At 34.7% G+C, this 72,089-nt stretch overlaps 1 protein-coding gene across 1 annotated transcript; it reads right to left on the minus strand.

The window, feature by feature from the left end:
- Nucleotides 1–400: 400 nt before the first annotated feature.
- CCDC70 (coiled-coil domain containing 70) lies at nucleotides 401–15,248 on the minus strand. Its single transcript, XM_064736147.1, is given in 4 exon segments — nucleotides 401–630; nucleotides 633–1,089; nucleotides 13,393–13,640; nucleotides 15,185–15,248. Coding segments are annotated over 4 exon segments (999 nt in total).
- Between the last annotated feature and the right edge of the window lie 56,841 nt (nucleotides 15,249–72,089).

The raw sequence follows: 72,089 nt of genomic DNA on the forward strand, positions 1-72,089 counted from the left end.
TATTCAAGTTAAAATTGGATCTTTGAAGGAAAACCTCCAAGAGAAAAAATTTGTTAGCATATTCTGAAAGTATTTCATACCAATTATTTTCAGAAATGTTATATGACTGGTTAATCTAGATGCAAAAAATAAGTCTGTCACAAGATCACTTGTATATGACTTTAAAATTAATTATATCAGAATCCATTCTCTAATAATATCTCCTAGTATTCTGTGGTAAAAAGTCTTAATCTAACCTTCGAAATACTAAAATAAGTTGTTGTCTTTAATATTCAATACCTCTGTATAGCAGACATCTACAGATATTCATTATGTATTGCAACATTAATTTACTAGGCTTCAGGGATCTGAAATACCAACATCCATGCTTCAGCACTTCTGCAAGACCTCTGCACTAAGCCTAACAGGCTGCTTGATGCCTCTTTTCGTCCATTACTTGCTGATGTTTGGGCGACAACAAAAATACTGTTTTTTCTAAACTCTTCAGTCCTGATGCAAAATCTCCCAAAGCACCTGGTTCTTCAGTTATATTACATTGTTCCTTCTCTTGAAGTATCTTATTCCATTCATAGATGTCTCTGTGCTGTTCTTGGAGAGCTTTCTCCTAACCTCCTAGGGCCTTTTTCTTATTTGAAGGCGCATATTCCCTTCTTGCAGAGCAAATTTCTGCTCACTGAGAGAGGAGAATTTTTCTTCACAAACAGCTTTTTCCTCCAACTGAATGGCTTTGTTGTCCTCTTGAAGAGCTCTAAGATGGTCCTTGAAGGCTTTGTGTTTTTCTCAGAAAGCTAAAATCTCATTGTGGAGAGCTTTTTCTTTCAATGCAAATGCTCATTCATATCCTTTGAGAGACTTAATCTCTTCTCTGAGGGCTTTATTTTGTTGGCGAGACTTTTGCTGTTTCTCAAGGTTCTTTATTTCCTCTGAAGAGTCCTTATGCTTCCTTTGAAGGATTTTATTCTGTTCCCAAAGGACTTTGTTCTGTCTGTGGACACTTAGATTCTCCTAATAGTAGGCTTTGTTCTCAATACGAAAACTTTGTTCTTTTTGCCGAAAATTTTGATTGTCTTCTTGAAAGACCAGCTTCTCCTTCCAGTTTAGTTAAATCATGCCACATGACAGGAGATGGCAAATAGGAGTGGGAGCAGCAGTGATAAATTGCTGATGTTTCTCAAAGAATATTTATCCTTTGAGTCAGATACTTTCCCACTTAGCTGCACCACTCAGGGAAGGTGATTCTACCTTCCATATGCAGTAGTCAGGGAACAGAGAATAGAGGTTCAGTGTCCAAGTAAGTAAGTACATAAATAAATATAGTATTAAATCTAAAATAAAAATAACAGTAAATCAATACTGACATTTGATAAACACTGTATATTTTTGTATGTGCTGAAGTATGTTCAGCAGATTAAATTTCACAAGGCTAACTTGATTATACTACTTCCTCTTAGAGTCCTTTCAGAGTCCAAAAACTTTGTCAATTGTTCTCATTAACTTGTTTATAACTGAGGTAAGGTAGCAATAAACACTTTTAATTGTTGTTTATTCCTTATTCCACCCTGCTGCAACAATGTTATATTGTTTGGATTGGAGCAAATGTACAGACTAAATAGAATTTTTATAAATTTAATTTCAATATAAAGGACAATATTTTAAAATCAAGCATGTTTTGGATATATGTCTGGTGTTTACCTGGAAACACTAAACAATTAGTTAACATGCTGCTCAGTCATATCATTTATACATACAGCCAAATGCAAACACATATTCTAGCTGTTCAGAGAAACTATATTATATCTGTGGAGTATCCAGCAGAAAAATTATGATAAATTAAGGAAATAATGCAATAGCTACCATTGTGTTATCCTTGAATCAGTTTGCTATCTGGCAGCTCATGACAGACCTGTCAGTGAGGCTATCCTCAATGATGTAATTTCAAAAGGCATTGCAGCAGTGACACAGCATTAAGAGGCAGTGGTAATCAAATAAGTTGTGTCCATATGAACTAAAGCATTAGGGTTTGTATGTCTAGAGTTCTCTAGCAAGTCAGTCTTTATTTTCATGGGTATTTTTTAATATTTCTTCATCCATTATGTTAATTCAAAACATTATTTTCTGTCTGGCTAATTTTTTTTTGCCAATGGTATTGATGGCTTCCATGAAATATTTTCATACATAGACTCTAAAAGTGAGCTTTTGCTCCTAGCTACCTTGGTGCAAATTTGGGGTAACTGTAGTTATTTCTAAATTTTAAGAAATTCCATTGATGAAACAATATACAGTCTCTATATTATTCAAAATAGACTAGCATTAGTATTCATAATTCCAAATATTTGAGTATATTTAACAAATGCATATGAAAAGAGAGAATTAAATAATAAAAGAGCATGATGGTAGGGTGTTTGCAATCTTCATTGCCTCCCAGGTTACATTCTTTTTTCCAGCTCAAACAGGATCCATGTAATTTATGACAATCGCTTTGCTTTGTTTGAAAAGAGGATGAATTACTTCAGACACATGAACATCTTAGATTACACTGGTAACTTGTCTACTCCTTATGAATTTTGAGGAACAGAGGAATACAATATTCCAACTAAAGTATACACCTGTTTCCAATATTTGTTATCCGATCAAAGTGACTGATATGTGGGGCTTTTTTAATCATGCACTATGTGCTCAGGATATTAAAAAAAGTCCAGTGAGCTTACAATTAAATTTGGCAATTCTGTTTAAATCACTACACACATCACATCATTTCTTCCTACTGTCCCTCAGCTCTGTTCTTTATGTTAATTAGGTAGGGGACTGAAATATGGCATGTAAAATGTTCAGTAATCTCAGGAGATGAATATATACAATTCCCGCTGAAAACTTTACAAGATGATCAGCCCTCCGAATCCTTTTCTCCAGGATATTTGATTCCCCTGCCTGCTCACTCAAATTAAATAGGCAATGCAGATGAGTAATACTGAAACCTATAATATCAAACAAGATCAGTATCTTGGGTTCATATATCTTTCCCAGGCTTTTTACCTCACTTTAAGTCCCCAAGAACTATTTAAATCTTATTTCTTCCATGCTTATCAGCAAGATATATCTGAATATTATGGTTCAGTTAATTTTTTTTCACCTTCTTTAAAAATGTCATAGTGATTAAAAAGAGGGAGCCCATGTAAATCGGTAGCTCTTGTCGTTGTTTCCATATTAAAATATAAAGTTGAAAGTAATACTGGTTATTTTGAAATATAGGTCCCCTTATTTTATAATTTAGAAATATAAGTAGTAGGAAAAAGCTGTCAGTTTGAACAAGTGATAAAGACTAAGGCCATATTTCCTCCTCAATCTACATAGTAAAAGAAAGAATAATCTCAGGTTTGAAAAGGAGGGAATTTTATGGATGCACTCCAGAACTGGACTAAAACAATACAGCTGAAATTGTACCAATAATTATTTACTCCACTAGAAATGAAGGTAAACTTATACTAACTCAGCGTCATGATGTTTTCTTGAGTCTTGTCACTAGTCACAACAGTGAAGACATTGGTAGCTGCCCCTGCACTTCCCATCATGATGTTGTTGAAGACTCTGATGATGTCTCCCCTCAGACTCCTCCAGGATGAACAAGCCAAGTGACCTCCACCACTTCTTATAAGGCTTCCTCTCTAGCCTCTTCACTATCCTCATGGCCCTCCTCTCGATGCTTTCTAGTAGCACAATGTCTTTCTTATGTTGTGGCACCAAAAGCTGCCCACAACACACGAGGTGAGGCCACCCCAGCTCAGAGCAGAACAGGACATTCCCCTCCCTTGCCTGGCTGGTGATGCTGTGTCTGATGCCCCCAGGACAGGGTTGGCCCTCCTGGCTGCGAGGGCACTGCTGGCTTGTGCTCAACTTGCCACTGACCAGGACACCCCAGTCTCTTTCTGCAGTGCTGCCCTCCTGACAGCCTCTCATCCACAGTCTATTGACACAAACTGTGTTGCCCCATCAAAGGTGAGGAATCTGGCACTTGCCCTTGTGGGACATTGTACTGTTGGTATTTGCCCATCTCTCTAATTTGTTGAGAAATTCTCTGCAGAGATTTTCTGCTTTTGAGGGAGTGGATCATACTGCTGGTTAGTTATCAAAGTACATGGGAAATATAGAGAATGTGAATAGAGGGTTCTAAGATTACTAAAGTAAAGATTGAAGGCTGTTTTTATAATATTTCAAATATTTCAAATATTTCAAATATTTCAAATATAATATTTATCCTAAGATAAGATATTGTAAGCAATTTTTGCAGTGGGGTCTATGATTGAAGGCTGTGAGATTATATCATTGCCATGCATGCTGCTGAGGATTATTTCAACATGACAATGTGTGCAAAACCTAACATGATAGTGAAAATAGTGGCCTAGGAAAACTGATTTCAGTTTACCAGTTCTTAATTCTGGTTGTTCTAATCAGAAAGTAAAAACCTACTCTTTTAAAAATGAAGGTTTAGTCCATAAATTTTACAATGCAGTGAAATGCATCAATACAAACCTTTTAATGTCACCCACTCTGAGTGGATGTACAGCAAAACAGCACACAAACAGCATGTGTGAAAGAAACAGCAAAAGGATTTGAGTTCCTGCCTTAATCTACACAAAAACTGAACTGTAAACTACTCTCACAACTTTTTTGAATGCCCCCATTGCCCACATTTCGTTTCACTGCTCAGTGGAAACGAGTTGCAGAGCAGATATTTTCTTAACAATTCTGATCAAACTCTGACCCCAAAGTAGCTAGGCTTGCAAAAAATGCAAAGTACAGGAAAAGAAAAACAGCATAGTTCATAAAATAAGCTTATAAAATCAAAATCACACCCATTTTACAGCTTGTATTGCATATGCCAGTTGCTGCTGGAAAAAGCTAAAAACTCAGACTGGAACCTAAAAACCTAACTGCCTTATTTGGCCCATCTGGCACTTTTACCATTCTGAGAATTTTATGCTGATGTAGCTTCTTTTTTAGGTCATTCAAACTTATGATTTCTCTCCCAAGTGGATATGAAATTTATGTTGTTGCTTCCAGGAGACTGAAAACCTGGGCTAAGACAGATCTTTGCTCTACCTGCTGGAGATTAGCAGAGTACCACAGAGAGCAAAAGCTGATGGTGCTGTACATCTGTGCATTCAGCATTCAGTGGCACTAAGCCACTAGTCTCTTTTCTGCATGACCAACTGACTAATTACTTTACTTGGCCTTTCTGAATCCCTTCAATTAATGCAATGTGCAGTTGCACACAGTAATGGAGTCACCCATACAGAACAGAATCTGGGCCAGAATTAGGCTCTAAGTCCCAGAAGCACCTGTTACAGACACAGAATGTCCAGATGGTCTGGTCTTTGTGGGAAAGTGTCAAGAATTGACTTATCTGTCTTTCTTACTTTGAATTTAAGGTCATAAACATGATTCTTTTGAAGCAGTAAGCCAATCATATCTAGGAAAAAAAAACCAACAAAACAAACCAAACAAAGAAAAGGGAGGGAGGGAGGGAGGGAGGGAGGGAGGGAGGAAGGAAGGAAGGAAGGAAGGAAGGAAGGAAGGAAGGAAGGAAGGAAGGAAGGAAGGAAGGAAGGAAGGAAGGAAGGAAGGAAGGAAGGAAGGAAGGAAGGAAGGAAGGAAGGAAGGAAGGAAGGAAGGAAGGAAGGAAGGAAGGAAGGAAGGAAGGAAGGAAGGAAGGAAGGAAGGAAGGAAGGAAGGAAGGAAGGGAGGGAACATTAGGATAAATCCAAAACCCACTCAATTTTTAAATCTTAATAACCCAGTCAAGCTCGTGGTTATCATGTTCTGGGCAGGCAAAAGGGATTAGCCTGTGATTACAATGCAGTCTTCAATATAATTAGATAGATTTATTTAAACACAGCTGCAAGCCATAAAAATGTGAAATATTTAGTGACTCTGAATTCCACAGTTTGTAGAGTTAAATTACTTATCATCTATTTGCTTTGGTTTTGCTTAGAAACACTAGAAAATACTGTCCTTCTGTCACTCTCACCCTCTCTTTTTTTTTTAAGAATATCAGTTATTTGTGTTTATAGCAGTGGGGATTGTTCCTGAATGTTAATTCATTTTCTAACAGTGCACTGCTTCATTCATGAGTGTCTTTTCTCCATTGGCAATAACCATGGAATTCACATTCCATGCCTTCTGAGCTGCATGAGATGGAGAAAGAAATACAGAATTTTATGTCAGATCCCAAAAAGCAATTGGGATATCTCAAGAAATAAGCAAGAATAATGGCAGTCATGGCTTCCTAATAAGATTATTTTAATGGAACAAATAATGGACAATATTAACAATAGTATAAGTAATAACCAACTGGTTTATGCATTGCTTTAAGCTCTTATTTTCCTATTTTATGTCTCCTTCCTTCCTTCCTTCCTTCCTTCCTTCCTTCCTTCCTTCTATATCCGATTCAGTGTAAGAGAAGTAAAAGAAAGAAAGAAAGAAAGAAAGAGAAAGAGTGAACTGAGGAAGGGAGAGAGGAAAAATTGCATAAAGCATATTTTCTGCCCACAAATTATTTAATATGTATCAAATATTTGTTATTCTACTTCATGTCTATAAACTTTAAAAGCTTAAAGCAGTAACTGCCATATCCTTGCATGTTCACTTAACACAGAAAAAGTAATCACAATTAGCTTTCTGAGTTCCTAACTTGAATTTTAACAAGAGTAGTAATGAATTTGTATCAGTCATATGGGAAACATGCCTGTCTTTATTATTCATAAGTGCTGAAATAATATTGGCTACTATAAATATGTAGGAGACATCTAGTACTTTTAATCATAAATTACAGTAGCTAAGAGCTACCAGCAATAATTATGGAATTCCTTTTTATTTGATGCATTATTTTCCTTAGACTTTTGAGAAACCTTAATATATACGGAAGGACTTCTGTATTTTCAATGGCTCAAGAGACATATGCTACTTGAAATAAATCTAAATTAATTAATTCACATGATGCTTTAAAATGTGAATAATAAATATTTTACTGTATTTTTGGAACACTCTCTTTACAGAACCAATATTTGAATTTTAAAATGTGAAGAGACCATGGAAGTGGCATGAGGAAAGAATTATCCCAAGGACAGAAAATGCCGTATTTGCTCTTTGTATAAAAAGTGATAGGAAAACTAAGATATTATTTTTGTAAAACAAATGGAAATACAACATAGGGTAATGCTGGCAACATTTCAGAAAGGCTGAGTGATGCCCCATTATGCCTCATCCTCACTTTATTCATGTAGAAAACAGATGGAATACTGCATACCATAAGTTCTAAGAAAGAACAGTGGATCCACTGGGGAAGGGCTACAGCTGTGGGTGCTTACCTGGATATTTTTTAATAAAAGTATATCTGTGCATTCACCTGGTCATATCTGAGCAGTCAGATGTGGAGCAGAGCTCATCTTCAAAGCCACGTAAGAAAGTGGGCATCATAACAGAAAAACACTGGGCCAGATCCAACAACCTGACAGAGGTGAGGCTTCTGCAGCTCTGTGCTCCCAGGTGCAACCTGTAGCAAAGCTGAGCATATACAACCAGTAGGCACATGCATTTGGTCAGACGTTCACCACATCTATCACGGTATCATAGAATGGTTTGGGTTGGAAGGGAGCTTAAAGATCATCTAGTCCCAAACCCTCTGCCATGGTCAGGGACACCTTTCACTAGGCCAGAGTAAGCTCAAAGCCCCATCTAACCTGGCCTTGAGCACTTCCAGGGATGGAGCATCCACAACTTCTCTGGACAACATATTTCAGTGCCTTAACACTCTCACAGTAAAGAATTTCCTTCTAATATCTAGTGCAAATCTACTCTACTCTAGTTTGAATCTATTCTCTCTTGGCTCCTGCAAATAGTCCATCTCTGTCTTTGTTGTAGGCTTCCTTCAGGTACTGGAAGGCTGTGATTAGGTCACATCCACTGTCCGGTTTATCTCGGCTGTTTGAGGGGCCTGGGAGGCCCGGAGGTGGCCCGGAGGTGGCCTTGACGCAGCCCGCGTATCAAAGGACGAGAAGAGGCTTCAGTTCTTCTTTCTGGTTTTATGTTTATTAATTGTTTATCTAAAAGATGTTCTTTCAGCTCAACAGAGATCCGCACAGCAGTCAGCCATGGGCACACTGAGTCGTCCCACGGACCGCCACGTATCTTTATACCCTAGTTACGTATACAATATTTATCATTTTTCCCCAATACCATCTATTCTTATAACTCGTGTACCCTTAGTAATAACCAATCCAAAGGTGCCACCGTGGCCAAAGAAGATGGAGGAGAGAAGGAAGAAGAAGGAGGGTAGGACACACCCCAATTCCTCCATCTTACTCCTCTAAACCCCCCTGTACATAAATCCTAAACCCTGTTTCTCACCCTCTAATTAGCTAATCTTTCCACCCTTCACCCCGGTGAGGCCCTCTTATCTTCATAAAGGTGTCGTCTCCCGTGTAGGGTCAAAGTCCTGCCACCAGACACTTCTGGCAACATTCCAGGACTCCCGGGCCCCCCAAGGGTGGTCCCGGGGGCTCGGCATGCCAGGACTCAAATCCTGAGATCCCACAATCCACATTCTTTTTTCCAGAGTGAAAATATACAAATGTACTAAACAGCAAATTATTGACTCATGACTGGGCTTTTTTACCCCCTTACTCATTTATTTATCCATCCTTGCCCCTCCCCAAATCACATGAATCCATTTTTCCTTCCTTTCATTCCTCCTCAAAACATCCCATATTAAATCATATGCATTGCTGAAACAATCACCACTCAGCTACTATGTGGCCCTGTTGCCACCTGTTGCTGAAGGTGGGGCATCTGAGGTTCTTGTCAATAACAGATCCCTTGGGGTAGATTAAATTGAAATTACGCTGAATTACTGATGTTTATATATATATATGTACAGCAAGCTTGTTTTAGAAGAATTTGGTTGCATTGGAAAGGAGATATGTAACTGTTTTGATTATTATCTGTATAAAAGTATAAAGACATCACTTTAAAAAATATATAAGGAAAAGAAAGAAGAAGACAGGATAAGGGCAGGTAGCAAAGACATCACCTGTGAATCCAGCAACAAGGTTTGTTTGTTGCAATTTCTATATCCATTGGTCACACTCTTGATCCATCAGGCATGGAGGAAGCTCCCAAACCACGAAGTTCAACAGGTTCAAGTGGGAATGCCCAGGTACCTCCCCTTGGGAGGAAGTTTTGCACTGTCTATTGCAACACTGTGGATCATGTGAAGTCCTCTAGTTGGAAGGCCCTAGAAATGAGTCTGGAGGCACTTCAGGGATCTTTGATGGTTTATGATCCCTTCTAAGACATGACAGCTGCCTCTCACCCCAACATAGTTAAACAGTTATGTTCCATCAGAAAGGGGTAAAATCCCTCAATCCTATGTATGAATGTCTCTATACCTTCCCAGGGGGAAGTTTTGTGACCTGGGACAGCTGTGTAAGAGAGGACACTGGCATGGTAAAAACTATCCCACTTTGGAGGGTTTGATTCTTATCAGACTCTTGGCTCAAAACCAGTTTATTGCTAAACAAAGGTTGTTTTGTCCTGGTTATCAGTAATGAGGGCAGAATATCATTTGAGCTCCCTTTCCCTCTCTTGTCTTTCTGTGCTCTGTTGTGATTGTGGAGGTAACCTCTTACCACATTAATTATTACTTATATCTGCTAGCACACAGACAGTCTGTGCAGTAGTCTGTTCCTAGAACCAGCTTTCTCCAATGAAAAGTATGAACTGACTGAGAGTGACCGTGACTAATCACAACCTCAAAAAAACAATGTATTTTAAAGTCACCACTTCTATGGAACAGATGTGATGCTGGTGGAACTGCTGTGCCAACTGCTGTACCATCACCCATACAATTGTTTTAGAACAAGGAGTACTGCAAGATTTACCTACACTTTAATGTGAATAACTACACAAAAAGAAATCTATTTATCTTCCTGAATAATAACAGTTAGTAAATGAATCTTTCTAGTTCTTAAGGGCAAAGTATATATACAATAGAAACTTATTTGTAAATTTATATATACCATTATATATACACACTATAATAGATAAATGCAATATTATATATGTATGGTTAAAAATGACAAATTACATGGTTTCATGTCTTTTTTTTTGTTTATTTTCATCTCACATGATGTGAAATTTATCGTAACTTAATTCTGATGTCTAACAGCTAAGCATTTAAGTCCAAGGAAGTCATGACAAATTTTCTTCATAGTCATGTCAGAGAAATACATACCTCCAGGGTAAGATATATCTATTAACAGAGGTGTCTAAGAGAAGTAAAATGAATCATCACTATCATCTAGATGGGTTTACTTTTGTTCATTAATTTTCTAGCTGACTAGCGAAGCTTAGATATCTGTATTTTAGGTAAATAAAGTAGTTAGAATCCAGCATTACGTAACAAAGGTACAAAGCAGCTGTCAGAGAATTTCTCCACATCCATCTCAAATGTGAAATTTTCTTTTATTACATCCTTTCCATAAGGCAAAATGCAATAAATGATCCAGAAATTAAATGTTGATAGCATTTTCTATTTCCTTTGAAAATGACTTTGTGAAATTCATAGTCATGGGCACACAGGTAATTTAAAAAAATAAGACCTAATTTCCTGGAACATACCAAATCAGTATCTGACAGAGAAAAGACATTTTTACAGTATCTTCCTAACTTGATTTGACATAAATATGAAGGAAGAATTAACATCCCAAAGCATGTCATGCCTCTGCTCCTACCTGCTCAATCAGAGACAGGCTGAAGCTGTATCTCTCCTCATCATTCTTAATAACAGCAGAAGATCCTCTGCTCAAAGATGCACCTGAAATAAAAGTCCTCATTTAATTATACTTGCTTTAAAAAACCCATAACTTTTCTAAGAATCATTAACAGTTTGCTATACTCAGACCTCTTCATCTGCATCTGCCCCTCTGAATAAACACAATGAAAGAACTAGAAGTTATATTAATACCCTATATTTGGATTAGTTGCATAGAATCCCTTCACAATAAAATGGATGCTTAAAGGATGTAATCCATCTTGTCCGAAATTTGGCATCTAAAATAGACTGTATCAATATTTCCTCATTGTGGGGGACTCAGCAGGAGAGGATGACTGGCTTAAAACAATCAGTTTTGGGGTGGTGGGGAGCAGGGCAAGCTCAGCCATAGGTGGGACAATGCTTTGCTCCCCCCGGCGCCCCTGAGTCTTCTCATGCCATGCTGTGACCACTGCTGTAATGGGGGTGGTCGGCTGCAAGTGCCAGCTGGGAACGTTCTGGCTCTGTGTGAAATGCAGGCACAAGATTTTGGTGCTGAAATCAGCATAAGCTCAGCTGGAGGAGGGACCCAGCAGACCAGAACAGATGAAAGTACAGTGGCCTGTGCCGCAAGGCACATCTGACCACCCCTGGGTTTGAAAGCATCTGAGATAATGCTGAATTCTAGAGTGGTGACTGTCTTTCTCTCTTTCTCTTTCTCTTTCTCTTTCTCTTTCTCTTTCTCTTTCTCTTTCTCTTTCTCTTTCTCTTTCTCTTTCTCTTTCTCTTTCTCTTTCTCTTTCTCTTTCTCTTTCCTTTCCTTTTCCCTTTTCCTTTCCTTTTCCCTTTCCCTTTCCCTTTCCTTTTCCCTTTCCCTTTCCCTTTCCCTTTCCCTTTCCCTTTCCCTTTCCCTTTCCCTTTCCCTTTCCCTCTCTTGTTCTTTCTTCTCCTATCTTCTCCTTGAAAGATATTGTGAGCCAGGCCAAGAAAATTTCCAGTCAATATCTTGTTAAGCACCTTGCTGTGTCTGGATAAGTCAAAGACTGCTAAATGAAAATTTGCCGCATGACATATTCAGTTGGAATGTTCTGAATGTTGCAAAAAAAATTGAACTTCCTGAGAATTCTGTTATTTTCCCCGAGCACCACCCAGAGTAAATCCAAGTATGTTCCCCTAAACCCAGTGAGTGGACTGTGGCACGACACTTGTTTATTGTACATCTTTGAATACAGAAACCTAAAGTGACTTGCTCAGTTGTAGGTATGTGCTCGGAATCTTTTCCCAGTTGTTCTGGATATTCTCCTCTACTTGGTATAAAATATCATTAACACTCTACTTGGTATAAAGATCACTATAACTCTTTCTTTTTGCTGAAATCAGTATTTCACAAAATATTTCTTCAGACAACACTCAGTTGTGGGACCAAGAAAATATAGGCTTGGTTGTCTACAGAAGACCAAATTTAGATGCTGTATACAGGTGTACTTTTTACTAAAAAGTATTTGAAGGAAGTTTTAAATTTAATGAAATATAAAAGAAACTTCTGTCAGGCAATTCAAGGTCTCTTTATTTGCTGGATTTGTAAAGGTGATCCAATGCTTTGAACTTTTCTGTTTTACACTGGATTGATAATAGAAAAACAAGCTCATGTACCTAAACCCAGGGTAATTACATTCAAATCAATCTGTACTACTTACTGCATTGCTTTTATGCCCATACTCCATTATGCCAGGGTTTTTATTGCTCACATCTGAGAGAAACCACAAAAGGGCATGATTTAGCTTCAGAAAAACCTATGAAATATGCATACCTTTCTACATATAAAGAATTTGTCTTCAAATTCTGCCTTAATTAATGTATATATTTTTCTCTTATCAAACTGCTTAAAGTAAGGAAAGTTCAGGCCTTAAACTGGTCCTTTCAATTCATACAGGTTACAGTTAAATTATGGAGAGAAGTAGTATTAAATTCTGCTTCTATGACAAAGTGACATGCTCAGTAGGTAGGGGAAAGGCTGTGGATGTTGCCTATCTAATGTAAAGCATTTTTATGTCTACCTAACATAATGCATGTGACATTGTCTCTCCCAGCATTCTCCTGGAGAGGCTGGCTGCACGTGGCTTGGATGGGCGCACTCTTTGCTTGGCACAACACTGGCTGGATGGCTGGGCCCCGAGAGTGATTGGTGGCTGGTCACTTGTTACAGGGCTTGCAAGGGTTGCAGGATGAAGAGAGAGACGAGAATGTTGACCTCATGTTCAGAAGGCTTGATTTATTATTTTATGATATATATACTACATTATAACTATGCTAAAAGAATAGAAGAGAAAGTTCTCAGAAGTTAGCTAAGCTAAGAATTGAAAAGGAATTAATAACAAAGTTCTGTGTCCTGGCAGAGGGCGAGAACAGCTCTGCCATGAGTGGTCAGTAAATCCAAACATCCACAGGAGACCAATCACGGATCCACCTGTTGCATTCCACAGCAGCAGATAACCATTGTTTATATTTGTTGCTGAAATTTCTCAGCTTCAGCAGGAAAAATCCTAACGAAAGGATTTTAATGAAAAGATGTCTGTGACACTCACTAGTGGAGTTCCCCAGGCCTCAGTATCAGGGACAGTGCTTGCATCTTTATCGATGACTGAGGCAAGGGGATTTAAATGCATCCTCAGTATGTTCAAAGATGACACCGAGTTTAGGTGGGAGTGTTGATCTGCTGGAATGGGGGAAGGCTCTGAGAGATCTTGACAAACTGGAACAATGGGGTGAGGATCTAATTTCAGAATGGGATCACTGTTACAGGAATTGAGAGTCTGCTCACAAATATCCAATACTGAAATGAAAAACACTGAAATTTAGTATTTTAATAACTAAGATATTTCTGTACTCGTGAATTAAACAGTGGCAAGGAATCTTCTCAGGCTGAAATTTGACCATCTATCCTGTTGTGTTCTTAAAAGGGCCTTTAGCATGGGTTTAGATCATGGGCAAATTTCAGAACTAGGCATGGGCCATGGAGCAACTTCAACATTGGTTGTTTTGTAAATTCAGAGTTTAGGACTATCAGCATAAGTGACTCCATTCCAGTTTGTCTTGGTGCTAGCTTAGTTTGCTAGCACACATGCAACCAAGAGAGTTTCCCTGATGTTAATATGGGGATAGGTTTTCAACATATTCTTTGTGTTTTATTTTAGTTTCAAATTCATTAAGATAGACTTTTTGTCTATCTCAATAATAGCATCAAAATTTTTCCCTTTATTTTACAGGAATTCAAAGTGAATGATCCAGGTTTTTAAATTCCCTTCTGTGCCCAGGCTTCTTTGTGAACAGCAGTTTTAACTAAGCAAAAGCTTATGACAAAGAATAGTATAGTAGTCTAGTGAAGAATTATTTTCTTTACTCTTTCATGTAGAAATTCTGCTGTTAAAGAGGTTTTTCATCATGATTTACTAAATGAGGACCAGGTGTTAATTTTTATCTTTTTCCTGGTTTAAGTTAGAGCAAATATTGCACCTTCAGAAGGTTATTTATATCCTTAACCCATCTAGGATAGAGAGAAAACCCCTTGGCAAGCTCCTATTCTTTCATTTGTGTTCTTTTTGTTGCTCTAATTTTTTTAGTCCAAATTCAGATTTCAAAGGCATTACTCTGACTCTCTTGGGACAACTAGTGTTTTAAAAAGGAGATATCAAATTGACAGCATAAGTAACTGGGGAAGAATAGACTTCATCTGATTATCAAGATTGAGTGACAACATTATCTAGATGACACAAAATGCTTAGATCAAAAAACCACATAACCTGCTCAGTATAGTTCTGAACACAGAAAATAATTTTTTAGTAATAAATTCTTTACCTCCTCTAACAAATGGAGTACGTGATAATGCATGTAGAGTCTTGGTAAAATCTTGAAGCATGTGCAATTTGTTGAGAGATATGTAACTTGGAAAACAGGAACAGTAATTCCAGGAGAAATACTGTTTTTACATAATTCATTAGACCTCTTTATTTTTTCTTCTCCCTGTGGCTTGGAAGTGTGTGACCTTAATAACTTCAGTGATATCACCTCTAAATTACAGGACAATGAGGTAAGTCATGCCATTGTGCCTGCCTGAAAGGTTGCCTTGGAGGCTTTAGAGCTGAAATCCAAACAGCTTTCTAAAGAAAGATTTTTTTTTTTTCCTATGAGGTCCTTGAAAACAAAAAACAAACACTCTGCTCACAGATAACTCCTGGTCTTAGTACTATACTGCAGCATGCTTATCTTCTCGTTCTGCTCCTGCACGTAATACACAGCGAGCTATCCTAGCAGCATCACTATCGGTATGGATAGAAAATCTAATCTTGAGGGAGATTTTAGGGAGCAACCGAGGCTTACATCTGTTACCTACATGATTCTTATTAAAAGTGAAGGATGATGTGTAATTCAAGTGCCTGAACATGGTGGCATCTTAGATATTACATATTAACCTGTGGCTGATATCTGCCAGCCACAGATTTCCCAATTCTCCTTAAGGTCCTGTGTCATATATGCCAGCTCCATGCATGTGTTGCATGCATTTTAATAATTCAAATGCTGCTACATGACTACATGACGCTACCCAAATTATTCCTTTGATTTGCCGTGTCAGTTAATCCAGATATCCAGACATGGAATCAACATAAAGTTACAAAACCTATGGGAAGAAGAGCATTCAAGCAGAAACAGGTAATATTCAAAAGTTCCACAAGCTCCTTTTGGTTTGTAAAAGCCTGCCAAACTTTGAATATGTTAAAAAACATTATCTCAGCCCTGTAAGGAAGAAGAGCAGGTTGAAAATCTCAGTGGCAGTCTCCTCTAAAATGTCTTAACATATCAAACTTAGCCAGACTACTGCCAGCACTGTCATATTTATTTATTTATTTATTTGTTGAAAATGCTGTACTGACAGACTCACTTTCCTCTTTCTGCTGTTATCAGAAGCAGAAACAGCAAATTCCTTTATCTTCCTCTATTCTTCTTTAGTCTCCCTGAAATGCCAGAATATGTCTTTTATCAACAATTTACTTTACATCATGTTCTCTTCTTTGGCTTCTGATTTTTTCCTTGACCTAATGGATCCTTTACTGGTAGTCCTTGTCAGCTATCACTCATTTTAGCAGCTAAAATTTGTTTTCTAGTACTATCTTCATTGTGTCAATTGTCTCCTGCTGAATCCCTTAAATATGTGTGATGCAAGCAGAGGATTTTGACTGTTGATCACACTGCACAAGGGAGTGCTGTTTAAATTGGTACTACAATGGAAGAGACATGTATATGCAAAGTAGTGGATCTCATACTCTGAATCTACACAGCTGCAAGGGAAGCAGTGTAGAATAATATGAATTTGCTTTCCTCTTCAAATTGTTGCTATACTCAACTCCAACAACCTAGCCTTTAATAACTTCTTAAGAAGGGAAATGTATTAAACTTCAATGCATGTGCAGTAAAAAGAAATGCATTTTTTTCTATTTCAATATTCTACTATAGCACAAAATACATAGGGGTCTATTTGTCTTTGGGTAATGATATTAAAGGAAATAGTAATACAAATCAATAAAATCTGCTAGGCCATCAGGATCTGTCTTGTCTTCTTTTGCTGCCTGCACTGGACACGGATCCTGGTCCGCTGGTGCCGCACTCCCAAGCACAGATGATGTGGCCGCAATTATGACTGAAATACAGATAGACATCTGGATAACTTATGAATATCTCAACACACTTGATGCAAGCCTAAATGTTTAATAATAATTTTTATGAAGAGTTTTGGATTAGTTTTTCATAATAATCATGGCTGGGCTACATAAATTGCAAAATCCAATTATTACAGAAGTTAAACAGAATAATTGACTTTTTTTTTGTATTTTGATATTGAACAAGAAAGGAATTAAATCTAGAAGAATGCCTGGTTATGAATAAAATTTCAAGGTATAAATGATGCAATTTCTGTCAGTTTCTGATAAAAATAGTATTTTGCAAAAATCATTTCTTCCTGCTCCTAACTGCTGTATGGCAGCACAAAGATATATTATTGAGTATCTCTGTGAGTGCAGTGAATTCATTGCTTATAAATAGACCTCCACAACAAAATTCCTCTGTTCAAGTGATAGATATTTATTCAGCTGCATTTTTCTTCATTTTAAAAAGAACAGGAATTTCAAATTACATACATAGCATACATTTATAGGTTTAGAAAATCTTTATGTTCCTCCTGTAAAATAGTTGTGAATGCCAGTGTACTGAAAAGCAGAGGCAGTAACTGACAAAAAATCATTTGTATCCAGAATTTCAAAGTATTCAACTCTAATGTTTAGAGCAGACATAGAATCTCTTTTTGAAGAAGTAAGAATGCTTGATAATATAACTTTCATGAAAGCAAGAAATATAAATATCTATTATTACAGATTACATAATGGATTTATTCTTGCTCTTTCTGAATGAATAAGACATGACCTTTACTTAGGATTTTTGGCAACTACTCGTTTTTTTGCTGTGCAAATTTTGATTCCTCAACCTGCTATTTTGGAGGACTTAGAAAAACTACCACAAAAATTTTCTGAAAGTAAGGATATTTATAAAGTATTTTACATTGAGAACTCTTTACTTATAAATGGAAAATCCCAATAATCTGAAGACCTTAAACAAAATGTTAGGTTCTTGTTTTGTTTGGTTTTCATGGCTTGTAGTCCAGATATTTATTTGCTTCTACCAAAAATTAATGTTAAAATTAAGTGGATCAAAATTATATACTCTAATATAACTATCCAATCTCTGATATATCTGCATGCCATACATATCTTAAAGAGTTTGAATGGATTTTCATCATTTGGGAATGACATAGAGATCCTTATGTCTCTGGATATCAGAACAGCTTGTACACAAGCAAGTAAAGCAGCACTAATTTACAATGTAAGGTAAACATTACCACACAGGATACTTAAGAAAAGTGTGTGTGTGAAAAGTAAAAATCAAATAATGATGTGATTTACTATAGCATTTCTTTTCTGGCTATCAGCTTTTATTGGCGATCTGCACAGCTGGTTTCTTGACTAACAGTTGTAATTATGTACAAAACATCTGTAAGTTCGGAGATAACAATGTAATTTCAGCCAATGGGAAAAAAAAATCCAGAAGACAAGTAGATTTCAAATGCACATTTTTCTGCATGTTTTTATATACAAGGAATTCACCAAAATGTGGCAAATGCAGTCCCAAATATATGGAAGACTAAGACCTAAGTCTTAGAACTTCAGAGAGATGTTGACAGCCAAATGGAATACCAGGATACCTCAGAATATCTTATATAGTGCTAAAAGACTACAAATAGGCAAACAAAAGATGTTCACCATAGCAATACATGCTGAGGGTTATTTAATGATACTTAATATAATCACTTTCAAAAGATCAAATGGAAAAAAAATTTTGATGGGCTACAGAAAAAGAAAAATATTTGCAATTCCATCAAGTTTAGAACACAGTATTTTGAATGTGGCCTAAATAAATATAAGCAGAGGTTTTCTCCATAATGAGGAAAGTTGTGGGTTAAACAGGAAGATGTCACCAAATAGTGTGGCCTACTCAAAAATTGTTAGACTTTCCCACCCTGAGCTACATGCTTCTGTACACAAGCCTTTCTTTAGTAACTCACACCTCTTCAGATTGCCTAAAAATTAACATCCAGGACCATTCAGAGAGCTCTGGAGCTAACCAGACACACTGGCATGGAAGTGGAGGAGGCAAAAAGGACCTGGAGACATGCTGGTCTCACTGCTGCAACTGCTGAATATTGTGTAGTGTGTGGCAGTCCAGCTGGGAGGCCACTGGCTGTACAGATGAAAGGCTAGGTGGCTTCCTCTGGGGTGTTAGCAGAGGTGTCACAGGATTCAAGACCCAACGTCTATCAGTGTTTCAAAAGACAGAAGTGTCCCACGACCTCCAGAAGCTTTTCACACTTAATTTGTGTTTAAAAAAAAAATCCAGATAAAAGGTTACATTTATAGATAGATAAATAAAACCAATCAGTATATATATTTTAAATCTCTATTTTTAATAAAAATTATATCAATCACATTAAAACAGAAGACTTTACCGGGCACTTTCTAAATCTCAAATGAGGCCTTGCCAAAGAAACAGAGTTACCACATTTTAAACAGTATTAACTTTGATGTAACTTTGAAGGGGGTGGGGGAAGTGGTGATTTGAGGCGGTGCAGTCGCCCCACATTAACCTTTCCCACTTATTAAGTTAATTCAGCCTACAGGAGAAGTAGATATAAACCATCAAATACCACAATTACTGTGTTTATTCAGAGCATGCATCTGATACTTCAAAAGGGTTTAAGGAAATGGAAAACTAGAATTTGAAGGTCAAATTATTCCACAGAATAACTCCATTGATACCAGCAGAATTATTATGGGTATGCATTTGCTTTCCTGTCATAAGTGGCATAAGGAAAAGAGAGAAACACTTTTACAGAGCTTCTAAATTAGCTCTATCTCATCTCTCCCATCTATTCTTTCTCAAATTAATTCATCCTGTCTTCCTTTTCTGCAAGTAGCAAGAAATGAAAAACAACCCAAACTACAACCACGGTTTTCTTGAAACACATTTGTCAGTGGCAATTTTGAATGGAACATTTCCTACCTAAACAGGTAGTTGATTAATTTGTTCATGTTTAAACAAGAACTCTAGAGGCAGAACCAAAAAACATCTTTGTTTTTCACAACACAGAACCTGGAATAGACACAGTCCTAATCTAACTGGAAAGGCTAAATAGACATTCATCTCTGCATTACGACATCGGCATCAGTGCTGTTAGTGCCATGGAGGAAAGAAGGAGGGGGAAGAATTCTCAGTTGCAGTTTTCCTTTGCATTGCCTACAGGATCTGAGGATCTGTGTTCAAATTAAATTAAAAGATTAAAATAGTATCATTTGAAGCAATGATTGCTATTGGTATTGATAAAAGGCAAGCTTGGGCAATGGTGAATTTCCACTGAAGATCAGTTCTGGAGAGCTGATGTCTAATCTATCAAATCTGTGAAAATGTGTTGTGATTAGGCATCATCATGGCAAAATAAAAGGTTAGGTGCATTCCTCTCGCTAAGCTCGTTTGTCTCAGTACTGGCACAAAAAAAGACATTTTTCGAAACTGCTTTCTCCAGGTTACTCAGTGATTTTGAAATAAAACCTTTGTTGTCAAGAAAAGCCCACACTGCTCCAATGATGATATTATATTTTTTTCCTAATGTTTTTTTTTTTTCCCTCACTCCCATGGCTTTTCATATATGTTCTGATAGAAGCAAAATATGTATTCAGAATAAAAAAAAGATTGATTTTTTGGTTGTCTTATTGTGGCTATTAGTTGTTTTCTTTTCTTTTCTTTCTTTTCTTTCTTCTTTCTTTCTTTCTTTTCTTTTCTTTTCTTTTCTTTTCTTTTCTTTTCTTTTGGATCTATGGATCAATTATTAAAGTATATCTAAATATATGGATTTTGGAAGATTTTCATAATATTACTTATGAAAATATACACATAAAAGATATTTAGTAAAGCTTTCCCTGATACTGTTTTTTTCTTAACTGTGAAAAAAATTACTGCCATATAAGAACTGAAAATAAAGAAATCATAAATCCAAATGCACAAAACCAAATAAAACCTGAATGTTTAGCAATTTTTGCAGTAAAAAGCAGTTCCATAAAAATTGAGCTGTTATTTAAAAATAAATCTGTGAAGTGCAATGCAAGACAAAGCCAAATTGTGTATGCAATTATTTTGTATGTGCAATAGGACTAGTCTTAAAGCTTCATTGGCAATTCTCTGTTTAATTAGGCTTGCAGTACTGCACATCCAAATACCCTGTGTTTAACTCTCACTTGGACTAATAGTTGAAATTGCTCCTGAGGTACTATTTCCATGTATTTACATTCATGCAATTGCACATTAGTGTGGCTCAAAATGCATGCTTTAAATGGGCATAGCCATAAGACAGTACTCAGTCAAGAGGACAAAATAGTCAGCTTTCTTGCTGTTAAGGAAGTGTAAGATTATTCCAGGAGATGTCTGTCACAGTCACTGACAGATTTCTTTAATTATTTCAATTGGAAAACCTTGGAGTTTTAAAAAATATTTTGTTATTGCAGAGTTCTGATTGAAAAGTCAATATATTTATCTGGAATAAATGAAATCAAGATGCCTCACATGTTGTTCCTCCACATATTTTATGTTCGCATTCTCTGCTTGTTTTGAGACCTGATTAGACTATGTCCTGTACCATTTCCATGTCAAAAAATAATGATAATGAATCATAGAAACAATGAGTGCTGAATATGGTATATGAAGGAAAATGTAGAGAAGGACAACAAATTCAACATTTTTCACAATTGCATTACTTTTCACAATTCACAAAAAGAAAAAAAAAAGGAATTTGGAAATTACTGGTGGAAAATATAGGTTTTCAATCAACAGGCTTTGAGCTTTAAAAAATATCTAAATAGCAGAAATGTGTCCTTTGAAAAAAGATATTTGAAAGAGAATACATAATATGTCTATTTTCCCACATTTAAGAAATTCATCCACTGAGACCAAATGAATTTTAAGCAGACTTTCAGTATCATTTTAGTCTAATGAATTCCAGTTGAAGAAAAATATATCCAAAATTTAAGTGAAGATAATTTTTATACTTTGAAAATATCACTTCCATTCAATTTCATGACACTGAAGAAATCAATAAGAGTGAACACATGATCAACTCAGATCTCATTTTACACTGCTTATTTTCTGTATATTCTGTATTATTCAACTCACAGGAAGCTTAGGTGCTAAGTATTCATAAAGTTGACCTATATTAACTAATAAGAAATGCCAGTTACTTAGTAAGAAAAAGAAGAAAGGAAGTCTTCTGAAGAGTGGCTGACTTTGTTAATTCTCCCCAAGACATCAACTGGTTGCAGTAAAACATGTCTTTCTCCAATTAAGACTCCCACACTTGGGAAGTAAATTTATGTGTTTATGATTTGGAGCTGAAAAGCACTTAAAGCTCTTAGTGTTAAAATTTTAGAATTTAGTTGAGCTGGCTTCTAATTATTATGCACTCCTTATCTGACAGTACTAAAAACATTAAAGTAGAAGCAAACTCTCCATCTGTGAAGACAGTCTGTATGAAAAAAGATTTCTTGTTTGGTTATAGCTGATACTGGTTCTGTGAGTTTCTGCATTTAGAAGACTTAAATTTAATGACTGCCATTAAGCATAAATGCTGCAGTAGTTAATCCCATGCTCAAAATGTAAATATATCTAGCATTGGTGGGTACTGAATGAGTAATATTCTTCTATGCAGGCTCCCAGACTGTGTCTATAAAAGTATTTTTTGGTAGAAGGCAAATGTATCCAGCTGTATTTTATCGGTTAAATCAATACATATACATTTTATCAGTGATATAAACAGTATTTATACATAGATACACAGCCACTTCCCTCTAGGTGATATAGAGCTCAATAAAGGAGCTGGAAGTGTTACCTTAAATTTTACAAGTAGTCTTTTGACAGGCCCATTTTTTAATTTATACACTGAAGGATAATCAAGACTAATTTAGGTTGCAATTATTCAGTACAATGTCTGAAATAGATATTAACTTTCACAAAAGTTTTATTTTTAGAAACCTCTGTTCATCTGTTTAACAAAATCAGCAGAGACACTTTGTACTGTGTTATCCAGTAGAAGCTGATCCAGAGATACTATAGATACTATATACTATACTATGGAGTTTTAGTTAAAGTGAAGTAATAACCAGACAGACGATTCTTACATTAAAGAATACTACTCTGATGTCTAGTCACTTTTCTGCTTAATGTCTGCTTTTCTTGGTGCAGAGATATAAAACCCCCAAATCTTAAGAATTCTAAGGAGAAAAATCTACCTGTCTACTCATGGAAAATAAGAAAAATGCAGTTTTTTGCGTACTGTGTGTGATGTGAAGATGGGGTACTTATTATTCCTGCAGATGTGTTTCAGCTGTAATTTCAGCAGCACTTACTTTGGGCTTTTTGTTTTCAGTATTCCTTGAAGTTTTCTTAGAGAGACATAGTTATAACAGTAAATCCTGGTTTAGATATCAGTGTAAATATACTTAACTACATATCATCTTATTTTAAAGAATGTCGTCCTCACTTTTAGTACTAAACACACTAATTATGATTGCTTTTATATTTGGTGCAAGTTAATTTCCCTTAAATCGACCCAAAGCAATGCACTTTTTGTGCTGGGAAATACTTTTTTCCCCTAATTCCATTTTAAAACAAAATAAAATAGCAGTGTTTTTTTTTCTGGGTTTTAGAGTCTTTAATAGCACAAGGGAAATCCAGCCACACTTATTATTTTTTTCTCAGTTGAGATGCATCCTGGAGGAAATTTTTATCTTTCTGCTGAAGAATATGTCATTTTTGTCTGAATTTCAAAAATCATAATGAGATTGGTGTTCAATGAAATAACATTTTGTAAAACCTCTCACTCACAGTAATGTTTTTATTCTCCTTAGTAGTGTCCCTGCTGAATAAATCATATTTCTAAACTGATTTTACTGGTTACTAATGCTTATAAAATGAAAGTATTGATGGATAACAGTGTTATTCAGTATTCCCATGATCATTTCAGGAAATTTTTGGCTAGACAACAATCACACAACACAGGAAATAGACATAACATCCCTTTGCAAGGGACATATTAAATATTGTTATTATATTTGAGACAGTGGCATTGTTATTTTAGGTTTTACTTTACTATTTTTCTTTTTTATAAATTTAAGAAAAGAGTTGATGTTAGTATCATCTGAACCCTTTGCTTCAAGTGTCAAATATATTACAGTTCTAGAAGTATTTACATTAAAATAATATCTGCAACCTGTTAGGTCTATCAAATCAAGTTAGAAAAAGCCCTTAATTTTAAATATTTCTGTTCTTGGTCACTTTCAATTATTTGGTTAGTTAGTTAAAAAGTGCAGTAAAATGAGAACTCAGTATATGTAAGAATGTAAAGAGATATCTTTGTAGAGAAGAATGTAGACTGCTAATTTTACTGAACAGTCTGCTTAGCTCTGATATTGTATTATATATATCGATTAGATTTGTAGATTTGACTCTCTAGTTTGGTAAAAACTTTCTTCATATAACCAACCCAAATGAAAATACATGTAAGAAAGGAAAACAGTGCAGTATTCCCTTTGTTTTAATATCTCAAAAGTAGTTGTCACTGACTTATGTGCTACATAGTTCCACTTTCATCCCTTGAAATATGATGGCCAAATTCCATTTTAGCATAGATGAACTTTGCATTCTTCCACTTTATGGAGTTTATGGCCTCAACAAAACATCAACTTAACATTGCAGTAGAAGTAGGCTTAGACATACAACCTGTAGAGAGATCATTCTTATTCTTTGAAGCTCAGTGTTTACTCCTACAAAAGCTTTGTTTATGCTGTTTTAGCAAGGAAAAGAGACAATATTTCAAGTGCTTGCTTGGCAGGAGTCATTGCAACATAGTCTGGAAGAAGGTAGCTAATACTGGCTTGCAAATTGAATAGTGTCAGCATCACAACATATTTATCAAGGAATGCAAAAATAAAATCCATGGAATTAATACTCATAATTTTCACAGGGTTCATAGAATATTAGCAGTATAATTTGCAATGAATATCCATAACCTGTCTCCATGGAAACATCAGTTATGATAAAGTACCTGAAATTAATAATGTAACACTTCAGGTTAAGTATTCCTGTAATTTAAAACTGTTCAATTCATAGATAAAATAGGCACAGTTTAAAGGACTGCTTTAACACACAGTCCCTCCTAAACCTGGCCTAAGGGAACACTTCATAATTTCACTTTTATAGTAGCAACAGTTATGCTATCAAATACTAATATTAGTTATGTGTGTATATTAGAAAAACAAACAAAATCTGGTTTTATATAGATTTGTGCATATTATTCATGTCACCCTTCAGATACCAAAGATGGGATTCATTTGACAGGACAGGCACTGCTCCAGGAAAACAAAAACTCTCCTTTAGCTGAGGTACCAGGTCTACAACTCTCATGCCAATGGCCAAAATGCTTCAGCAACTCCTAGAGGGCATCATGTGCAATGTCCCTTAAGACTGGAGGAAATAACTGTTCTCTCTTAGAACCTGTGATACCACATGATCCTGAATATTGTCCTGGAAAACTCCACCTGTTGTTGCTGGATCCATAAGGATGAGGATAGCTTAGGCATGAGAATGATCTGATACGTGCCTTTATCAGGCACACAATGAAGGATATTCATTATTGGCTGCTTGCAGCTGTCACAAATTTAGAGCAACACTATGACCCATGGAGCAGCAGCATCTTGTTCATGGAACAAAAGCGAGGTGGTTTCATTTTGGTGTGACCAGGAATGGTGCTACTTGGTGAGACAGTGCATCGTGAAAACAAAATTACCCAGATGGGCACAGCTGTATTATTCATCCTTCATCACAACTGCCCAGATTCAAAGACAGGTCAGAAAGGTAATCGTGCGTTTTGAGAGAAATAAATTTAAAGTGCTGATGACAATTACCTAGTGATGACAGACATACTCCTTCTATTGTGATTTTACTTGTTTAAATTTGGGGACTGCTAGAGGGGTAATTTTTGGGGGAGGTTATTGTATTGAAATGGTTTATTTGTTGGTTTCTTGTTTTGGGGCTTATTTTAGAGCAGTCCTACTATATTATTCTTCTCCATGTCCCATACACTCTCATATCTATTTTGGTTTTTTTCCTATTCATGGTGACATACACTGCATCATCTGCTAGTATGAAAATTGGAACAAATAGCTTTTGATGGCAGAGCCACAGCATAAGTGAAAGTTTTGTGTAATCTTTTAGACTATTCTTCACATTTTACATTTCTGTCATGACAGCTTCATTTAAACCTCATGCAATCTTAGGGGAAAATAGAAATAGGTTATCTTTATTTTTAAATGATGTGACAGGACTAAAATCAAGGAAATGCCTTCCCTGACTGCAAAATCATATTTTCAAGGAAACTTTTTTCATTACAGCAATATCAGCTATATGTAAAAAGTTTGAGATGTCATTTCAATTAGATAAATGAAAAATTAAATATAAGACATTCCCTAGCTGTCAGTATTTTCAAGCTTTCTGTTCAACTTGTCTGTATGTTTGACTTTCTGTTACAAAAACTACATAATGCTCACAATATTTTTTATTCCCTTGAATGAACAAAGATATATAAATTGTAGCATTATTCCAATGGGGATGGTAGAAAATATAAGAAGATTAATCCTAACACAGTCTACATATTAATGAATTTCATGGTGTATGTTAGAATACATAACATGCCATGCTTGGGGTCAGATACAAAGAACATAATTTCCTACCAGCAGGTTTCCAAGGGAAAAAAATGGTGTAGGTTGGTTTGATCTAATTTAAGTTTCATAGTGCACTTGGAAATTAGTCTAAATTCAATGTGGAATATTGCTGACAAATTAAAATCTGGGATTTAAATAAGTTTTCGGCTGTTCAGTATAAGATATTGCATCTGTGATATTTTATTAGTAAGTGGAAATAATGTAATATCTAGTAAGAGAGGACAGTTATATCTTCAGCATTATGAATCAGATATCTGCTTATGTAGTAGAATTTCAGCTTGATTAATAGCGAAGTCTTGTTTCAAGTTGTTTACATGCAGTAACATTTATAGGGGAACATATTTATAGAAAAGCAGCAAAGTCATCAGGAAACAGCATGGTTTGCACTATATTAACTGCAAATACTTTCTTTTTCCTCTCTAAAATTAAAGAGAAATTCCCATCCCAACCTCTTACTGCTTGGATAGGATATTTTCTCACTGTTTAAGCTCTGAAATTCTAAGTGAGAAGGAGGAAATAAAATTGTATATTTTTAAGGAAAAAATCCTTCTGGAAAATAAGTAATAAATTCTGGTTAGATACCATTACAGGACAGAAAAAAGATACCATATTCTTTCAACTGCTAGTAATTCATTCAATGTTCTCTACAACTTAAGAATTCCAAAGCTGTTACTGAAATTGTATTTTAAAACTGGTTGTCTCCAATGAAGGCAATTGCTTTATTCCAGATTTACTTTCTTTCAAGAAGAAAAGCCATATTACAAACTTCACAGGCAAGGCACAAATTTGGCCCTGAATGATACAATGGAAAACAGAAGTCTGTAATTGTAGAATGAAACACTGCATTCCAAATATTGCACTTTGCATGTCTCTACCCTATCAAGGTGGGACAAGCAAGTGTGCTATCAGCAGGCATAAGATTGCAGCTAATATTACTGAACAAGATATGAGCAAACTGTTCCAAATAAGATAACATATTTGAAAACTCAATGGGATTTGTCACAGTCCTCTTGGATATCCTTGACTAGAAAGTCATCAAATCGTTGTATTGATGTTTGTTTTTCTGGAACAGAAATTCTCTGAATTGGAGAAAGCCTCCTAGATATGCACGCAGATGAGAGGTCAGCCTTCTATATGCTCTGTGGAGATGCTTCCAAGAGAATCCCTTCCTCCCTCAAAGGCACACTTACACAGGCTTCCACACCTCAACAAGGGAGATCACTGCTAGTCTAGGAAAGAGAGATGGAAAATCAGCTGGTGTGTGCTGCCCAGCTGCTGAAGTTACCAGTCTCAAACATCATGAAGTTCCTGAATACTCCATGACATTCCCCTTCTTGCATATTCTTCCATTTTCAGGTTATGTTTTTCCTAGGCCTTTCTTTCTCCATCTGAGAAGCCTATTCAGAGGCACAATGTGTGATCAGCCTCCTCACTGATTGTCTCTTTATTAATTGGAGGTCTCAGGATGTGCCATTTCTGCATAGTCCAAGTGTTCCCAAATCCTGAAGTAAATACTATCTAAAAACTCAAAATTTTATCCCAGTATTTTTAATGTGATCAAACCCATGTGAATTAATAGTCTACAGAAATTATGTCAGTGATAATTCAGTGGACCTTCCTCTCCCAATACATAAAGTATTAAAACCTTCAGTGAAAATAACTTAAATTCTACTTACAAATGTTCATAATTTATTCCCCCATCTCTTTGTTTCTTCCTAATGAATTCAGCTGGTGCCTTTCATGCTAATTGGAAATTTTAATTTTAAATGGCTTATGCTTAACAAAGTTATATATGAAATCAGTTTGTAACTCTGATTGAAGGGTTAAATATTTCAATAATTGGTCCAGCAATAACTTCACATATGAAAATTGCTTATTTGGGGAAGTTAAAGCATTTCATTTTCTTTAATTTCTTTAGATGAATACAGTATTCAAGTTATATTGGAAATTTACAAAGTCTTTGTTGTATTCATTAAAAATAATGAGAAATTAAGAAATCCTATTTTCTAAGTTGCACATAATATTTTTAAAATGTATGACTGTTAGTAATATCTTTGCAAATTTGGCCACATATATTTTTATCCATTGCAAGCTTAATAAATGTCATGTTTCTGATTACAAAAGTAATCTAGCTGATGTCGCACATATTTTTTTGTTTTATTTAGGTGTTCAGTACCATGTCCTCTCTAATTTTTGTGCAATTGCATTTTCCCATTTTTACTACTTTTTTTGATCTATCTGACTCATAGGAAATTCTATGCATATCACAGGTATGCACTAAAGAGTTTAGAAGTTTTCTAACAGACATTTTGCTTTAAAAGGCCAGGAGCAACTATCCCAGAGAGACTGAAGTAACAATAGTAACAATCTTGTATCCAGTGAAATAGCTCACTACTGTATTGAACATCTGCTCGATTGCAAGTTTAGACTTTTTTCCTTGTTTTACCAAAGAAACTTTATGACTAGTAAGCATATGAAATCATGGGTCTAAAGCTCAATAAACCTGTTGTGAATGCTTTGTAAAATTTGGAATCCGAGAAGCAAACTTTCAAATATTGCCTTTGCTATCTTTATTATTAATACCTATGCTTTTTCTTTTAAATATTTCTATATCATGCAACTCATAACACTTAGGAATTGCAAACAGAATATGACTTCTGAATGTGAATAAAGTGTAGATTTATCTATTTAATAATTATTTCCTTGTGTTAATAGCTGAGTCCAAGATCTCAGTCTATACTGTGAGTTATAGCATATAATCTCCACATAACTTTGCTTAGATCTAGGGGAAGGTTGGGAAAGAAATATAGGTAAATTTGGGAGATGGTGGGATACGATAGAATATTGAATCTTGTCTTTAATTAAAATACTGCCATTTATCTCACAGTGACTACCTGATACTTATATTTCCTTCAGCTACTGTTTTGCTTGGAGCTGACTCAGAGAATACAATGCATGGGAAAATCATGATAAATTTTATGGTACTCAAAAGACCAACTTTCAGAGTGGAAGATATTTTCCTCCTGTTTCCTTGGTGTTGTTTTTTCCATATTCACCAATTTTCTCCCTTGAAAACAAATTTCATAGAATCATATAACAATTTGGAATTGAAAGAATGTCTAAAGATCATCTAATCCAAATGTTCTGCCATGGGCAGAGAAATCTTTCAGTAAAACAGATTGCCCAAAGCCCTGTCCAATCTTCAACACTTCCAGGGATGGAGCTTAAACAGCTTCTCTGAGTAACCTCTTCCAATGCCTCACCATCCCTATGAAATTTGTTCCTTACAGTGAATCTAAATCTTTCCCCTTGCATTTCAAAAACATTGCTTCTTTTCTCCCAGTCAAATTTATGTTTGTGCTGTGTTTTTAAAGTGGCAAGCAGTTTTTAATCACTTACTGAGGGCAACTTTGGACCTTCATCCAGCTTACTGGTGATATTCCCAACTGCATTTTGTAGCTTATAATTGTCAAATATATAAGAATTCTGTACTCTTTAAATATAGGTTAGGAATTCTTATAATTTGTAATTTCCCAGGTCACTGAAAAAAGGGTCCTTTTCTACTTATTCCATGCTTTGTTATGCTGTTGTTTGGACTGGTGGTTAGTTTTTTATGTAGATGGTTAGTTGTTTATGAAAGATTTGCTGCCTAAAGTGTCCCACTCCAATGTTTGGTTTTTAATTGATTTTACTCTTTTACCTTTTAGTATTTTTAAATTTTATTTTATTCTATTCTATTTTTTGTTTATGGTTATTCCTTTCACAGGTGTGTAAGCACTCTATTCCCTGATGTGAAAAGACTCTAAAAATTCGTGAATCAGTGGAGGCAATCTGCCTCATTTCTTGCAGAGCTCGGAAGTTCTTTTGGTTTTCTCAAAACACATCAACTTCCAGATCTATGCAGGAGAGAATCGTTACAGTGTTACCAATTTCATGGGTTTGTAGTGTAAATGTACTGTAAACGTTTTTATTGATTTGGATTACATTTTCAAGGACTTGAAAACCACTTCCCCCAGATACATAATTCATTTTTTTAAAAACTCAAAACAAACAAACAAAAAATGATGATGATATTTTCAATATTTTGACTTTGAAATAGAAAGCAATTCATAAGATTGCAATTGTTTTTTTCATTTTTTTGGACTTCATTGTTCTTTTTTATTTTTTCAAAGAGTGGAAATTTAGAAGTTTCTTCACTATTAATCTTTGGTCCATAACTTACATCATTTTTATCTCCTTAAGAAGGAAAGAAATTGGGAAATAAATATCGGAACACAACAATCACTGAACAAATACTACTGATCTAAAAAGGAAAATAAGGCAACAAAACCCTGTAAATTAAATCTGCGGTAGTTGGACATAGTACTTTTTTCTAAGTACTTAACTCATGTAACTGTAATTTTTTCTCTTTTAAAATATTTATAATTAATCCTATTATTACCTATTCACATTAAATCTGAAGGAGATATTTTTAAATGTGAACTCCTCTTGTTAATGTTCTGAGAACATTTGTAATACTATCACTTATATATTATTTTTTTCCCCGTCATATGCATGGTGAGAGGGGATTCAGTTTGATCAGGGTTTGAATTACTGCATTAGAAAATAATTTTCTCTTAAAAATTTTAAAAACTGCTGTGTATTTTGGGAATAAAAAAAGGGGGTTTATTATTCTTGAGTAAGACTGCATCTGAATTCCAATGATAGTCAATAGCCAGCACTATTTAGCACCTGAATGAATAAACTAGGCAAACCAAAGTGTAAGAATACTTGGTTCATATCTAGTATCTTTATTTTATATGAAAATGGGACAGTGAAATTGTCCAGGTTTTATAAAAAGTAGGGGACAAAAAAACAAGACACAAATCCTTGAATGCATTTTCCCAGGGGTGTTGCTGAGAAAACACCTATTGCCTGAATACTGAGTTCTCTGTGAAGAAAATCAGCAAGAAATTTTTTGCATTATTACTATTTTCAATAGAAAATATGTGTTTATTTCATTTTACTTAACGATCCAGAAGTTCAATGTCTGCTCTGTTCTTAGATCTTTCGGTAACTAATACAGAAGTGGTAACTTCAGTCATCTCATCTATATTAGATACCTCTCAGAACAGTTGATTTTTCAGTTCATTGGCTAAATGAAGAAGAAACCATTGATTAAGCACATTGTAGAGGGCCAGGTGTAAGCCCATCAGCATGCTTGTCTTGAACATTTATTGTGCTGCAACACAAAGTCAATATAATTTTTGGTACTGAGTCAGTGTCCTTTTGCCACTTATAACTACAAATTAATGTGCATTGGAATATATATTGCAACTTGAGACTTTCTGTACTGAAGAAGTTTAGATCTTCCTGGATTATTTTTAGGTAATACAGTGTTTTATTCCTTTGCCTTCAAAACCTAGGATGAAAATGTCTTTGTTCTACTCGTATGAGTACTTCACCCACATGGTGAGAGTATAATCAACATGTACATCTTTCTTAGTATTTAAAGGTAGTAGAATGGCAGGTGTCCATAGATAAACAGTTTGTGTAAACAGATAGGGATGTTTTTGAGTTTTTTTCTGGAAAATTATGGAAGATATTAAGAAAAATTGAGTAAATGAATGAGGACAAAGGGAACAATATTGAAATCCCTACTGAAATAGATGATGCAAAAATAACATCAGGTATCAGGAAAATTTATCAGTTTGCTTTAACTTTGAAAATTTGGAATACAACTAGGAAAAGATGGTATTGTCCCATTTGGGAGGAGTAGAGTGTGTGGCTCACAAAATTTCAGCTCAGTGCTTCTCAATATTTGGTCAAGTAAAAGAACACGCTGCCCACTGCCAGCAGATTTCTGAACCAATAAAAAGGACTGGGATTCAGCCCTTTTGGAGGTTTTGAAACTGAGCAATCTACTGAGATAATCATGTATAAGTAAGTTGTATAAGTAAGTTTACCATTATTTTTTCTTCTGGTGTTGTAGTCCAGCTTTTTAGATCTTAAATTTTGCCCATATATAGTACCATATCAACGTCGTCCTGAACATTAAAAGCCTAGTGGTAGTTGTGGATTCCACTTTTTACTGTGTTTTACCCATTTAATTTTCCTTTTCTTAAGTGTTGGGTCTGTTGAGGTTCAGCAAAGGTCCTGCATCGGTGAAGGCACAAACCAGCTATGGGAGGAGTCTTCCTAATCTATCCCTTGTTGGGCAGATTTTATCTTGAACTAAATTAAAGACTTTATGTTCTCTGCCTAAACCTCTGTGATACTGTTTGTTGATTTGCTGGAGGCTCTTTTTTTTTAAAGCCTTGAAAATAGCAAACCATCATTTGTATCCTGCAGGCTGTACAGGGATACAGTTGAATCTGGCACTTGGTTTTATCCCAGTAATTCCCGCTTAGAAATAGACTGGAATTTAAAAAAAAAAATGTAGGATAATCATGGTGTTAGGACATTTTGTTTGAAAAAAATTTCCTTTAGAATCCAAAATTTTAAATTCAAGTTAAATGGTTGGAATCCCTCAAAGTATTACATTTCAGCTTATGTCACAAAGATTAAATTGGCCTCACCATATTTTTATTCCCACAGTCAGAGTGACAAGGTTTAAGTAGCAAAAATAATTTTAAAATCCCCCAGTATTTCCTTTTAAATTCTAATTTATTCAAGATCAGTGTTTGTTGTTCATCGTACAAAATGTCAGGTAAAACTACTTTTTGAAAAGAGGAAATATAAATACACAAATAAAAGGAAATATGCTGCATTTCTGTCTCAGATTATCAATTTTCCTTCTTAATAACCTAGTGCATGTAATGTATGATGTACATTCACATAGTAAAATATATAAAGAAATACAAAAATTAGGGATTATTTTAAAAATGCCTGTATGGTCCATAGAATTGAAACCTGAATATTCAAAGCTGTTACATGTGGGTTGCAAAATGAATATTGTGTGAGTTCTCAGAGCAGGATTGTTCTTCCCCCATGAATTTGTTATTTGCTTTGGGAGAACTGTATACTTGGGTTTTCATGCTGCCAAAGTAAGGAAGCAGAAGTCTCTCACCATTGTCATCCCTGCTCAATGCTTCAGGCATCTAAGGGCAGACCTGACTGAGGGGCTGTCCCCATGATAATCAAATTGGGCCTAGCTGCACATAATTTCTCTGCCATTCCTCAGGTAAGCTGCCAACACATTGCTGGGGAATTCCACTTTCAGAAAAGTAAGATGTGAAAATGTGTGTGCACGTGCATGCACATGCTTTGTTTTGTATACATGTATAAAAGCGTGCATCTCACCAAAAACTAAGTGAACTTTTCTGATGTGAATTGCTGCATTTCTTTTAATTGGAAATCTCTCAAAAAATGTGATGGGATCTGTGGAAATAGCAGTGTCATTGTAGAAAATTTCACAGTATTTTACAAAGGGGATTGATAAGTACCATAAATTGGGGACCTTCAACTAGCTCAGACTAAAATGTGTGTTGTTTGAAGTGCTCTTGGATAACAAAACACATGTTCTATTTTATAACTAGCAAAAGATGACACAGAAAATGTCCCAGCCTTTATTGTCGTTAGTACGGGTTTGACCTCATTAAATGTTTTCTTCTGTGAATGCTCCTCTGCCTGTGTTATGGGCACTGCCATCACCCAGAGTTGTACGTTCCTGGGAAACCCTTGAGGACCTCTGGCCCTGCTGAGGAAAGAGACTGCAGAATTCTGGCAGTCTTCAATCACTGCTGAGACAGAGTAAAAATCCATTTTGAATTAGGTAAAATGTCTAGGAGAGGTGAAAAATCTGTGAGGCCAAAGCTGAAGGGAAAAACTACAGGACAGAGATAGTGAGGAGACAGAGAGAAAAAACAGAAAAGACCACAAGGTTGATCTGCCCTGATCTAAGAATTCTTTGGATAAAGAGGAGCTAGCGATAAATGTCACACAGAATGAATATGCATGAACCTATTGTGAAACTGTATGCATATGCATTTGGAAGGGGAGATAAAAGGAGACCTGAAATCCTCAGAGGTACGCATGCCTTTTGAGGAGAGTTTTCTCCGCATGTGTCCAGCGCCGTAATAAACATACCAAACTTTACAACTTTTATAAAGTTGTGAGGTTTCTTCTTTTCTCCGCAAAACACTGCCACGTGGTAGCTGTGTGAGCATGTGGCTTCTCAAGCATTCACACTTTCATACAGTAGAGCATCCTATAATTTACTTAAAAGGGTGAGCATTGGTTCTTTTCTTTTCATCACCTTGAATTTCAGCATTGCAATATCTTTCTGTTTATAGATCTGTCTCAGAAGGAATGGACAGCACATCAGATTAAGCCCATACGGCCACAAAAGGTGATGGTGACACTTGAGTCTTAATATCTTAGTGATGCTGCAGTTTCGGCTGAAAAAGAGTTAGACATCAAGAGTTTAGAGAAAAATTAGACCTCAGAACTATAAAAATTATTGAAGAATGATCTTTGTACATGAAAATTTTGCATCTCAGCTTCCATGGATTTTTTCTTTTTATAATGCAGAATAAGAAGAAAAAATGCAAGTTGAAGTCAATGAGAGTTTTTGTCTCTAAAGGACTAATTGCAGAGGAGGTCTAACAGAAGTAATACCAAATCTGAAATTTTTCATGCTGTTTTATGAGGTTCATGAAATAAAGGACGTTTCAGGCAAAATAGGAGGCTGTATGTACCTATACAATATCTTCAGAATACACTGTATACTGACAGAATAATAACTGGCATATGATTTTTATGCTCCGCATGTTACTACTCCCTACAAAGTATTTTATAAGTCCATCCTGACTAAATATTAGTGAATAAACATCTTGTCAGAGCTTCACTTTGGAATGCCTTTTTCTCCATCAAAATGAATCTAACATTTACATCACAAATTAATTAAGTCAATCCATGGAAAAAATTAAAATTACATTAAAATAAATTAAAAATCAACAATTACCCTGTTTAGTTTAATTTAATGCCTCCATAATGTGCAATTTTAAACCAGCAGTCAAAACAATACATTTTCATAAGGAGCTTTTTATCAAACATGTTCAGTCTCAAGTAAATGAATCTTTGGCATCTTGCTGTAAAATTACACACCAAAAGACCAGACGCATTATGAATTCAGTGACAAAACTCACTTCATTATAATTTATTGCCTATCAGATACTATAACCTGCTTTGGAAGAAATTTTAGAAGGGCAATCAATTATGGAAGACACCATCTGACAGTCTGAATACTATATACAACATTAGTCAAAATATTTTAATTTCAGGACATGAAGTCAAGTCTTTTTTCAGAAACAAAAAGTTTAGATCAAAAGTTTTCAAATCTCTCTAGGAATCTCCAATATGCCAAAATGTGTGTGGATATATGTCACAGAAAAAATAACCCCCCCCTTTCATTTACATATTAGGAACTATATAATGTAAACTATAAATTATGAACTATATAATGTAAAAATCAAATGTAAAAAAGGGAGAAATTTAGATACAGGAAGTTTGAGCTATTGTTGTCTTCAGGATCTAGCAATGTCAGGATGAATTTCTTGTGACCAGTAGACATAGGAAAAAAAAAATGAAAAATAACTAGAATTTTTTCATATACTATAGACAGAGCAAAAAAATTGCACTCCTGCAATCTTGTCTACTCTTCCAAAATGTTAAGGACAGTACTGAAATATTTATTTCTCAGAAGAGAAATTAATAAAGAAAAAAATTGTGACTTGTTATGTGTTCAGGAAGTAATGAAACTCCAGTCTTTGGTTTTCTTTGCTAAATAGTAATGGATGCTTCTCTGAAAACAGTTTCTTTTCTGCCATAACAGAGAACAAGCTGATAGGTACACTCTGAGAACAGGATTGTTCTGGCTTAGCTCAGAGAGCATACAGGGGGCTCAATCAAATAGTGGTCATAATTAGTATTATGATCGTGATAATTTGTTGGCAATGATAATCTTTTCCTTGTAGATTTTTTCTTTCATGGATATTTTATGATTTGGGAATAATATGAACCTATAAAACTACAAAAACTGTCTGAAAACAAAAGGAAAATTTCAAACCTAAATCAATATTCTTCTCTTGTTTGTCATTGCAAAATATTGATATTGATTTACTTCATAAAACAGATTTTTATTATGAACCAAAGGTGTTTCCAAGGTGATAGTGATAGTGGTGATGCTGGGGAACTTATCACTGAGGAACAGAGGGAGTAGTATTAATAGATATTGCCTGTAGGTAGATATTTGTATTTAGAATAGATATATGGATATGTATACTATTTATATAAATACTTATAAAATGCATGTACATAAACTCAGGCACGTTTTCCTTGATTCCTAGATTCTAGAATGATTTAGATATAGAAGCATTTGTGCTGACATGAATAAAAGAGTATAGTTTCTAGTACTTAGGCTAGAAGAAGTAAAGATTTGAAAATGGAAACCCTGAAGGCTCAAAACCATTACACAAACAGAGAGAATTGAAAATGTATTTTTAAAATGCATGCTGTTGACAATTCCAATTCCTATAGTCATATGACCCAGATGTCCAGCAGGGATTTTTCACAGAATCCCATTAAAAAGATTCCCCTCTTGGGAACAAAAAGAACATCTAAGGCCTTAGGACAGCAGTAACTCTAATTTGCAATAGAATCTTAGGGCATATTCTTCTTCTATCTCTCCTTATAAAATATATTGCTAGCACTCCAGAAGTAATAAACCTACCCAAACCAGACAGTAACAGCAACAGACGTGTTATTTGGACTGAATTGAATTTATCCTGAAAAGTGTGGCTATGCAGATTTTTATAATGAAAAGTTAAATTTTTTAACTTCTTGAGCAACAACAATTATGGTAATATATGCTGTAATTTGTCACAGGTTTATATGCTATTTAAAGTGCACACTTTATGGACCTCTACAGTACAGAAACATGTTTCTGAAGGAAATTACCCCTTTATGTAAATAAATAAAAACATAAATAAATGTATACCTGACACACAGTGTGTGTGTGAGTGTGTAAGTGTGTGTGTGTGTGTGTGTGTATGTAATTGAATTTGATTTTTGTTTAACACTGATTTCCATAAGAGATTTGTTTGCTCAAATACTGTTCCAAAAATGCTTTCTCCACAGATTATTTTTTTCAGAAAATTGTTTCTTCACCTCTCTCATGCTATCAAATATAACTTGAACAACCACTAACTGAGCAACCACTAACTAGTTCAAAGGAAAAAAAGAGGATTTGGTGTTGCAAAATGTCCAGGAAAACATTATTTTTCCTACTAATAGAGAATTTGGTAGGAAATAACATTGCTGCAATGTGTGCTAAGTTGTAGCTTTGTCAGCTCAAGGTTTTAGCTCTTTGTCAGTGATGTGGCTGTTGACACACAGTGGAGTTTCTTTGAAGATAGATAGCTTCTTGATCTCTCAGCTTCTGGAAACTTCTCCAATCTTAATAACTGGAAAACCAAACAGCAGTTTTGTGATTCTTCAATATAAAATTGTAACAAGGAAGTTACTGCTAATAAAAGTTTTAGGGTTAATGCACATGCCAGAGTACTGCTCAATCAATTATTTTTCATCGACATTGGCCTAGCAGTGCTGAATTCTAATGAAAATAAAAATCCAAGAATTGTTTTATTTATATTTATTTATTTCTATTCAGATCAGGAGATAGTGCCAAGACAAGAACTAAAAGCAGGGGAGTCGTATAGGAAGGTAGATGAGAATTAATCCAGCATGATTAACAAAAGTACCTCAGTCTTTAGACTTCTTGCACAGGTGTGTTCAGAATTGAGTTTGGATCTTTTTGAGACAAAAGAAGAATATATTGCTGCAGGAAATTCAGGCCACAGAATGGAAAGCAGGCAGAAGCAGCAATGGCAAAGTGCCACAGCTGGGGCCAGCCCAGCCGCCGGGCATGGTCTCAGCATGTCCTGCCTTGGCAGGAACAGGAACTTCAGCCAGCATCTGATAGAGCAGCAGGTTACTGAGGGGAATCAGTACAGCAGCAGATGTGTGTTAGGAGAGACCTGGCAGGATATGTGTGATTCAAAAACTGGCAGGAAAATTCACTGAGCAGAGCCAGCACTTGCCTGGGAAACCACTGAAAAGATAAAGAGGGAAGGGGTTATATCCAGGCTATAGAGTAACATTTCAACTGTCGAGTTTTCTTTACTCTCTGTGACCACAATTGAACATAATGAGTACTAATAAATGACTAGTGAATGAGAATCTCTTGTGCATATAACAGAGTCTCTGGCCCTCTCCATTTGAAAATAAAGTGATATCCTGTAGATAAACACACATATATTTTTAATGCATGGTAAAGTTTTTTACTTGCCAAAGGGATTTCTCACTGTTATGGCAAAAATGTTTGTGTCCTAGTGTTTGTCATGCTAGAAATAAAACAGATTTTGTGAAGAAACACCATTAAACAAACTACAACCTCTCTTACCCCTGCTTGGCTCACCTAACTACCTGTCCTACAACATCATTCTCTCTCTTTAGTGGTTGCTTTTCCTCATGGGATCTGTGCATATCAGATATTTGCTGTCATACTCACTAAAATTAATTTCCCAGAAATTTGCAAAGCAATCGTATTCCAAACATTTGCTAAAGAGATCAGAATATGCAAGCCATACAAATAGAATGTAATTAAAAAATGTTTCAGGAAGGTTCTGTTGACATCCCCCTCCCTACAGACCAAGATTATTTTTTTATCTCAAAGCCTCAGCTGATCTTTCTGTAGTTTGTATTGTCATAAAGAAGAATAGATGAAAGGGTCCATTGAACCAATTTTGCTTTGAAAATAAATAAAAACATTTGGTTTCCAGACAGATAACCACATTAATCTTACTCTAAAGGTTAGAGATGCCTTATCTCAAGGTCAAGATTTAGCCTTTCTATAATATAGGATGATTCTTTGCTACAATCTTGTCACACTATAAAATATAAATCTAAATCTATAAAATATAAATCATATGCTGTAAATAGAAAGTACTGACTCAGTACCCTATGATGTTTTTATTTTTTTTTATTTCTTCTTTCTATCAGAAATCATTTTGCCTGAAGTCAGCTGTTCCTCATTCAGAAACTCACTATCTACACCTTGGTAATGAAAGTTGCTAACTCTTTGGAAAGACACCCTAATTTACAATTTTTAAAAGTGATCATAGTGATATCTTAGGCACTCTCAAGTATCCAGTTTTGCCTCTAACTGCTGCTAGAGAAACAGAGTGAATCTTTTTTAGCCCACATGTCATATCTACCAACAGCAGGGAAATGTCTGGAATAGCCTCAGGTGTCTCTGGTCACATTAGTTTTAAACAGATAAATCTGTTCCTTTGTGTCTGTTAGAGGATAATTTGATTACTGTATAAGATCAAGTGGTTCAGGAAAAAATATTAAAAAATTATATATACATGCATCATCTTTTTTCCTGTTGAACTATGGTCCCTATATCAAACTGAGATAATTTGGCAAAAATCAACTCAGGTTGAAAAGATTAACTTTTTTTCTGCCTTCATAATGATAATTAATTTCTCAAAGTGTGACTCAGTAAAAAGAGAGAGTTTTTGTATTATTATTTTATTTTTGCCTGACATTTCACAAAACACATAGAGTTACTTATTTCTTATTTCTTATCCTGGTCAGAGTAAAGCCAGAAAACCTACATATTCACCTCCTGTGTTACAGATGTTTTCTTCAGAGGCATTTAGGAAAAATTAGAGGAAATTAAATCGTAAAAAAATTGATAGTTTACCCTTTGAAACTCACGTACGCCTCTACCTTTGTGGTCATGTGTCAGTGATTTATTCCTTTGTTAAGCGTATTTATTATGGCTATTTTTTCTCTTCTCTAATTAGAACTGATCAATTTCACTTTCTTTCTTTTGTTAAATAGGTTACTATAAAATCTGCTGTTGTTATCCTATCACTCTTTAAAGATACATTGTGTTCAAATACCGTTTTTTTACATACATGTGTATAATAGTTAAGTATAGTAGTTTCCTCTAGGAATTAATCTGGTGTCTTTGAATGTTTTTATACAGTTTTTTTCATTACATGAAAAGAGAGAATTTTATTTCCTCTTTTCTTAGTTTCTCTACAATCAGATAATGAAATGTGAGGGAATCTTATCAGAGAATTAAAAAGGCAAATACTTCATTTTAAGAAAAAAATTTAAATAACTACAGTATGTCCCTTGATGTACTTAGTTCCAGGATGTTTTTCATGAAAACAATGGGTTGTGATAACCGAATAATTCCATAAAGATTATTTGGATCATGCTTTCTACTTTCAAAGTCAGGCTTTTACCAGATCTGCAAAGTTAAATATGCTTTCAAGTCACTGTTTTTTTACAGAGAGAAGTTCTAAGCCTGACAGCTGTGTTGTCTGGGCATCTGTCTTCAAAATCAATCATAAATATGCACATTCACTTACAGATATCATTATTGTCGCATCTAAATATTTTTGATGTCATAATAATAAACAGAAAATCACAAAACAACATAAGCTGTCTTCGAAAAGACCTTGGACTTACACTGAAGATATGTTTTATTTTTGTTCTGGCTAATAGCTAAATTTTTTAGGTTTTGCTATCAGAATGAAATATACATTAACTTACACTAAGCAATGTAGCATGTCATGTTCAGATTCCTTCATAACTGTGTTTTTGAAGATAGGTAGATGGACAGATACATACATGTCAGATCTGTATATTTCAGTCAAAATGTGTCCCAGATTACATCACTGTAAATTATGTTTTAAAATTACTGAATAGGGGATTTTTTATTTTTTAAAAGTCTGTATTCTTAAAATATATGCACCTAATTGCTTAGGTTTGTTCCTCTCCAAATGTACCTTATTGCATGGTGAGTATCCAATCTGCTCCAGGAAGTGTTTGATTGGCATTCAAAATTAATACTAAATATGGAATGAAACTCTCCTTTTCTCTAAATTGCAGTTTTTGCTATTCTGTACATAAGGCCATAGTTTCAGACAAAATGTGAGTACTTTGTTCCTTAAGTTAGTCTGATAATTTCCCAAGGATACATTTTACTGTTCATAGCAGGCAAAGTTTATTAACATTTTACCTGCTTCTGTGACAAAAAGCTGTCTTCTCATTCATGTTTAGTCTATACATGACATGCTCTTGTATTACAGTGATTACTTCAATTGAAAATAGCTTAGGGAAATCAGGTAAAAAAGATCTGGAAAATACATATTGACAATATTTCCAGCTGACTGCAAAGTATTCAAACACAAGACACATTTAGCTGGATTTTTATCTACTCTCAACTATTCATGCTGTCAAACTGGACCCAGGGCTAAGTATTTCTGAAAACTTAAGCCACCTGAAAGTGAATGGATGCATAAAATTGTCATGAAAGATTCCTTTTTGTCTATATTTGTCAAACATTGACAACTGGTATCATTACTTTTCAAACTGGAAAAATGGTTGTGGCAAAATAGGCATCTAAAAGACGCAGAATATTGGAGAGCAGCTGGGTCTAGCTCTATGGTGCTGTTAGAAGTATTTGGATGCAGTACTAATTAGTAGCAGAATTCCACCTCACCTTTTTAAAAAACAACGTATGTGACCCAGAGTAATACTGCAGCATTTCATTCATTCATTCATTCATTCATTCATTCATTCATTCATTCATTCATTCATTCAGTGAAGGGAAAACAGCAAAGAGAAAATATAAATTTGAATTAATATATATACATATATATATACATACAGAACAGGTAAAAGAATGACAGAGAAAGATGATCTTTGAGAGATATTTTTTCAATACATTCAGTCTTTTATTTGAAAAACTGTCTTCATTTATTTCCAGGCTGGATGGTCAGTTGGTAATGAGTGATGCAGAACTATCATATAAGATATGTGGAATGCCAAAAGCTACTAAAAACCTCCCTTATTAAGTTATTTTCTTATGATTCAAATTGTTGGCATCACAGATGCCAATCTATTCCAGCTGCTTCTTGTTTAGAGTCAGCTGGGATTTTATGCCTTTTAATAATTCAAAACAAGATAAGCAATATGAACATAGAGGATGGGCATAAAACCGGCCACCATTAAAAAAACCCAGAGGATGATAGGCTTGTAAAATTTATAGAATGAGAGTCTCATTAAAAGCTTGTGTGTGATACAAAAATATTTTTGTTTTGCCTAATTTTTGCTTTAATTGTATTTCCTATAAAAATCCATCTACCTTTTTCTTGTTTGTGTTTGAGTTTTGCAAACTTTTCTTTGTTCTTCCCTTAATCTGATACATGATGAAAATTATTTCAAAAAATTCCATTTGTGCTGGATGTGGACTCCCCCTAAAACTGTAACTGCTTTTATAATAGCCAACCACATGGTGCATGCATTCCTTCAAGTACCTGAAAAATATGATGGTCTAACTTGGGTCATGCTTTCTCCAAAACTTTTTCCAAGCATTTTTCAAAATACAAAGAAGTACAGTAGGAAAATATTTTGAATATTTTAAATAAATAAATAATATTTTTTTGAAAAAAAAAAACATGCTTAACTTTTGCTATGTTGAATGACTGAGGCCTCATGACAAACACAAGGGTCAGAGAAAAATATTCTCCCTATCAGTGATTTTATGACTTTGGAATACAAAGTCATATCTTCAAAGCTAGGAACTGATAATGTGAAGCATTCTTTATGTACAAAAGTTGCACTAAAACATAAAACTTATGCATTAGGTTTTTGACCAAAAAAAACCAAAAAACCCCAACCCAAATATTTTGAAATATGTCTCTTATAAAACTGTACAAGGTCACTTTCCTTGTTTTGATGACGTAATCTATTGTATTCTACCAGACAGACTGTTGGGAAAACAGCCTTTATTCAATACTTTGTTTTTAATATTTCCTTTATTACAACCATAGCTTTGAATTTTCTGGACCCTTCAGGTATACACTAGCCATCTACATTATATTCAACCAATTTTGGTCACCAGCACCAAGATTCTTTCATTCTCCTGTTCTCAGTAAAAACTTTGATAGCAAGAAGATCAAGTGTGCCTTTTCCTCTGGCTAAGTTCTTCAACATCTTATCTAATAACACATCCCTCTCTTTCATAAACAGTGCATTTATTACTGAGTAGGTCAGAATTAAGAGCATATACACAGCTAAAATTCCAAAAAGTGCCCTAAGGATTTTTCAGAAATGCATAGGAACATATGTCTGAATAGCACATCTTAGGGCGCAAAAACTTTGGACAACTTTAGCATCCATTCATTCTTTATTTTGTTAAGCTTTATCATATAAACAAGGTAAGTTCTCTGTTTTATCAAATTCTAATTCCATTGGCATATTAAAGCTTTGGAAATAAGTGCTTGCCCCAATCGCTAGCTTTTCTCTGTTTTTATCAATTATGTATGGATCTTGCTCTCTGATGATCAAGTGATGTGGAACATCAAACTAAGTTTTTATTGTGCTAATGAGATAGAACTATCTGACATCTAATGACTCCTATGTCTCCTTGAATTATTCTATATCTCAGTTTGTGTACAGATAACTTAGATGATTGATAATCATTCTTTGTTATTTTTTTGCATTACAAAAACCCCTCCTCTCCTTTTGTCTGTAAGAATAAGTCAATCATTGAATTTTGTGAAGATCTTTCCCTTCTTTCTTTCTTAACCTACATTAGAGAATGTACTGGCTCAACTTATTTTGAATTCATATATAGCTTGAATATAATTCAAATTAGAATTCAAGTATGCTACCATTGTACAACTGATGATAGTGTTCATTATTAAATTTATTTAATCACATAAGAGAAATATTTGAAATAATTTAAAATTGAGGTATAAATTTCCATGTTATTTTTCATGTTTGAGAATGTCCCTTATACATTGAAATTTATCCCAAATTAATCAAGAATACAGACCGAGGTGTTTCTTTTTGGGTAGCCTGCTTGATTTTGTCCTGGTGATGTGGTAAACATTATAGTGAATAAAGTGGCATCTGCTCAAAGGAAAAGATGAAAAAAGGACAGATTTGAACTAGAGGCAAGGAGATCGACCAGTTTTGTTCCAGTCTGAAATAACTTCACAAATACTTCTTGAAGTTGGTTTAGTCTCACCCCACTTTATCACACAACTAAAGATTGAACTAGATGGTTAGGTCCCTTTTAATACAAAGAAATTAGTACTTGCAGAAGCTCTTTACAGAAATATATTAGGGAAAGTATAGCCCCTTGGAAAGACTTCTTTCCCTTCACTGCCTGAAACAAGAGACCAGACAAATGAATGTTTTTAGGTGACTTACGTAAGCTTTAGGTAAGCTTAGGTTAGAAAAAGAGAAAATAGACAAAAGAGTTCTGAAAAACACAGATAAAAAAAAGAGGGAAGATTTACAATCTTGATTTAAAATTAAAAAATTTAAAAAAAAAGTGAAAAGCATGTGTCCAAATTTAATGGCAAGAAATATTAATTCTATGCATGCTAGAAAGTGGGAGTCAATAAAATGAGAAGATTCTGAGTAATGAGAAAAGAAGTAGCAATGATAGTGTTAGTATTTCACTCTTGGATGTCTTCACCCTTGTTAAATTAGCTGCTTTGCATAACAGCACAGCTTCCCTCAAATGGAATAGGAATTTGAATACAGGCCATGCTCTTTTCAAACAACTGCTGGAAAAGTAAGGAATTCTGCCAAGTGCCATACACTTAAACTGCTATTTACTTTAACATGACAATGATGATACTTCAAAATAATCTTTTGTTCCTCTTATCAAACCATTCTGCTAATTGATTATTAGAAGGGTTCACAGCTGCTAATGAAGGGGAATGATTTTGGTTTGGTGTTGTTGGTGTTGGTTTGGCTCTTTTTGTTCTTCATTCTATTTAATTTATAAATATAAATTCATATTTATATTGAGCAAGAAATCTTCCATTCAACACATTCACAATTAAAATTTGGCTTGATTTTTTTTCAAAGAAATATGTTGTATAGGTAAACTTACAGTGTCTTTTTTTGAGGTTATAGTTATTTATTTAAAAGTTTTCTTGCCTAAAATCTTTTATTCAGTCTAAAGTCAGTGAATTCAATAACTCTGAATTCTCTGAGTACTTAGACCAAGAAACAAGGGAATCTTCTCCAGTATGAAGTTAAAACACTAGTCAATAGCATTTCTGCCCTTGCACTGGAACTTTATAAATTGGTTTGAACACTAATTACACAGACAGAAGAGTAAAAGGTCTTCCAATATTTTCCAGGAAGGTTCAGTTAAAAAAACCCTTTTGAATTTGGTTCAATAAAAGTGCCCCACAAATGCTCGCACACATACAAAAAATTGAAAGTATTCATAAAAAGAGTAAAAACAAACCCCTGGTTTTTTCAAGTAATCAGTGTTTTGTTCAATATTTCAATAGTTCAATAACTTCTTCACTTGGGCCTGTGAGAACTGTGAAGACTGTCTGGCCATATCTTGTCTAAAGTAACTCCTTACCATTGCAGACTCTGCAAGTGCTTGTGGCCGTTTGGTTTCCCCTTTTCCAAAGGCACGTAGCAGTTTAGCCTCTTGAGGACTCCAGTGGTTTGAACACTTCACTGGCTTAGTATATGGAATCAGAAATAAATTATTGTCTTCCTTCTTTTTTTGACCCTAAGACGGGCAGTATTCAATGAAGGAATAGGCATCGTCAGGCAACTGTGGAAGGGATTCAGTGATCAGAAGGTTCCCATCTCCAGAGGATATTTTCCTGGGTGGGACATTCCAGAATGTACCTTGAAGTATGGTCCTTCTTTTAAGTATTACTGTAAATAAAATTATATAGCATCCATTTTGTGTTACAATTAGATAATAAATAATATAATAATAAAAATATTTAGTGACTAATGCTTTTTGAGATAAACTATATTTCCATATTAAATAAAAATGCCATATATTTTAATATTGTGAAGTAAAAAGCTCCATTCGTGTCTTTACCTTACAGATAACAGATTTTAGTGCCTAGAGAACCAGCTTCCCACATTTCTGATGTATACTTAAAGTGTTCTACGAAGTCTTTTTATAAAGATACAGAATAAGAAGGAATGACTGTGTGAAATTTGTTTCCCTGTATATTAAAAAGAGCATTACAGATTGATGCATCATTTCTTCACCTGATTTTGATTTTAAATGCTTTAGATAGTGATTATTCAAAATTCTTGCCCATTTTTTTGTTTTGCCATATTGGTGGTCTTTCTGCAGCTATTTTTGAAATCCATCTCATGTAAGGAAAATGCAGCTTGTTATACAAAATGTTCAAGTTTCTAATTAGGAAAAATGAATTGCAGTTATAGTACATCCCCAGATTGTATTAATATTTCATTTCTTAGCTTCCTACATAAGGGATTAATCAGAGGAATACTTGTTCTGAATATTAATAAATCAAAATAGGAAACATTGCAAAGGTATTTCTAAATTACTTGTAAGGGTTATATTGACAGGGAAAAAAACCAGAAAACTAGTGTATCATATCTGTATGCAAAATAAATATTTCTAATTTTCATCTCTTTAAAATTAAGTCTTTGTATTAAAACATTTTAGATTGTAGCTACAAAAAAAAAAATCCCAAATTTTCTGATCAACTCTTTGTCCTCTGGTTGATATGGCCAACTATATACAAAAGAAATTTCTTCAGTTTTATTTAATACTAATTATTCTGGCAAAAATCCTGGAGTAGCAAAATTTCCCTTACTACGGTTTCAACAAGGTAGGCACGGTCATGGGAATTTTCCAATTTACACAGTTCAAGCATTGCATTGAAAATATTTGATTCTGATCAGTGAGCAATGCAATCCATGAAGACATCTCTCCGATACATTTTTTTTCTCAGTCATCTCATCTCTCTCTCTTAGCAGTCATCCTAGAAGTCTGGTTAGGCTGGGTTGAACTTCAAGTTTTAATAAATTTATAATGCAGCTTTTATGTTTCAGAGAGGCTTGGGTAACATATTTCTTTGTTGCTCCAGAAACACAAAGAACTAGATTCTACTTTTAATTAACTAGTTGAGAATTCACTCATTTAAAATTCATGTCAAGCTGACATTCTGTAATGAATCTTTGTTCAATGTGAGGATTTCGGAGAGAAGTGTAGTCAAGGTGATATAATTTATAGGTGCTTAATTTAATTCAGTGGCAGCAAATCTGTCATCTCCCCATGGTATCTTTCAGCCTAAGACCTGAACTTTAAAAGAGGTTTAAAGATTTTGTTTCTTTTTGGTTAGGTTAAATTATTTGTATCCTCTCCTTCAGTTTTCATTGTTGCAAGCTTTAAGGCGTTCCCTATATAGCCAGAATATTTGAAGAAATTTAACAAAAAGCTTTGTCACTGCAGAAGCAGAGAAATATCTTTATTTTTATCCTCATCTGTTTTAAATGTACCAGATAACTGCTGCCTAACTGTTGGACATCCATTGCTAAGTGTCCTAAATTTTAAAGCTCTTTTTAGTTCACTGCTGCAATTTAAATTAAACAAAGGCTATGTCTAGTTCACATGTGGGTTAGAAAAGTCCAGGCATATATATCAGAAGAGAGGAACTGAGGAGGAACACAGTTTAACAGATCAGCTTGATGTAACAGCAGTCGTGAAAATTGGTTCAACATACAGATTATTCAGTTTTCTGATAAGGGAAAAAACCCCAACACATAGAAGTACAGATTTTATGAAAACACCAAAAGTTAAATAATTACCCTAACAGTACTGACTTTATCAGCAAAGGAAAGGTAGACAGAATTGATAGATGAAGAATTTTTTTATTAGATTGTTCCATTACAAACCTAAATGGTATGAAATCTTTTTTATATGTTTTAGCATTAGCATTTTGATTCAGAAAAAAGCAGGAATCGGAAAAGTCATATATAACATTGTAGAACCAAGGATTCTGCAAGGCCAAGGATTATTACGGTGTGTAGAATGGATGAAAAAAAAATTCTGCAATATTGTAAACAAATACTGAAAATGTATAATTCAATTATTTTTAACACACAATCATCTCAATCTGAGAAGTAAAGGCATAATATTGCCAACTTTTGTGATAAGATACTGTCTAAAGGGGAAGATTAGTGACTTGTCCTCAAACCCACTGTTAAGGGCATGTATTTTTATGGTGCTGTGTTGAAAAATCGTGAAAAATTACTGTTATCAGTGTTCTGTTCCCAATCAACCTGCTGTAAAACCAGTGTGTTTGGAAGTCAGTTGATAGATCTGTTTGGAGATGAGTTTTACAGGAATGATTATGCACAACACACCTAGGACTTTCCTGCATTAGCTGTGACTCAAATCAAAGAGGATATTTGATTAAAAAAATAATCCAATGTTATTTGGAATGCTGTTATCAATATGGCTGGTTTTGAGAGCAAAAAGTTACCTTTAGTTCTCTAGTTACAATACTGTCAGTATGTTAACTGTAATTTGTTTGTAAGCTTTATCTCAATAAATTTCAGCAGATTTGAGAACTTGATAAATGCAATTAACTTTGGAATTTTAGCAGCAGGTTCTGGGAGATTGTGTTTTTAAAGATTTTTGATCTTTTATGAGTAGAGCTTTAAATACTCAGGATTTTTCCTTCTATCTATGTGCAATTGTCTAACTACACAGAATTTAGCATTCAGAAGTAGATATAATTATGCAAACGACAGGGAAAGACAAGGCCCTGGAGTGTGTTCTCTCTGTTCTTGGAGAAATTATTGCATATAAATGGCTGAGTTGGACAGAAATATTATCATCATATGGTTTATTGGTTAACTCTTCACAGTTTCATATATTTTAAGACCAGAAGTTTCATTAGATCCTCTAGTTTGATCTCCTATATCACAAAGAATTCTATCAATTTATTCCCACACTGAGTTCAATAATTTCATTAAACCTATATTTCAGAAGGGCATTTATCTTGATTTAAAGATGTGAACAGTTCAGTACTTTCCATATTCATCTTTCACAATTTTTACTATTAATGACTACTATTATTTCAACACTTATCAATTTCCATATTTGTCCTCTTTGTAGTTGAAAGTAATATTTTTCATGTTACTCTTCTGGTCTCGGTTATGTTCTTCATCATTAAAAAAAATACTCATTTAATGCTTCATGTTTTCCCTCTTTTAAGATATTTATAAATTATTATCAATTTGCCTTCAAACCTTCTTCTTCTGTTAGTAATTTGACTGAGACATTTTTTTGTAGTTCTGTCAACTATTTTTCACCCTCTCTCCTAGTAGGTGTTTGTTACTGATATATTAGAGAAATATAGCACACTATAATCAAATAAATTGTCAAGAATAAGAGAAATATTACTCTGTGAAAGAGTATTGTTGCTTGGGAAATGAATGCTTGAATATCTTGGGAATATACAAATACACTGAAAAAAACCAGCCAAAGCACTGCTTGTGGGTTTTCAAATTATTTTTATCTTTGAAATTTGGTGAGTTCTGCTGAGATAATATTAGTGTGCTAAGGAATTCTCTAGTATGTCAAGGGAAGTTTTGAATAATTGCTCTATGGAATGGAGATAGTTATATTACACTGTTATGACAAGATATTACAAAGTATGCAAAAATTTCTGGCAGTTAGGGAAAGAGAAGTGCATGAAGGAAGCCTATGTATTTGTCCTCTCTTCCTTTTCACCAGTGTGGCTAAAGTTTTATAGACTTTCAAATAGTAAAAAAAATAAAATGAGTTCACATATGTATATCAGACACTGAACTCTGCAAAGTATGATTCCTTTTAGACAAACTAACTGTTCAGCTTCCAAACAACCCATAAATAAAGCTTATTTATTCATTTTACTTGTCCTGTTGCAAAAGGACATAAGAAGGTTTGGAAACCCACATCATTTAACAGAATAACCTAAGCACTTATTTTGATGTCCTTATCTTTAGGGATGGCCTCTGATATCTTCTCTTTGTTAGCTCTCAGCTAAAGTCAAAATACTCAATAAAATGTTAAGAATATTCCTGCCCATAACTCACTGGCTACTAGAGTTTCATTGTTTTCTGATTCATTGCAGAGGACTTCAGAGAAACCATCTTTATTTATTATTTATCTATTTATTTACTGTTGTGGTGTGTTTTTAGTTTCCGGGTCCCTTCCTCAGGTGTGCCAATATTCCCTTCTCCCTTCCCCCTCGCCCCTTGCTGAGTGTGACATCCCAGCAAGGCGTCGTGTGGTTGGTCAATTCCTGGGGGACATTGGATAGGTGTCCCTAGTCCCTTGAGACCCTGCCCCTTTCACCTGGTTGGTAGCTCACCTGTCCCCTCCCCTTCCCCTGTCCCTGAGCTTAAAAGGTTAATCAGACCATGCGGCCTCCATTCTGTTGGAGCAGTTGCCCCGGTTCAGACCTCTGTAACCATGGAATAAACATCTGGCAACCCTCCAGCAGAATCCTCTCCTTCTCTTCACCATCGCCAGAAGCTCTCTCTCCTGAGGTAAACGGAGTTCCTGACAAGCCTGGACTTGTTCAGTGCCCTGCTGCAATCTCCAGCAGCCAAGGTATCTCTGGGGTGACTTACACCACAGTGCCGCCTTTGGCCCAGCAGCGAGGGTCACACTGACCCAGGCACCATCTAACTGGTAATATTGGGATTCATATTCCAATAATTTACTGACTTAACTTCAGTCGGTTGTCTGACAAGCTGAAAAAGAGGAATTATGCTTTGGCATCTCTTCATGTAGAGTGTCCATATCCAGAAATGACCAATTTCATGTTTAGAATATTAGGTGGGGGTTTTCTTTAGTTTTGACCATGCAGATCTATGTGCATTTTCAAGACTGTATTCTTGAGCTATGGACCAGAAAAAAAATCTTTCATAGAATGTTTCAGATTTCTTTACAGGGGCCTGTTTTCAAGAGCATATCTTGAACTGAAGATTTCTTACCAGCAGATGTATATGAAAATATTTCAGCATAAGTGAATTTAGATTTCTCTCCTGGTTTCACCCTTGATGCATAAAATGACTTCTGGATTTTTAAAATTCTTATAGCTACTCATTTAAACTGCTACTATGGCAATATGTATGTATGCTGAGATTTCTCACTTAGCCATTGCTTAGATAGAAAAAGGTACTGTTTTGGGTTAAATAAATAAATTAATTAATAAATAATGAAAGGGGGAGCACGTCCTGTGCCAAACTTAAAATCTTTATAGCTATTTTATTCTGTACATGCATAAAGATTCAAAGTCCATCTTAATGTCAGCTCTGCCTATTTTTACCTGTGGATGATAAAGAAAAATTCAGTCTTTTTCTATTGTAACTATTTATTAGCCATGCATTTAAAAAAATGGCAGACCTATTCACTATTACTTAGGAGTATTTCCTCTCTTTGGTATAATTTAATTTGACATCCAGGTAAGTCAGTGTCAAACAACGAAAGTCAAGTTGGAAAAAAAAATCTAACCTGACAGGTGGACAGTACGTTAGTTGCAGCTAAAGGGTCTTGCTTGTCCATTACCATTTTGTAGCTTGACTTTTACATATACTGTGTTGTCTTACCAAATTTGTTTCTCATGTTTGTGTCACACTGAATGTTTAGAGGTGATAAGTTGGCAGAGTTTTATAATTGCAATAACTCCAAAATGTTATTTTGTTACTTTTTGGTTTTTAATCTTGCACCTATAAAAATATAGAACCTACTAAAATTTATATATTAAGGGCATGATTTTCAAATATTTTTGACAGATTTCAGTGAAATAGCTTGCAAATTGGTGATTATTTTCAGTTTAAGATACTAGCCCTCACAATTTTAACACAAGGTTCATGATAATGCTTTGGGTTTTTATTGTTGCAGCACCAGCTGTTACAACATTGACTTATTTTAAAAATAGACTGTGTCTGATTACTTGATTTTTTTCATTGTCAGCTGATTGTTTTGTCTAGAAAACTTCTCTTAACTTCATTAAATATGTCTGAAGAGTGTCACAAAAGAAAGAAGGGGATAAACTTGAGAAAAAAAATGTTTAACATAAAGGTTATGCAAAAATGTGAATAACTACGGTGCTGGGAATTTATCAGTGAAACTCTGCATTTATTGGTGCTGAGGTCATACTATTTTAAGTAAGGGACTAGATAGAAAACATTGATATCTTGACATTTTCAAAGAACACATATTTTGATAAAATACTGTTTGCGATAGAAAAAGATTCTGCTGTCAATAGAAATAATTTTTAAGTTGGAAAAATTGCATGCTAGGTCATAATATAAACTTGGAGATTTTGTTCTGAGAGCCTCTAAGAAAGACCATGTTTGGTTGGAAACAAAACAAATATTGACTGGTGTCATTTTCAAAAGGTGACAGGAATAAAAAAACCCATAAAAATTAAAAAGCTTATAAATAAGCCATTTGGAGCCATGAAAAGTTCTATAAGAGGCTGTAAGAGAAGAAGCAAAAACAAATTTAGGAAAAAAGGTGTTCTGCAAAGAATAGTGATTCTCAAGGTGGGAGTGGTAAGATAGCAAATAGGGGCACTAAAGTGACATCAAACAGGCACTGCAGCACAGACCCAGGATGGTGCTGTGCCCAACTGGCTTGCTCAGCCTTCCTCCTGGACAGCACAGGACAGCAAAGTTGTATAGCTTGAGTATTTCCTCCATATCTGTGATCGAAGTGTTTAGATATCTGGGTCCATTTGATTGTTACGCTGTCATTTTGGTTTGGAACTGTGATATGTGGTTTCTTACAATAAAGGAAATACTCTCTGAATGAGTTTCATTCAGTTTTCTTTTCCAGCACTGTTCAGCTCCTTGCCTCCAGTTTGTTCACAGTCTATGTGGTTCTGCTTAAAATCCTCAGCCTTAGAATAACAAAGCACAGTAAATAACCATTTTTTGTTTGTTTTAACTTGTATCATTCACTTTGTCTAAAAATACCCTCTTATACTTTTTATATTCTATTAAGAGGAGACTGTAGGAAGTTTTGGGCAAAGAAATGATCATTTAGTCTGATCGATGTTCCCATTGTACTCTTTACTATTGCAAAAAATTTCTCTGAGTTGCTTAATATCATTTGCTGTTTTGAAATATTAAAGTGCTAGACCTATAAGGGAGCTTTATATATCTATGAAACAGTTTATAGTACTGCAATGTGTTTGTGTCCATATCTTGAGTCTTGACAATCTTACAGTTCTTGGGTCCTCTCCAAATTCTGTGTAGGACTTTTGATTCCATCATACATAGAGGGATAATGACAAGACAGAAAAACCATCTGTGTTTAAGAATGACAGTTTTCTAGACTTCTCTTTTGTGAATGCTAATAACTGTAATTTTACATTGTTAGTATACAAGAATATAGTTGTGAGACTTGAAATTTCCCAAATTGGTATTAGCAGTTCGCAGAAACACCACGAAATGCAATTTGGAATTGAAAAATAGAAACTAAAGCAATACAAGCACACATATTACCAACTCAAACAATGTAAAAGACTTGACATTTGATAAGAGGGGAAGAACTGTTGTAATACATATACTGATAACATGAGAACCCTGAAAAACTGCTATATCTACATAAATTTTAATCTGATTAAAACCTATTTGAAAGTCTCAATTTATTTTTGTTTTTCTTATCTTGATTCTTAGCTAAGTAGAAAGAATTATCTACAAAAGTTACAGAAACATGTTTTAAAAGCTCCTTGAAAGAAGATGTGGAGCGTGCTTTTGATTAGCTGAACAGAAAATAGGGTCTGGTCAAAGTGGAAATCCCTCTGGGACAGAAGGTCTAAAAGGGTGGAGTGATTGTTGACAGTAGAAAGTAGAAAGCTTGGAAGGATGACAAATAGTTATATTTAATCTGGGAAGGTAAGAGCAAAGAAGAAAGGGAATTTCATTTCAGAGGCTTTTAAGAGCACAAAGAATGAGTGAGATGCCGGACAAACGATTATTGGTTTTGGTAGCAGCAATACGAAAAACGACATGAAAAATGAAGGCTGGGGACTGAAAAAATATATATAAAACAAACACAGACAGAAAAATCCCATTTGAAGTACAGTAGGAGAGATTTGATTTTATTGGGTTCCAAGGCAAGAAGGTAGGACATTGTTTTACACATCACTTTCCCAAGATCTAACTCTCAGACAGTGCAGAGCCTTAGCATGTGTTTTCAGCACACATTTTATGGATACAAGGACTTCTGTAAGTCAAGGATAATTGTGCTATTACAGGGTCCCTGATTTGTCTATGTTTAAGAAGCATAGGGGTTTCTTTGTTAGCAGTGGTATTAAAATTAACTACATTTCATAATTTTTATCAAAAATAGAGGTACCTTGACTAGAATATTTTTATCAGAGTTAGTAGAAATTAGATATACAATTGGAAGAGGAAATAATAGACAAAAATATTTTCCTTGTGAAATTCTTCTAAGGCTCTAAAGAACTGATGTGTAATATGTGTGTGCGTTTTTGTCTGACTCAGAAGAATAAATAGTTTCATATTAAAATAATCAGTGATTTGTTCCCAGTGTAGAATAGGCTGAACAGAGAAAGTAACTAGATTTAAAATTTCAGAGAATGATGAGAAGTAAGCCTCATTTTATTTTATAGTTTGTCAAAGCTTATTCAGATAAAGGATTAAAACATTTTAGAATCAGATAAAATTGGTCCTTTTCTCTTACGAGGTTACTGCTCAGATCCTTTTAACCCTTAGGGATTGCACGACTACTTATAAACCTGAAAACCTAAACTCTGATTATTTAATATATTTTTAAATATTTTTATTTAATATAAACTCACACTTTACTGGCCCCTGTATAGAAAAGAGTTTGTAGAGGAAATACTAACTTTAAAACCAGCACAGACAAGTGAAAAGGGAAACACAGGGCAAACAGGCAAGTAAACATCATTAAACTTTAACTAATATTTCTTTTAAACCACAGATTAAATTAAAATGAGAAGTCTAAAAAATATTATTTCCAGAAGATGGCACTCTTATACTTTGTATTTTTGGAGTATAACTGCAGTCACTATCCATAACTGTATATGCACTCCTCTATTTGTTTAAACTATTTAATTATTTATCTGTACACAAAAGAAAGGGTAACATATAACACAGAGTAATCTTTATGGAGGCTTTGCTTCAAAAAACAGTACTTATTTTGCCACCAAGAAATATCACTAATTGAAACAAATCATTGTCTTTAAATAAAAATTAAACCTTTATCTAAATATGTTGCTTTATTTTAAACAGAAAAAGCAGCTCTTACTCCAACTCCAAAACTGATAAGTTTATTACTTCTCTCTTGAAGATAGCACATAAAAGTAGAGAAACATATTTACAGTTGGAATGATAAAGAAACAGTTGCAGTCTTTGAATAGTTAAAAATCAAGTAGCATAGAGGGAAGATGGTTATAATTATGCAATAAATGGTGCTCCTGAGATTGATGAACCATGAATAGAAGTTTCACTCCTTCTTCACTAATACAAATTTCATCACTCAAGTTAGGCTTACATCCCTAAACAACCATATTTATTTTCATATAAATTTTCTATTTTACTTGCCAATGTGAATACATATTTTCAAAATTAAAAGAATTGTGTAACTCTCTTCTTTTATTTATATCTGAAAAATCTACTGCAGATTTTCAAAAATACATAGTGAAAATTTTTAGTGTTAGCTTCAAAGCTATTTTTTTTTATACTTTAGATTCTGTGGTGTTTTATCTGCCACTGAAGGTGAGGGTAACCCATGTTCTTGTTAATAAATCCCTTGAAGTGGATTATGGTGGAATGACACTGAATGATTGGCATTTGTAAATATTTATCTATAGGGTTTATATTGGAACAATTTGATTGCAATGAAAAGCAGATAAATAGCCATTTTGGTGATAATTATCTATAGAAATATGGCAATATGAAAGCATAAAACTATCTCTCACTTCAAGAAAATGTATAAAGGAAAAGAAAGGAAGAAAGAGAAAGAAGCATGGGAGTAGAAACATGTATAATCACCATCCATGGATTTACAATGGGTGTGGTTGATCATTGCCATAGGTCAAAGTGATGATCGAAGGATCTGTCAGGGGTGGGCATGAAATAAAAGCCTAGTGGGTTAATATACACAGAGGTTCAGGTGGAAATGTTCAACCACCACATTTGGGATAGGGGGGAGTTTTACACTGTCATTTGATCACATGCAGTCCTCTGGTAGCAGGCCTCAGAAATGAGTCTGGGGGCTTTTCAGGGGCCTTTGATGGTGTATGACACCTTCTAAGACATCACTGCTGCCTCTTACATCAGTAGAAGGGGGAGGATGTGCAAGACATTTTACAGGGACTTCTGCGAGCCAGAGAGAAGTTTGATAAGAGGATCCATATTTACCGCTGAAAGAATTTTCTACCAAGGTCATTGACATAGAAACCAAGAAAGAAAGAAGGGCGAACAAGAGAAACCTGCAGCTGCTTATTCCAATAAGCACTTTCTTTGTCTCTTGTGACCAATGACTAAAGTGTAAACTTATGAGTTTTGCAAGAATGTATAAAAAGCATGCATGCTATAATAAAAACAGGTTTGAAGCCTTCTGAAAATGGAGTGTGTTGCTTTGTATTGTCTCCATCTCAACTACAACATGTTGGAACCCAGGGCATCTTTCCAGCTGTCCTGGATGGGTCGAGCCCTGTCAGGGGGCTCAGAGATCTTGGCACAGGGCTCAAGACACCTGTGACTTTGACCTATGTAGCAAATTACCAGCTTTATATGAAGAACTACAAGTCAAGAGAGTTTAAGTAGAATAATAATTAGTTTGTCACAGGGTAAAAAAGTAGATTTTTGGGGTTTTAAAATGGGGATTCAGGGTCCAAAAATGGAGGAATTTGAGCATGTTTTTTCTTGTTTCTCCTTCTTCATAGCTTCCATCTTCTGGGTGATACTTTTGGATTGGTTTAAGGTAGGAATACACTGTCTAACATAGATGATAGGTATTGGAAAATTATTGTAAATAATGTACACGTAGTTTTTAGTATAAAAGACAACACCACCTCTGAGGACAGTCAGTGTGCCTGACTGACCTGCTGAACAGACCTCGGCAGGCCAGGGAAAGAATGTTACAGATAAGAAGTGATAAACAACCCTGAAAACCACAGCTGAGGAATCCTGACTCCTCCTTCGGCTGCCGGGCTGGGAATTGAGACTCGTTAAGTATCTCAGTGTCATTCTGAGCAGCAGAGATTCCAAGAATGACAGGAGGAGAGTGGGGCTTGTGTGCAAGCGAGGGCAATTTGGCATGATGAAAAGCACCATCCTGTCTCAGGAGTCTGTCTCTATCGCCCTCAAAGCCTGGTCTTTAGCCTCTGGCAGTGACAAGTTCAGTCCCTCTGTCTTGTGCAGGCCAGAGGTCTGCCATCACACACCCAAAAACTCACCTCCTTCTCCTCAGGAAGTTGCAAACCTGGCCTCAGCAAAGCATCCTGGTGCCTCCACAAATGGACAATTTGTTTTGAGTCATTGTCCATTCTCTTGCATTATGTTACAACTAAGGTTCTTAAAAAATGTCTTAGTGCTATGCATAAGGAGTCAGACCTTGAGTACAGCAATTAATATAAAGTCAGCAAAAAGACACAATTTTCCAGATATGTATTATTTGCAGCAGAATAAACAATACATTTGAAGACACTTATCAATCCAGTAAATTCCTACATTTTTTTGTAAATTAGGAATATTTTTGCAAGAAATATTTAACAAAAATCTACAACCGTGCAGAACTGTATGAATTGAATTAGAGCTGTTTGGCTAAGTAACATTCATCTGTGCAGTAGGCTTTACATCTGTTAGATAGTTTGTGATGTGACACTGCAAAAGAACATATTAATACTATGTAAAGGTAGCTTTGATAGTTTTCTACAATTTTGAACATTGTAACCTACGTTGCTTAGTATAAATGTTTTTTGAGCAATTTACATGATAATTATTTGTGCAGAATCCCTGCTGATATTTTTTTGCCATTGCTACTGAGTTCATGTTCTAAGGGTGGTTTGGGTAAATCTTTCTGAGCTGGAAATTTGTCTGTGGAATATGGATCTCATCAGTACTTGCAAGATCATATTTTTGGGGGGTAGAATTAAAATAGAACAGGTTCCTGTGGTACAACTTCCTCATTTTTATTTTCTAAAGAGTCTCGGAGAAAAATCTTAAAAAAATTAAGCAAATACGTAAGCATTACATTTTAGAAATTGTGCTCTTGTTGGTAGTAATGGCCAATGAAGAGTGTAGCACTTTGAGACCTTGGAAGCCCTCAGATTTGTTCTGTAGGAAACATGAATTCATCTTGCCATGTTTCACATGGTAATGAGCAATGAAAGCACGTTGCAAATTCCCCCCTCCCACACAAGAGGTGAATGTGTGCTGATTCAGGCTTGAAGACTATGTAGCCCTGTTATTTTTGTTGTGTTAGTACAAATGCAATTATAAATGCTGTTGGAACCACATAGATAATTGCACAGGAGGCTGTAGTATTTTACATGACTCACTGGTTTAGACAGCACTTATTCTGGGATGTGTGCATATTTCTGCTTGTTCAGTGAAAATAGTTTTATGAGGCTGCACAATTCACGTCACTCCTCTGAATCTCTTTTAAATCTCCCTATCCAAAGACCATAAATGCAATAAGTTCAAGGTTAACAACATCACAGAGAATTTTAAGGCCCACAGGGAAAAGAACAGATCTAGTATCTTCTGTTGGAAGCAAGAAGAATAATCTTAACTTCTCTCTTGCCAGTTTAGATTTAATTTAATTTTATCTGTGCAATTTGAATCTCATGCTAAGTTTCATTCTATTTTATGCTGATTTAAACTTTGAAATATGACAAACCTTTCCGAATTTCTATTACGGTAGCAATAGGTATACTGTTTCTTATTAGAATACATAGTGTTTCTTGACCTGTGGTGCGTTTCTTTTTACTTAGATCATTTCCATTACCAGCAAATTCTATGATTCAGTTTTTAAAATGCCACAAATAAAATCTAGTTCACATCCGCTACATCTCAAATCTTCAATCTTGGATAACCTGTGTTACAGGTAGCAAAGCTCTGGAAAACAAAAAAAGGTAATAGTTCCTTCTTCTAACTTCTCTTTTTTTGCAAGTACATAATAGTCAGGAGAATGGCTTATTTTGAGACTGTAATTACTGCAGGTTGAAACTCTTTTTAAGTGGAATGTGGTATGGCATATCCAGTGTGAAACTCCTCTTTACTGATCCAGTCTTAGAAATCAGAAAGATATCCTAAATCAGCTTTCCTTTAAATGAAAGGGGTGGTCATGCTCCTCCTTTTATAGCAGCTCATTTAGTTCCTATCTTGATGAAAGGCATCCATCTGTGAATCCTACATGGATCACAGTTCCCTAAATAACACAGATGCGAAAGAAGCAGAGGGAAAGGGAAGATAATACTAAATTTGTGTTGTTTAGCATTAATGAGCTCCCTGTTGATCACACAGACTATTGTAGGTCATATTATAACTTTCTTTTTACACTGTTAGTCAGGCATTGCAGCAGCAAGCATCCTGAAAACTAGTGCTTCTGTCAGAGAATTTCAATGTGAAATGATTTATTTCACTTCTGATTAAAACCAAAGCAGAATCTAACATTTGTAAATTGCACATTGTTAATTTTCCCCTGAAAAACTAAGTGGCTGTGTAAGTTTCATGTTGCTTCATTACTGCAGATGATTTACTACATACACAGTCAAAAAGGGACTATTCATTTGTCATTGAAATCTTTCTTTTGTAGACCAGTATTGTCCATCACATTTTGTGGTTCAGCTATAGTTCTGTTGTTCAATTGCTTAGTCAAATATTTGAGGTATTTCCTGAAGAATTTTGCTTGGTGCAATTCCAGATTCTTCATCTTTGGGAACATCAAACCTTTAGAATAAATCGAATGACAGATTATATTAGTTGTACTAGCAGTGCAATATGATGATTTCTAAGGCATTCTTCAAAACAGAGGTTGGAATAGTTCTGGAATAACTTAAAGGTAAGAAATAAAACAGTCATGATCAAAAACCTGTCTTATGTTCCCATTGTTAATTAGAAAATCTTTTAAAGGACTGAGGTTTGGATGATTGCACATTAGTTGTTTTGTTCTCCTTTCTACCCCTTCTGTCTTTCACAATCAATGGAAATTGAAGGAAAAACACAGAAAAAATGTTTCTGTGTTGTAAGTCTAGAAGTCTAGTGTTGAGGATTATAACACTTGGCATGACTTAGGTCCTAGTTAGAACATCTATTGGCACAAGCCCATGAATTTACTAGGAACGTAGGTAGCAGATTAAAGGTGATTAACCACTTGTCCCAGATGACAAGCTAGCTCATGGAAGAGGAGATCCAAGCTATAGAAACAACCCACTGATAACCAAAAAGTGCAAAAACATCAGAAATTGTGAGAAGCAGGTTGTGAGTGTTGACAAAAGGCAACAAATCTGGAAGTGACTTTCCTATAAATAAAGACACATAAGAATACTGGAATAGATAAGAATTTCTGAAAAATTCTCTGAGGAAGGAAAGCCCACAGTTGTGCACCAGAGTCCAAGAACATCTCTCTAAGTCACAAGGAATACAAGGAAAAAAAAAAGAGCCCAATGGACTCTGTGGTCCTGCTCCATGACCATGATTATGTCAAGTGTGGCTGGTCCTGCAACACTGACCTGTCCAAACTTTCTCCAAGACTGTGCTATGTCTCCTGAAGGACAGGAAAATTACATAAGAGAATATTGCACTAAAGTGCTTGACTCCTTTCTCTCCCTGCACCATCTGTTTCACTGCACAGTAAAGTAATATTTGTAAAATTTAGTTTATCTGTGATTTAATTGTTTTGGTATCCCAGTCCATTTAGCTTCCATAATGTCATTTGCTCTCAAACCATGACAAGGAGAAATAAATATCTCCCACAGATCCTCTATATGCAAAAACAGATCAAGGGAGCAGACTATAGTTATCAAGTAACATTGTGGAATGGGAAGAAGAAGAAATCTTCTTTACCTGCTTGAGCAGAACTGTTGTGTTTAACATAAAACCAGGCTAAAACCAAGCCATGTATCTTCCCTGTAGGCTATTTCAGTATAAATTTTTTGTATGTGCACTGCATTACTGGTCAAAACAAAAAATCGTTTATCAGGTTACAAATGATTGCAAAAAGCTTTATAAAAATTTTCTGATCCCAAAGTATCACTAAAGTGCATCACCTTCTAGTGCTAAAATGGATGGCACTAGCAATTAAGACAAATAAAACTGCTTTTGTCTTATTACACCAAGCGTTTATTTTTGGATTTAGCTATACTGTATGCAAATGAGATGGTAGACAGCCTAATGTACCATACAAAAATTGCATCAGAAAATGTGGGAGGGAAATAAAACTCTGTAAAGCTGTTTTGCATGCATGTTCCACAATATTGACAAACACCCTCTTCCTAAAAGAAAAAAATCCCACATTGTACTAGCTTGCATTCTGCTTTCCAAATTGCAGCTAATACTTTTTTATATGCAAAGAAACATGACCTAATCCCACAGCTGTCATTTAGATAAAGTCCTATTTCAACACTTGAGCTTTTTGTGTATGGATTTTTTGTGAACATTTTAACATGTATCATAGTCAAATGAAATAGAAGGTAGTTTTCAAGACTGTGGATTTGCATCTTATTTAATCTTCCAGATCTACTTTCTGATTAGCTCACTTCTCATAGATATATTAGAAATATGAACTGGGCTTACAGATTTTGGGGGCACTGATCTGAAATACTCCTATTTATTTATTTATTTATTTATTTTTATTACAACTTTGGAAGCCAAATTATATCTTTAGAATTATTACTTTTTTCCACTAGAAATCCACAAAAATAAATTCACAGCAGATACTGGACAATTGCTATTGCATAAAAAACTTTTCTTACACCAGTCAAATTCTCTGTATAAACATGTTCTTACTTCTGGATTATGCTATCATTTGAAATTTTTGTTTTTCTAGTTACTTAAAAACTAATTAGAACAAGACAATGCAGCCAAGACATTTGCAGACCATAAAATAACTTTACAGAAATGTTATTCTCCCATCCATGTCAATGAACTCTGGTCTTGATACCAAGTGGAAAAAAGGAAAAAAAAACAAAAAAAAAAAACAAAAAAAAAAAAAAAAAAAAAAAAAAAAAAAAAAAAAACCCCCACCAAAACCCAATCAAACCGCCTCTCTATACACCCTGTAACTTGCATCAAAGAACCTGAAAAAAGAAATGTAAAGAAGATAATGCAAGTGTCTGTTCTGGTGATTAGTGTGTTAGGTCACTCTAGCGTTGCATTTAGAGGGAGTTACGTGTTTTCAGCAGAGAAGGACCAAGAGCTACAGGATCCATTAGTTTGGACCACCCAGGGAAAACGAAGTGGAGAAACCCATTTGTGCTGTACCGACTTTGACAAGCATGAGTGCTCAGCTCATATGCCACCAAACAAAGTCACCAAACAAAGCCACCAAACAAAACTCCTACAAAATCATAACTTGATATTTAATACCTCAGGGGTGGAACTTATTTTGAAATTCAAGATTATTGCTTTCCTGAGTCTCCTGATACTTGAATAGCATGAATAAGTGAGATACAATATCAGAAAAAGTTGTGTAAGTATTGAATTTCCTTTGCAATGCTTACCTTGACACTGTATTTGATTTCTTTTCAAAGTTTTTAAATACTTTCTTAGTGTGAGTGATTTCAGTGTTTATTTGTTTTCAAGACAGTACAGAAAGTTATAGGATAAAGCAGTTTGATACTGAAAATCAGTACACACACACAAAAATAATTATATGTTTAAAAGCATCTTCAGCTTACACAAAGCAGCAGACTTTTAAATTTTAAATAGTTCCTAGAAAAGAGAAAGAGCTGGTAAAATTTTTTTATGTTAGTTTGAGGTTTTCTCATGAGTAAAATGTAGTGTTTTCAGAAATTTAGATTTTTATAGGTCTTGTCAGGAAATTCAGATTCTGGAAGAGAACCCATTCAATTTACGTAGTCATTTTACACATAAGTTAACAGTTTAAAATAACTTTAGCCATATTAGGGCTTTGGTGAAGGATTTTAAAATTTTACAACATTTTTTATCACCTAGCTTCACAGACATTATTTCTCAATTCTTATTTTGTGTATAATGTAGACACGTTCAAAGAAAAGAATAACAGGCTGCCTTTAAGTTCTTAGCTTGAAATTATGCTGGGAAAGAAAAAAAAGGTTCTTGATTTAAATGTCAAATACCTTTTAAAGAACTGTCAAAACACCAGTACTTTTAAAGGGTTTCTAATCTATTTTTAATCTCACAGAATTTCACTATTTAAATGCTCGATGAGCACACCAAATCATAGTCATTGTTTTACCCTGTAGTCCCCTTGCTAACTCTCCTTTTTTCAAGGACATTCTTTAAGTTTTCTTACTGTCTTAAAAAAACCCCAAAAACCAGTAAAACCACTTCTATACTGTGAGAGTATAACATCCAAAGAGTTTAACAGCACCTAGAGTCAGCTTTGTACAAACAGATAAATGAAATCACAGACTATCCTTCACAAATACTTTTTCTCTAGGTGACTCAGTGTAAGCAATTTTCTTGCTGAGGATGCTATGTGGATGTAGGTAGTAATATAGGCAACTAAACTTTAAATCCTGATCATGTGGGCCATTTTGAGACTTTCATAGCCTTGCCAACACATTAATATACATTTCATTGCAGAGTCTGTTTGTACACATACGTTAGTATCATAATATTAATCGTATTTCATCTGGGGTATTTAATGGGATAAAAGATGAAAGAAGCAGCAAAGTATTACAGCTAGATAAAAACACTAGTGCACTTTGCAGATGGGTTATAAAATGTTCTCAGAGGATCCTGACTCAAAGCCACCATCTGTTTTTACACATGCTTAATAAGAACATATTACATAGTCACTTCAGGAATAAACTACAAGACAGTTGCAAGTTTTCACTGCTCAAAACAAAGTCACAGAGTACAGTTCATGTCTACTTACAATTCACCAAGGAAATCCGGAGTAGCTAATATCTGTAAACTTGCAAATCATATAGAAAGCAACATTTCAAGGTAAATTTTTCAAATTATATGGGAAACATATCCAGATCACTCTAGTTATAAATAATGCAATCTGTTATGATAGAGGATAAAGCCCAAGATTTGATTTCGTTATATAAAATACAGAAAGCACGAACACTCTAATTTTTAACAAGGCTGTTATTCTCTTTCTACATCAGCCCACCTTAGCTCAGTTGTACTGCCTGTTGTATGACATTGTTCATCAGGCAACATTTCCTTGCATTCAAGGGTGTTGCCTACAGATAAGGAATTTTATTTTTTAATCTACAATATTTTGTAATTTTCTGCAATACTAATATAATACTATTAATATAACACTATCTTACTCTGTTACTACTCTACAATACTTTCAATATAACACAAGAGTTGAATGATGATTCTAAGCTGTTTATTTTCCTCTTCATTTTATCTACTGGGAATAGTTACTTTCTCCTATATCTTTCCCATTTCTAGTAAGTAACATAGCTTACAGGTAGTCCTACTAGCTACACTGAGGCTGCACAAAAATTTTTACTCTCTTTAAATAAAAAAGAAAAAAATTAAAAATAGCAAGAAACTCTTAAGCAACAAAGGGAAGATGTATTTTAAAGACTATTAACTCTTCTTGAAAACAATACTTTCTGAACTGACCACAGGAAAAACTTAACTGGTGTCACACTTGTGTTACAATTTAAAGTTTTTATTTGGTTGGAAAACAGGAACAATATGAAGTTCTTCAGGTCAGAAAGAAGGAAGAGATAAAAAACCCCAGAAAGTGTTATGACAGATAATAATCATGAAACTGCCTGTGTTGGAAGGGACTTTAAAGATCATCTAGTTCCAGCTGCCCTGCTGTGGGCTGGGACACCTTTCACTAGCCCAGGTTGCTCAGAGCCCCATCCATCCTGGCCTTGAACACTGCCAGGGATGGGGCATCCACAGCTTCTCTGGGAGACCTGTGCCAGTGCCTCACCATGCAGGACAGTGAAACAAGAACACAGAATATTGAATAATGACTGAGTGTCTCATAACTGGAGATTGCCTTGTTTTGTGTTGGTAGAAAGCAAAAGGGAAACCTCTTAGTTCTGAGAGAAATGAACAAATGAATGAAGGAGATTAATTATGACACATGTGCCAGAAGAGTAGAAAAGCAGGTTAAAAGGAAAAAGAGTCTGAAAGCAACCTGGAAAATTCATGTATTATAGTCTTTTTCTGAAATTATATTCCTGTATCAGCCATGTATATTCCATAAAGATATTTTTCAAGCATTTTTAAAATATCTCCACTACTGGATATTTCATAACCTAGCCAGAAAACTTAATCTTTGCATTATTACATTTAAAATTGGAAAATGTTTTCATTAATGCTTATTTTGTGTACGTTGAGCTATATTTTGAGAACATTACTTTCTGTTCTATTCAAAATATACATTAAATATGATTTATTGCCTGTCTCTCTGTAGTTTGCCTTAACTCAATAAAATATAATTGGCAGGTCATTGGCATCATCCAAATCATTAAGGAAAATATGAACCAATTTATGCAATTAGCAATAGTAGGAAGATTATACTTAGTCTTAAAGCATTAACATTTTCAAAAATATTGAAAATGTCAGGAAGTCTGATTTAATAACTAGTGAAAAGAAAGGATTCATAAATATAGAAAAAGAAAGAAATTATCTGCGTCAAATGAGACTGGAAAGACGTATTTTATTGGTCTGAGGCAGGATTGTAGCACTGAGGCTGACATCAGACTCAGAGAAAAGTAAGTGACATGGAGAACAGGGCCATAAAGAAAAGATGATTGAAACAAGTGCTGCAGGAAAGAAAGGAAAGAAGAAATTAGCATTCAATCAGTTCTGAACAAGTTAAATTTAAGCTGATAGCATGAAACAAGAAAGGATGACAGGGAGAGGCTAAAGAAAAAAGAGCCAGAGAGCTGAAAAATCTGTGTGAGATATTACCATAAGAGTTGTAGTCAGAGACCTTGAAGAAGAATTAATCACACTCAGAAAGCATCCAAAACATGAACATGCCAAAGTACAGAACCTTTCACATTCTTTCATTATCTGGTTACTATTTTTGAATGTGTATTTTTGCTGAACAAATGGAGGAGCCTCTAGTTTAATTAGTTTTATAATTTAGTACCTTTCTTTCTTAGTAAATCCCCTGAAACAACAGGTAGCTGTCTTATGAAAGTAAACTTGTGACTATTCATGTAGCACTTATGACAGGTACAATTTAAAATGTTCCATTTGTGGACTCCCAACATTTCTACTCTTTGATTTCGCATGTAATTACTAGAGCAAATGACAATTCCTCTACAAAGATCTTCAACACTGACTGCTTACTGTCAATTCTTAGACCTAGTCGCCAGGACAAAAAAAGGTGATTTTAAAAGATAGTTATTTTTTTGCTAATAAAAACATATTCTATTGAACAGCCTTTCAAATGGGTAAAATAATGAGTCTTCTTTATTTTTAGGCTCCTGCTGATTTTTTGCAGAGCCTACCAATGCCTTTAAAATAAAGTAGATTTGTTCCTTATCTTGTAAAAATTCAATATATCATTTAAAAATGCATCTGGTTTATCTCATATTCTGGCAACAAGTAATGTACAGATTCTTTCTATTTTTGATGACAGCCTAACATCAACTGCTGGTGATTGCTCACTTTTTGCAGCAAATAGAGGGGAGAAATAGGGGAATAGAGTCTGAGAAAATATAGCAAGATTTTTTCATTAGCAAAGAAGTGAAAATTAACTTTTAATTGAAGGAACAGGACTTCTTAATAAAAACATTTTGCTTTTCCCTTATCACTTTACTGCTAGCATGATAAATTATATAAATGTTGAGAGGGTTTTATCTCTATCTATCTATCTATCTATCTATCTATCTATCTATCTATCTATCTATCTATCATCTATCTGAATATACTTTGTCACCTAATTTTTTTAATACAACCTGCTTTTGAAGCATGGTGTCAGCTCTTCCTCATGTCTACATTACTCCAGTTAAGTGCACTGAACTCTTGCAGCTCTCCAGTCATGGGGGAAAAAATTCCTGGAATTCAGCTGGCCAAAAAGTGTAAAACAATACCTATAACAATCATGAATTCTTTTTCTTGAGAGTGTAGGAATTTACTTCATAGCTAAATATCTTATAAAGCCTGTCAGTCAGTATTAGACTGATGCAATATATGTATTCTTCTTATGTTCTTATCTCAAAAGTGTTGCTAAAATCTGCATCTTAGGGAACTGACATCCCAAATGATTGTTTCATTATCAAAATAATGTTTCATTACAAAGCCCCAGCAGAAGACAAAAAATCCTTCCCATGAACTCAACAAAGGCCTATATATATACATGTGTATTTATTTTATAACATGCATACCCACATATGGATGGATGTTATCCATGAGAACAAATCAACAAGAAATAGAAATAAAACAAAGTGTATCTTGGTATCATTGTTATAAGTATCAACTCCAGAGATATTCTTTTTCACCTTATTTTTCCTCAGTTCATTTGAAATAGTTTTATCTATTCCATTTTACAATCAGAATAATAGTGAACTCACTGGTCCTTTACAGGACAATTATCCACTGCTGACACTGGTGTGTTAGGAAGTAGCTTCCCATGTTTATTTCAACCTTGTCCATATAGACAACATCACAGATGGCCATGCAACAGGGATGGTGGGAAGGAAGTAGATGAATATCAGGGACATTTTTTGGAGTTCAGGTGTTACTCATTTTGGGCGTCATTTTGCTAAGGAAGATGTAGATATTACATAATTCTGTGGCTATGTATTCCTTTCAGAAGTCAGCAGTTTCTCTTGGGTTTTTTTTAGAATTGCTGGTATTAAACATAGCAAGAGTGGAATAAAGTCTTTCTTTGAGTAGTGATGAGAAAAAACCTAACAAAAACGAAAACAAAGAAGCAACAACAAAAAACCAAGACAAAACCAAACCAAAGCCCAACAAAAACCTCAAAAAACCGAAACAAGCAAATAAACAAAGCAACCAACAACAAACCTAGGAAGGCTTGTACTGTATGTGCAATATATTCAATCCTTACTTTTTCTTGGAATGTAAAGTCTCCAAGAAGAACTTCATATTCTACCATCACTCATGACACATAGTTTTTACTCCATCATCTTTACATTACTGAGGTGTCAGCCTGAAAAAAGAATACACTCAAAAACATATATCTTGGTAAATCTTTTCTTTCTGAACTCTTCTGTTTACACAGGTGAGAAGGATGTTGCATGTTAACTATTGTCTTTTACAACTGCAATACCTTAATAATTTGTATTGGCTTTTTTTCCTGAACAGGCGTATTCAGTAGAGCTTTTTGATCCTCTCCCATGGGAATGTGTGAGCCTTAACTCTAGCAAAGGCGCAGCTCCATCTTTAATTGTAGTGCTGCTAAAATGTGCTCCTGATGTAGCGCATTTCCCTGATGCATGCTTGATCTACTGGAACCTTTCTGTTAGGTTGTCTGCAAGTCACACTGAGGAGTACAGAATTTGGGTTTACTTCATCAAATACAATAATTCAGAGAAGCGTGAGAGCACAGATAACCAGTATATTCAGAAGAAAACTGGCGTCCTTCAGAGCAAACAATTAAGGACAGACTTTGAAAATGCCTATTAATGTCCTAAACAATCCACATATAACAGATAGAATCACAACCTCTTTTTTTCCACAGGGTGAAAATCCAATCACTTACATAATGCTCTGTGAGCAGAAACAAACTGAATATTTTCCAATTAAGTGAAAAAATAAATACACTAAGAGACAATACTTTATTTTTATCAATATGAGAGATTTTGCTACCACAGGACACACTTTCATGGAACAATTTGTGTCTTTCATATTCCATTTTTAATACCACTTTTCATTTCTTCATTCAGTTGGAAGGAAAGAAAAAAAAAAAAGAAACCAACACAAATAGCCTATGCACCTTTTACTTTGTGGTGATGTCTACTTTAAAAGTTAGGTCACTATAACTTAAGTGAATGTCATTATATAGATAGTCATTCAAGCTGAAACTGTCCTTGGCAGCACAGTGCAGGGCAATCTTTCCATAAGGATAAACAATTCTCAAACAATTTCTCCAATCTATTAGGCACAAACATATTTTTTGTCAGCATGAGGCATACATGTTTCTCTTCCAATTATTTTCATTCCTTTCACAAATGTTTATAAATGTTTATCAAGGACAAATCTGAAGAATTCTGTATCTGTATGAGTGCTCTCCTTTCTCTCTTCTACACATTTTCAGCATAGTAAGTTGTTACCAGTACCTTTATCAACCTGAATTCACATCTGCTTTCTCCTTGAGTCTCTAATGCCACACAAAAATTTTATCAGTTATGGACTTTCAATACTGGTATTTTACTGCTCTTAATGACAAAATTTAATAGGTGTCTGCCATAAGCAGAATTGGAGAACAGGTTTTTTTTAAAATGGAGAAACTGGGTAACAGTTGTTCACTATGTTTTCCTCTGGCAGAAACATAGATTAAATGTGTTCAGCAAGCTTGCCCCTCTGTAATGTGGTTTTATTCCATGCATCTTGCATGAGACCAGTTATTGGTAAATGCTGTATAGTGCAGCTCTTCAGCACTCAGGCCAAATATTGAGATACACATATAAAGTTTCCACTAGGCAGAGAGCGTGGCTTTCTTCTGATTACCTTTAGCTTTTAGCTTGATCTTTTTTGTATGACTGTGTTCCTACCCCTGTTGCTAGAAGGAACCTCACTTCCTGCCTGGATTGGGATCTTTCTTTCCTGTAAACAGCAGCCAGGGTGTGTAGGGCTGCTTGTCCATCTTGGTGCTCACCCTAGGAAAGGGAAAGAACTGGAAATAAATTAAATGTGTAGCTTATCTGGATGTGTTTTACATATACATAAACAGAAAAGGCAATCAACTGCTTACAAAATCCTCCAAAATGACGAATTGTGGATTAATTTAAGTGAAACTGACAAAGGAGGAGAGATTAAAACAAAAAGCTTTCTAAGAAGAGATAAATATACACAGATAAAACAATAAAGGGATAAAAACCGAAAAAATCCCCTTACTCTTGAGTCCTTTTGATCACCCAGAGGCAAAGGCAACTATTTTAAATAAAATGTTACTTACACAGAACTGAGGAACAAGCATAATTAAAGAATATTTGTTTAAAAATGAGCAGATTTAGAGACCTTTCTTCAGATTACTCTTATGAGACACAAGTTAACTCCTTATTCAACTTAAACTTCAGTGCATGAATCATCTCTGTGTGGTTAAAGAGTCAAATCAAAATTACTGTTTGCTGTCTTTAGCCTTTGCTCTCCTCACTATGTAATCTCCAATGTATTTCCACTCAGTGAACAGCTGTTTTGGAAAATAAAAATTGCTTTTTACACATGGCAAAATCTGTGACACTACATTGAACAAAAAAGGTCTAAGTCCTGCCCTTTCATGCATCTGTCAGAATAGCAAATTTTAACTATTCATAGAATCATATATATTTTATTTACACATGCACACATACACATGAAGACATTGCAATAGAATCGAAAAAAATGAACAGAACCGAATGCTGCAAGCCTGAGCACTGGTATTTGTAAAATACCATCATGAAAGTTGTTTATGTAGTTTTCATTTAATCTCTTTTTGCAAACATGTAATATTTTGTCTTTATTTGTGTCATCTGCATTGTTACATTTATTCACAGTCAGCAGAAGGGAATACATGCACTGAACAACAACTCAGGATATTTGCTATCTTTTCTGCTTTTTGTTTTTCCCTGCCTAACCCATAGCTGACCATTTTAGAGATAACTTTGCTATCAAAGTAGTTCTGAATACAAAATAAAAAGTCCAGGAAAAAAAAAAAAAAAAAAAACAAAAACATAAATCCCTAAATGTAGTTACCCTGGGAAAGTCAAATTTTGTAACAAAGATCTGAGATATAGAGAGATTAAGATTTTTTTTTTTTTTTGGCTTGTTATGAGTGTCCAGCCTAAGATATCACTAGTTTTAGAAGTCTTTAGCATTTTTTATTAGTAAATAATAGAAAATTTAAATGACACCTATTGCATAAGGGAATTTTCATCTTTTCAGAAAAGCTGATCCCAAATCTGATACCCATAAAATGAAAAAAGATGTTAAAATGTCATAAATTATGATAATGTCCCAGCATCAAGGAACTCTGTAGAAGAAGAACTAAATTACCTTAAATGTTTAACCTTTATTCACATTTACCTTAATCTAAGGGAAAGAGTCAGTGAAAAATTATTCAGTGGCCATACATGAAAACTCAGACAAAATGTCTATATTTCTGTGTTCATATTTCTGTTTCTTCTTAATTTTTTTTTTAGGAACATAAAGTTTTAAAAAAAGTAGAATTTTAATTTCATGGAATTAGACAGAAACTCAGATACTTTTTAAGCAATTATTCTTCTGAAAATGTATCTAGTTGCTTTAACATTTGTGCAAGTTTCTCTCAGAAGTTCCTATGGTAATACACTCCACAGTTCTAGCAATGCAGGAGGAACAACCCCTCTAAGTCTGTTTTGTAACAGTTTATATCTTCCCCCACTTCATGAACAGTAGTTCTCACATATTTCAAAATAAGTGATTAGTGGTTTTTACTAGTTCACTTTTTTTGATTTTACATAAATTTTTATAAACCCTTACCATTTCCCTCTTTCATTTTCTAGATTTAGGCATCTCCATATGTCAGCTGGTCTTTATACAAAATATTTTTTTTAATATTCCTGGGTGTTTTTTTACTTTCCCAATAATCTTATATAGTTCTTTTAAATGTTCCTTGAGATACA

The sequence above is a fragment of the Zonotrichia leucophrys genome, chromosome 1, assembly GCF_028769735.1.
Source record: "Zonotrichia leucophrys gambelii isolate GWCS_2022_RI chromosome 1, RI_Zleu_2.0, whole genome shotgun sequence".
Lineage (NCBI taxonomy): Eukaryota > Metazoa > Chordata > Aves > Passeriformes > Passerellidae > Zonotrichia > Zonotrichia leucophrys.